The sequence below is a fragment of the Glycine max genome, chromosome 3 (assembly GCF_000004515.6).
Source record: "Glycine max cultivar Williams 82 chromosome 3, Glycine_max_v4.0, whole genome shotgun sequence".
NCBI classification, from domain to species: domain Eukaryota; kingdom Viridiplantae; phylum Streptophyta; class Magnoliopsida; order Fabales; family Fabaceae; genus Glycine; species Glycine max.
This window is the reverse complement of record NC_016090.4, coordinates 21,185,325-21,257,413: the sequence shown is the minus strand read 5'-3', so window position 1 is coordinate 21,257,413 and position 72,089 is coordinate 21,185,325. Positions and strand designations below refer to the sequence as shown.

At 36.2% G+C, this 72,089-nt stretch overlaps 3 protein-coding genes and 1 non-coding gene across 4 annotated transcripts in view; 3 read left to right on the top strand and 1 right to left on the bottom strand.

The window, feature by feature from the left end:
• LOC100802736 (E3 ubiquitin-protein ligase complex SLX5-SLX8 subunit SLX8) overlaps positions 1 to 102 on the top strand; it is a 1,487-nt gene extending 1,385 nt beyond the window's left edge. The window contains exon 1 of the mRNA XM_003520876.5: positions 1 to 102. This exon is cut by the window's left edge and continues 1,385 nt beyond it. The gene's annotated coding sequence lies outside the window, so the exon portion shown is untranslated.
• A 15,866-nt stretch (positions 103 to 15,968) lies between these two features.
• Positions 15,969 to 17,338, bottom strand: LOC100789505 (DNA-3-methyladenine glycosylase 1). Its single transcript, XM_041014283.1, has 3 exons — positions 17,296 to 17,338; positions 17,065 to 17,200; positions 15,969 to 16,610 (listed from the first exon to the last, which is right to left on the bottom strand). Exons 2-3 carry the CDS (start codon positions 17,143 to 17,145, stop codon positions 16,335 to 16,337), a joined length of 357 nt encoding a protein of 118 aa, XP_040870217.1. The 5' UTR covers positions 17,146 to 17,200; positions 17,296 to 17,338; the 3' UTR covers positions 15,969 to 16,334.
• A 15,222-nt stretch (positions 17,339 to 32,560) lies between these two features.
• Positions 32,561 to 32,667, top strand: LOC113001331 (small nucleolar RNA R71). Its single transcript, XR_003266648.1, has one exon. It is a non-coding gene; the product is annotated as a small nucleolar RNA R71 (small nucleolar RNA).
• Positions 32,668 to 68,517: 35,850 nt separating this feature from the next.
• On the top strand, positions 68,518 to 69,610 carry LOC100790038 (putative pentatricopeptide repeat-containing protein At3g15200). The gene is made up of 2 exons (XM_003522093.2): positions 68,518 to 68,546; positions 68,767 to 69,610. Exons 1-2 carry the CDS (start codon positions 68,518 to 68,520, stop codon positions 69,608 to 69,610), a joined length of 873 nt encoding a protein of 290 aa, XP_003522141.2.
• Positions 69,611 to 72,089: the final 2,479 nt, after the last annotated feature.

The window sequence follows — 72,089 nt, the reverse complement described above, 5'->3', positions numbered from 1 at the left end:
TTATGGATGATTTTATTTGCACATTTACTGTGTGTCATATATTTGGCTCACGTGTTCATGTGATGAGATGCTGTATCTTCCGGTGGATTCTAGTTGTGCTTAGACGATAACGTGTTACTAGTGAGAGAGTGGACAAGCTATGGAATGATAACTTCAAATGTGGTTTACACGATTGTATATATTTATCTTTTTATTTTTAATTTGGCTATTGATGGATTAAAATCTTCAGTCTCGCCAATGTGTCTGATCACATCTTGTTACTCCAATTAGAATATGTCACATCAATTAAAAATTACAGGTAGGTTCATTTCTAATTTCACACTTCACGCAATAAATCACCTTTGTAGTTCACGCAATAAACCTCCATTGTAGTTCATGCAATAAACCTTGTGCCCCTCTTTCTTCCTCAGCTGAAGCACGTTGCTACTCCCTCCACCCAAAAAACCATGTCTCACATGTCGCACAATTCTGGATGCCGTTGTATGTGTGCTCACCGAAACCTCACGCGTCACTGCAACTACACATAAACTCGCTTCATGCACTACCTTCGATTGCATCGAGATCAAACCCGTTGCAAGCTCGTCTGTTTTCAAATGGCGCCTCCATCTTCTAATGCGGATTGACAGAATTGATGGGATCAAGAAGCTTCTTTTTCCTCTTTGGTGGAGGAAGAAGGAGGAGCGCGTGGTTTATCACGTGAAGTGTGAAACTGAGTTGAGCCTAGGTGTAATTTATTGGTCATAGTGCACAAATCCTTCGGGATATAACAAGTCCCTCCTGTATGAACACGAAACAAAACTGACAAACAAAATATAAAAGGAGAACCCAAAGAGAAGTGAATGATGATGTTCTTCATTTTGGTGTATCTCAAACTGAAAGTAGTGGGTGGTATTTATAGGACAGGGGAAGGACCAAAAAACGGTAAGAAAATAATTGAGAATAAATGGTAATTAAAATATTTAAATAATAACAGAAAGAAAATAATAGAGATTAGACAATTTGCACTACATCATACATCAAACCCACTTCGTCCAATATCATGCACTCAAAACCTTTGTATCTTACTAGTAACTTGAAACTCATTTTATCTCATGTAGAAATATATATATTTTGAGAAATGATAAATTACTCAATGTGGGACTTGAAACTTTTTGAAATACTTCATAAAACACAACATAATTTTTAATTCATGTGACGTATTTTGATTGGAGTGGAGAGGATGTGAGACATATTGGTGAGACTGATTTCAGTATGCTGTGGATATATGTTTACCAGCTTGATTATGTTCAAGGGGTTGATGGTGAATTAATACAACATTTATTCCAAAGAATAAAAATATTGATTGTTTAAGTTTTTGTGTAATTTCAGAAAGATGTATTCATCATTGTCCAACGCAATGAATTCAGGAACAACTGAACAAGAATAATAATGGCTTCTAAAATGTTGTAAAAATGCATTTTTATTTTTATAGTATATAATTGTTGATTTAAGTATTGGGATAACAGATAATTGAGGGTGCATCAGCAACAAGGGGATTAGGTAATGGCGCAATGCCATTGGACGATGCAAGTGGGTGGGGTCTTGGCATCCATCAAGGCTGGGAATGTGGACTGTTCTATGTGTCGACATCTATTTCACTTTCAATCTCTCTCTGTTTTGGTGTGCTACTGCTAACTGTTTGAACCCAATTACGTACCCAACAAAAGATTGCACAACTTATCCAACCCTGCCTAAGGGTTACGTGGTTGGATATGGGACCAATGATAACATGACGCTCTTTGGTTGAAATTTGACTTTTTAGATGTAAACTCCACCGTGGATCGAGGCTATAGCAGTCCTAGATGCTAGATTTAGGTCTAAGTGTGTGTTTGATAGTGAAAAAAATAAGAAAAATAGTTTTTAAAATTTTGTGTGGATCTCATATTTTTTTCTTTATTTTAATTTAAATATTTTTTCCACTTCTCTTCCATTCTTTTCTCTTCTACACAATCAAAACTACAAGAAATTGGAGCTGCAATTATCAAAACCAGAAAAGGAGTTGAGGTCTACATAAAGGGTTTATGTTAGTGGTGACTTCCACAAATGATGTTAGCTACGTGAAGAAGAAGAAGAGATAGAGAGAAAGAGAGAGAGAATAGAAGGAAGCTACGTATATTATTCCTAATAGCTTTCATAAGCTCATTTTGAGCCTTTTATACATTCAGTTTGGTTACGTAACAGCCTAACGACCTAACAGAATTGTTACACAATACCCTTCATCTCCCGTAAGCTTTTAGAATATACCATATGCTATCCTTGCCTCTGCATGTTTCGTGAGTGCTTTAAACTTCGAGTATGTAGTCTTTTAAGTAGCTAGGGGTGTTACTTCCTCTCTTGGGCCTTCCTGCAGCTAATCTCAGGTTGCCATCTTCATTGGGCCTGGTTGCTTGCGGTTCAAGGTTGCTTCTCGTAACATTCCCACGATCTTCAAACAACACCTTGTCCTCAAGGTGATGAAGCTCCTGAAGACTTGCCCAATCTTCCCAAGAGGTTTCGTCGGGGTGCAGGCCCTGCCACTGCACCAAAACCATCTGCTTTGGCCCCTGGTCCGTCGGAATTGTTTTCTGGCCCAGAATAGCTAAGGGTGTGGAAATAGGTTGATTATCCATGGCCCCTGAGGGTAGTTTCTCAACTTCCACTGTGTTGGGCGATCCCATGAAAGGTTTCTGAAGGGAGCAATGAAACACGGGATGGATGCGAGAGTGCTCTGGGAGTTCAAGCTTGTATGCAACTGGGCCCATCCTCGCGATGATTCTAAAGGGTCCATAGAAACGCCTTGAAAGCTTGGATTGACTCGTTCCCGACACCGTGGTTTACCGATACGGTCTCAACTTGACTAGGACCCATTCATTCACTTGGAACTCATGATCTCTACGATGCCCATCCGCGATTTCCTTCATGCGAGCCTGAGCCTTCTGAAGTTTTTGTCGAAGTAGGGCAAACATGTCCTCCCTCTGACTGAGCAATTCATCCACTGCCGCCACCGTAGAAGTGCCCGTCAAGTACTGTGGAAAACTTGGTGGTTTGCGGCCAAAAGTGATCTCGAACGGCGTCAGCCCTGTGGCTGAATGTGTGGACGTATTATACAACCACTCTGCCCACATCAGAAAATGGCCCCATGCGCTTGGCCGGCGATGCACGAACGCTCGTAAATATTGCTCAATGATCCTATTCGCAACCTCGGTCTGCCCATCCGTTTGAGGATGATACGTAGAACTCATTCTGAGTTTGGTACCACTAAGAGAGAACAGCGATTGCCAGAACTTGCTGACGAAAAGCGGATCGCGATCAGTCGTGATGCTTCAAGGCATGCCATGCAACTTGCCTACCATCTCCATGAACAGCTGAGCCACGGTCTGAGATGTGTGGTGAAGGGGAAGCATACCAAGGTGTAGAAGCAAAGCTTCATGGTGATTCAAAGGTGTTTTGATGATAACAATGATGATAACAAAAGATGATGACAAAGGTGATGACAAAAAGCTCAAAGATCAATCAAAGAACAACTCAAGTAATCAAGTTAGAATCAAGAACAATTCAAGAGTTCAAGATAGAATCAAGAGAAGAATTCAAGACTCAAGAGGAAATTTAAGAGTCAAGAATCAAGATTCAAGGTTCAAGATCTCAAGAATCAAGATCAAGATTCAAGACTCAAGATTCAAGAATCAAGAGAAGGCTTAATCAAGATAAGTATGAAAAGTTTTTTCTCAAAAATTGAGTAGCACATGATTTTTCTCAAAACATGTTTACCAAAGAGTTTTTACTCTCTGGTAATCGATTACCAGATTGTTGTAATCGATTACTAGTAGCAAAATTGTTTTGAAAAAGTTTTCAAATTGAATTTACAACGTTCCAATTAATTTCAAAAAGCTGTAATCGATTACAATGTTTTGGTAATCGATTACCAGTGCCTTTGAACGTTGAAATTCAAATTCAAAAGTGAAGAGTCACATCTTTTCACATAAAAGCTTTGTGTAATCAATTACACTGATTTGGTAATCGATTACCAGTGATTGTTTCTGAATAAATCAAAAGATGTAACTCTTCAAAAGGGTTTTGACTTTTTCAAATTGGTTTTAAGTTTTTCTAAAAGTTATAACTCTTCTAAATGGTCCTCTTGGCTAGACATGAAGAGTCTATAAAAGCAAGGCTTTGTTTTGCATTTCAAATGATCTTGAATACTTTTCCAATCAATCTCTTACAATCCTTTACAAGCCTTGAATCTCTTTGAACTTCTTCTTCTTCTTTGTACCAAAAGCTTTCTAAAGTTTTCTGGTTTTCTAAACCTTGAAAACTTGTGCTATTCATCTTTCCATTCTCTTCTCCCTCCGCCAAAAAGAATTCGCCAAGGACTAACCGCCTGAATTCTTTTTGTGTCTCTCTTCTCCCTTTTCCAAAAGAACAAAGGACTAACCGCCTGAATTCTTTTGTGTATCCCTTCTCCCTTGTCAAAGAATTCAAAACGACACAGTCTGAGAATTCTTTTGATTCTTCCCTTTCCCTAATACAAAAGTGTTCAAAGGACTAACCGCCTGAGAACTCTTTTGTATCCCCATTCACAAAGTATCAAAGGTTTAACAGCTTGAGATCTTTGTCTTAACACATTGGAGGGTACATCCTTTGTGGTACAAGTAGAGGGTACATCTACTTGGGTTTGACTGAGAACAAGAGAGGGTACATCTCTTGTGGATCAATTCTAGTGGAGGGTACATCCACTAGGTTCAAAGAGAACAAGGGAGGGTACATCCCTTGTGGATCTTTGCTTGTAAAAGGATTTTTACAAAGTTGAAAGAAATCTCAAGGACCGCAGGTCGCTTGGGGACTGGATGTAGGCACGGGTTGTTGCCGAACCAGTATAAAAACTCTTGTGTGTTTGTCTCCTTCTTCCCTACTCTTTTACTTTCCACTGTGCATTTTATTTCCGCTTTTACTTTTGGTTAAGTTTCTCTTCTACTCCTTATTCTCTTAACAACATAGTAAAAGCCTTAGAAGAGTAATTTTTTAATTAGTAAAGGTTTATGAATAATTAATTCAACCCCCTATCTTCTTAATTATTATGAGGCCACTCGATCCATCACAAGGTGCACCCCTTTGGAGAAGCGGTCTACGATAACCAGGATGCACGTGTTGCCGCGATAAGCAGGGAGTCCCATGATGAAGTCCATTGAAAGGTTCTCCCATGGCCGCAACGGCACAGGTAACGGACATAGCAGGCCCCTGGGTTTCGCTGGCTCGTACTTCACGAGTTGACAATCCAAGCAGTTGGCAACGAAGTTGCGCGTGTCACTCGCCATAGCATCCCAAGTGAAGTTCTCAGCTACACGATCTAGGGTTTTACGGAAACCCATGTGTCCCCCTGTTGGAGACTGATGAAATTCAGAGAGCAGGGTCTTTATAAATGAGCAGTTCGGAGGTAACCATATTCGACCTTGATATAAGATGAAGTGCTGAGTTAATGAATGATCAGGGTATGCTTGTGTCTTTGCGCGTATCTTCTCCCTCAAAGTGATGAATTCTTGGTTTGTCTGCAACTCCTTTCGCAAGTCTTCAAGGAAAGTAAAGTGAGGCACTGAGATAATGAGAAGTGAAGCAGGTGTTGTTTCCCCTGACCGAGATAACGCGTTTGCAACCACATTGCTTTTGCCTGTTCTATATTGAATGACATAATCGAAGCCCAGTAATCGTGCTAGGTACTTGTGTTGTTCAGGAGTTTGAATGGCTTGACTCATCAGTTCTTTTAGGCTTCTATGATCTGTTAGGATTACGAAATGATGTCCTAGTAAATACTGCCGCAATTTCTTAACTGCGGCGGTGATGGCGGCCAGTTCACGGACGTAGGTAAAGGACCTAAGTAGCGTTGGACAGAATTGCTTGCTGAAGAAGGCGATTGGGTGTCCTTCTTGTGAGAGCACAACGCCTATTCCCGAGCTCGAAGCATCTGTTTCAACTGTAAAGGGCTTAGTGAAGTCGGGAAGAGCAAGCACCGGCACTGTCGTGACTGCATTCTTGAGTGTCTGAAACGTGTTCTCCGCCTCCGGTGACCACACATGATCTGCCTTAGTTAATAGTTGAGAGAGTGGATTGGCTATTGTCATGTAACCCTTTATAAACCTACGATAAAACCCTACTAACCCAAGGAAGCCACGCAAAGCTCGAGTTGTTCGTGGTTGCGGCCATCTCTGAATAGCTTGTACCTTCTCAGGTACGGGTTGAACACCGTCGCTGGAAACAACGTGACTCAAGTAGTCTATTTGCTTTTGCGCAAAGGAACACTTTGAGAATTTGAGGGTAAACTTGCCATCCTTCAACACTTGAAACGCAATTTCTAAATGGTGTAAGTGCTCATCCAAGCTGCGACTGTAGATCAGTATATCATCGAAGAAGATGATGATATACTTTCGTAAGTGTGGCTGGAACAATCTGTTCATTGTTGCTTGGAACGACGAAGGCGCATTACAAAGCCTGAAGGGCATTACTTGAAATTCGTAATGCCCATGATGGGTGCGAAACGTTGTTTTGCTTATATTGGATTCTCGCATCAAGATTTGGTGATACCCTTGCATTAAGTCCAACTTTAAGATCCAGACCACGCCTCCTAGCTCATCCAGGAGTTCATCCACCGTCGGTATGGGGAAACGATCTTGCACCGTGATTGCGTTGAGCGCCCTGTAATCAACGCATAAATGCCAAGTTCCATCGCATTTCTTAACTAATAATACCGGGGATGAGAATGGGCTAGAACTGTGTTGTATATGGCCTTGCTTGAGCATAGCTGCAACTTGGGTTTCTATTTCTTTCTTTTGAAAATGTGGGTAACGATAGGGTTTCACGTTAACCGGGGCTGAGTGTGGAAGAAGTGTGATAGTGTGGTCTGTGGGTCTCGATGGAGGTAAAGTGGATAATGGTTGGAAAAGGGAGGAGTGTTTAGTGAGGAGCTTTTGGATTGCCGGTATCGGGTGCGCAATTGGCAGTGGTGTCTTGGTGGGGGGGGGGGGGGGGGGTTCCATTTTAATATGAAAATAGGTGCTGGTATTACCTATGTCAACCAGGCGCCGTAACTGAGAGGGTGAGACTAATTGCAGAGATGTATCGCGATCTCCCACGAGCTCAATCAGTTTCCCATTGTAGATAAACTTCATGGTAAGCGCAGTGTAGTCCGTTAAGACTGGCCCTAAGGATTTGAGCCATTGTACCCCCAAATATATTGCATGTAGTTAGGAAAATTACTTTGCTTAATAAATGGTGAGACTTCATCACAATTTTTAAGAACATAATTTCTTCTAAACTCAATTCAGCATACTTTTCTCCATGTAATGGTTTGCCAAGTTGTGAAAAGACTTTCAACTTTGATGTTTGCAATTGATCTAGAACACCTTCATAATTTCTTCTAGGTCTATTTAGTCTCGTTTCAACTCCATGCAAGTATCTTGAACAAAATTGAAAATATTCTTGTGCAATACAAGTTTCAGCAATACATCCTTCTAGAATGACCTTGTTTCTCACATAAGATTTAAGCCTACGCAAGTATCTTTCAACAGGATACAGCCAACGATATTGCACTGGCTCAAGAATCTTTGCCTCATTTGCTAAGTGAATGGGTAAAGGACCATTATGTCAAAAAAAGGAGGAGAAAAGATTTTCTCCAATTTACATAAGGTTAAAACTATTATTCTTTCTAACAAATCCAAGTTCTCCAAACTCAATGAGATTTGAAAACAACTCTCTAAAAATGAAACTAATTTCAATTAGTGCCTCAAACTTTCTTATTGGCATCAATGCATCGAGAAATATTGGATGAATACCATTAGGAACCTTTGAATCAACTAGAAATTGACAAAATTAAGACGTATTTTTCCAGCGATGACATAGTGAAGCATGCATGTTGGGATATATATTTACCTTCTTCAATCATGGTTGCATGAAGTTTTGGTCGTATACCCAAAAACTCTAGATCAAAACAAGAGTTTATATTATCATTTGTCTTCCCTTCAAGATTCATCAATGTTTCTATTATACTATCACTCATTTTTCTCATTGTGCAATAGGTTTAATTGTATCGTAATTTTAGACATCTCTAATAAGACAATTAAAAGAAAATGCTTTTCATGTTTCAATTCCTAGGTAATTGATTTTTTGCTCACTTTTTTCTTCTTCTCAAATTCACCCAACTTCACTTGAAAATAGAAAAAAAAAATATTAGAATTCAATATTATATAACAATAAAAACTCTATGAACAATTCTTGTACTTTAGTTATTTTAAGGTTTTAAAATGGAAAATTACTACACTTGTGTATAGCTAAAAAAATTATCTAATAAAAATATAAATTCACAATTATATTTAAATAATTAAGATTATAATAATTTTGCATTATCTTTTAAATAAGTTATCTTGATTAGTTAATATGATCTGTATATAATATGAAGTTAAAAAACTATAATTTAAATTAAGTTGAATTAATATTAATATAACAAACATGCACAATAGAAATCATTAAATTTAAAAAATTATCTTGATAGAAAAATTTAAAATAATATAATATTATCTCTTATCACTACGTGTGCGGTATAAAGGAACTAAACTTATTTAAATAATAGATAAATTTTGTTTAATAGATAAATACCTAAATCTAATGAGCAAATTATCGTTATTATAATTTAAATGTATAATTTTATATTAAATAACTTTGTTTTAATAGATAAGTTACAAAAGTCAATACAATATACTAATGATCTCGAGCTCGACCAACTAATCAACTTGGTACTTGGATAGTTACGTGGTTGTTGGATAGTTGGAGTAGTGTTGGCAAGGCGAATCAGCTCAGGCCTCAAATTTATGTTGTTGATTTTTTAGTTTTTACGTATAAGTTATTACTATTTTTTAGTTTAAATAGTTTAAATTATTTGATAATAAATTTTACTATGTTATATGTATTTACTTTATTAGGGAAATTATACAATTTAAAAATATGTATATACATAAATATTGTTATGATTGTCAAAAGAAAATTTTTAAAATTATTTTTAGCGTAAATAATTATTTTCGTCTTTAAATGTATAAAACGCCAACAAATTCATTCTCAAAAGATGAAAATTCAAATTTTAGTCTCCTAAAATGAAAAAAGTGTCACAAATTCATCCATCCATTAACTTTCGTTGTTACCATTAATGAAAAAGCCTGTGATACATTTAGGAACGAATTTGTCAACACACTATAAATTTAGGGACAAAAATGACTATTTATCAAAAATATAATTTAATCTTTATCTTTCTCTTTTTTAATTATTACAAACATAACATTACAATAAACACTTAAAAATATACTAACACAAACATAGGTTAGAACAAACATACAAATAAGCGTAATACTATTTAATAAGTATAATTTGTTTATGACTCTGGAATTTCTATTGTGATAACATTAGATAGTGACAAAATCAAGTTGAATCTTATTTTTTTTAAGGATTAATTTAATGGCTGTGCATTTTTGTTTGAGTCTCATATTTTAGGTAAGGTACTGTCACATTACAATAAACACTTAAAAATATAGGAACACAAACATAGGTTAGAACAAATATACTAATAAGCACAATACTATTTAATAAGTATAATCTGTTTATGACTCTGGAATTTCTATTGTGATAACATTAGGTAATGACAAAATCAAGTTGAGTCTCATTTTTTTTTTGTAAGGATTAACTTAATGACTGTGCATTTTTGTTTGAGTCTCATATTTTAGGTAAGGTAGTGTCCCATGAGAAATTTCATAGCAATAACATATTATGCTTATTATTTATGTTTGTTTTATCTTATGCTTGTTTTCCTATTTTTTTTAATGTTTATTTGTAATGTTATGCTTGTAACGATTAAAAAACAGAAAGATGAAGATTAAATTATATTTTGGGTAAATAGTCATTTTCGTCCTTGAATGTGTAGAATGATGACAAATTACTTCTTAAATGTGTCACATAAACTCTTTCATTAACGGTAACGGACGGAAGTTAGTGGATGGATAAATTTGTTACACTTTTTTCACTTTTGGAGACTAAAATTTGAATTTTCATCTTTTGAGAACGAAATTATGAGTGCTCTGTACATTCAGGGACGAAAATGACTAATTACTCTTATTTTTAAATTCAATTTCATATCAACAATACTTTAAGATAGTGATTGAATATGAAAGCCCATAGGATGAGATATTAAAATTATTTGATTATTAAATCTTGATTAAAAAGAATAAAATGTAACTTTTGTATCGCTATTTTTTAAAAATATGTGATTTTAAGTATTCTAATTTTTTTTTAATTAAGACATTTTGTCCCCCGTTTTTAAAAATTTTATAATTTAATCCCCCATAATTTATTTGAGAAATTTTGTCCCCTGATCTTAAAAAATCCACAATTTTAATTTTTATGACCAATTTTAAATGTTGATTTGTATTTTTTAAATTTGTTATATAAATTAAACTTACTAATAATTATAAAAAAATCTGTCACATGACTAATAAATAAACACGTGTCAATAAATAAATATTAACAAAATACATAATAAAAAAGTGGAATGAAATATTTCAATTAAAAAAATAAGAAATTAAAATTGTAGATTTTTTTTAAAATGAAACACAATATGTCTTAATTGAAAAATATGGGGACTAAAATCAAACATTTTGAAAAATAGAAAGAACAAAATTATATTTTAGCAAAAATAAATAAATATAAATTCATAAATTATGTTATAATAGACTCAACACAAAATTTGCGCCTTAGAATTGGTAGACCCGGCCTGGATGTTGGGGACTGGAGATTATGGTTATTCATAGTTGGTGAAGATTTTACGCCTAAATTGTAGAAGTATGGACACTTTTTTATTCTTTATTTTGAGGTCTGTTTTGTTAATTAATTAATAAGTACATAAGTTTAATACATAACAAAACCTTCTTAGTAATTTTATATAACTAAACTGTTGTTAATTTCAATGTTTAGATTTTACAATTCTATTTTAATAGATAACTAAACCTATTTTTTTATTTTCATGGGACTAAGTTGTCATTAATTTAAAAATGCAAATTTAATTTAAAATTAATATAGATAAGTTTAAATTTGTTTTATTTGAAAGAACGTGAACTGATATAAAGGAGCTAACCTTAATGATTGAATTTTAAACAATATTTTAAAAGATGTGATAAAACTAAAATAGTTTTGTGCGCTATCTTCTAGGTGTTTATTTTGATTTTATATTATCCTTTACATAATCTTTTATATATATATATATATATATTAATTATGACATATTTTTTAATTAAACGTGTTAAAATAATTAGTCCTCAATTATGGAGAAAAATTATAGAAATATATTGGTTACCGTTAATGGTTAACTTTTAAAGAGTTTTTCGGTGGCTTATTCACCGAAGCTCTGTATTCGAATCGCGCATAGCAATAATTTTGGTGACCTTATATATCTACATTATGAAAACTAGGGGAAGAAACGTACCTCACTATATTTTTTTTATAAAAAATTACAATAACAGAAAAGGTAACTAACAATATATGTAAGGACCCACCTACAGTATATACTAAGACATACATAATTCTAATATAATCTTATCATGCAAAACTAGAATATATATACATCTATTTTTTTTCATACAATATATACCATTATTTTATCCAAAAGATACATAATTCTAATATAATCTTATCATCATGCAAAACTAGAATATATATACATCTATTTTTTTTTTGTTCATACAATATATACCATTATTTTATCCAAAAGATCGTCATCAGCCAGCAACACAAAGAAGCACTACTACTATAAAGCTTTTTAACGACAATTAAATTGAGCTTTCAACGACGATTTTTTATCTTCGTTATAGCTAATATCATTAAAAGTAAATTTCAATTAACAATTCTAAAAAATACTATCATCGAAAATGCAAACTTTTTAAGATATTTGTTATATAATAACTGTCTTAGAAAGCTGACATTCTAAGACGGTTGTTTAAGAACCATCTTAGAAGACCTTACTTTTTAAGACAATTTATTTAAAAACCATCTTAGTATTATCTTAAAAAATATGCTTTATAAAACAATTATTACACCTTGTAACTTTTCACATTAATTTTCCTGATCAGCCTTGGAGTGCTCACATTCTAAACATGAGGCCCCCAAACACAATCAACATACATACATACATTAATTAATTGTTTCGAATCCTCCGCTAATAATACTAATTACTAACATTAACAAATATAAATATAATATATTTACTTGGGTACTAAAATATGCATCTTAGTTTTAGAAGTTATTTTATTTAATTTCTTTTATAAGCAAAACTTTATTATATAACAGTATATATAAGAGTACTCCAGCTTGTATACAAGGATCTCACAAAGGTCATATCAAATAAAAAGAAAAAGATAAGTTGGAGGATGTATACACCAATCAGAAAAAGAAGAAATTCTACCACAAATATTTTTCTTACCTAGTTTTTGTTTGTATTAAATAGTAAGGACCAAAATAAAAAATTACAAGGAAACAAAACTCGGATCAGAGAGCACCAAAGTCCCCACCCGCCATTAGATTTATCTATGACTATATATATAAAGAAAATTGGATATTGTAGTGTACACATTTTTATACTTATTTTATTTTTATAACTACATTCATAATCACTATTTTATCTTTATAATAATTACTACTTTCATAAATTATCCACTAATTATTATTTTTTCAAAAAAATGAAAAAGCAATTAGACATGAAATATCTATTTCCCAGCTGATCATAGTAAAAATATATTTTTTTGGCTCATATTGATCACATCCACAATTTGTTCTTATAAAATATATTTATAATTGACAAAGTTACATGCTGTCATTCATAGTAATTTAAATTATACATTGATAGTTTGTTTACTTATATATGTAGATTTATAGACATACATATTTTTTTGTTTACACGTATAGATATGAAAAAAATTATTCATCATAATATTATATATATATATATATATATTCATGTAAAATTTTATATTTAATATTAATTATATTATTTATTATATTTACTTTTATAATATTTTTTCCCACTAATAATGATAAAAGGTTATCCTTATTACTAAGTAATTTTAAAATCATATTTTAATTGGCATGCAATTTATTTAACAATTTCAAATTGGAACCTTTAAGATAAAAATATAACTGCATGAAATACTTGAAATTTACCAACTGTAATTAGATTTGAACAATATGCTTGGTAATCAGCAATAGTAAATCTCTAACTGTCGTCATTCACAACAACAAATTAAAATAAGAGGCATGCTTATATTACACAAGTTCCATTTTTTAATTATGTGATAACTATGTTAATTTGATTTGGACCAAAGAGCTAGAAAGTTTATTAAGAAAATATGGCAATTGGATAATTGAAGAATAATAAATCAAAGCTCATGGACAACATACCCAGGGCTTTAAGCTTTGCTTTCTTCAGAATAGGGATTAAAATTATGAACAATATCATGTACAAAGAGAAAGGCATATCAAGATATATTTTATACCCTACCAGTAAACACAACCTACATTTTTATATAGAGAATACATTTTGGGGGGGACTATTACATAAACATGATCTCACCTTGCAAACAGGAACCAGGTTGATAATATCATTTTCCCCAAAGGGCTTACTGGACTCCATGTCATAATCTCTTGGAAACTATTCCAATCCAACCTGAGAACAAAAGCAATTGTAATTAATAAAAAGCTTCGTGTAAAAAAAAATAGAACAAGATGACGAGATACTGATTGGTGTATACAATTCCGTAAGGATAAACAAAGGCAGTACTAGTCACCACCACTTGATGAAAATTTTCTAATCTTTATATCAGGGGACAAAAAATGTTAAGCAATTTATGATATGAGAGAATTAAAATTTAAATCATCCTTCTAAGCAGAAGAAGTTAGTTCATCTACTAAACTACAACTCTACAAGTATTGAACAACAATAGCTCTAATAAGTGAACACACAATGTTAAAAGCAGAACAAGAAAAGAAAACAGGGGAATAAAAGAATTACAACCCTTCAAACTGCATAAACAAGGATAATAAGATCACCAACAATTGTGATCCATAAAAACAAATGATAGAAGATTCAAATAGAGAAACAAGATGATAAAATATTCCAAACAGGCTTTAGAAACAAAGACATATCTTATGATACATTGCTAGGGTTTGAAAATCTAACCTCTTAGGCTTCAAAATCTACAGCCAATTTCAACTGCTCCATCCAATTCAAGTTTATGAAATTGGGGTTTCCTATCCTTATTACACTGATAAAGCATTTACATAAAAAGCAGAGCAGAGATGCAGAGGAGTCCTATATAATATGTGCAAGTAAAAAGAGGTCAGAGCTTTCCCCACTTAAAAAGAATACAAAAAGATAAGTATACACCAATCAGTTGAGATTCAAAATTTTCATGCTCCCCGTCTGCAAAAAGGTCTTAACATACTTGAATGCTTCAGCCTCCCACAAACCTATCTCCTTATTAGTAATGCCAGGCATAGGCATGCTGCTTACCACTTTAGAAGCAGCTGAAACAACTTTAGAGATAACCGAACTACTTTAGATTGATATATACTAATATATTGCTAACATAAAGTAAAACTATATATACCTTGCTCTAATAAAAGACTTCTCCATCATCAATACTTTATTTATTTTTATCAAAAAATAAACTTCATGCACAAAAGGTTTAGATAACAAATAATTTAAAGTAGAATTGATACTCAATTTATGTTACAAATTCATGTCACAAATCATGAGTTACAGGTGATACAGGAAAAACAAATATCCACATTATTATTAGAAAAAACAAACTAAAGTTTTAAAAAACTGAATATTAAAAGTTGTTTTTTTTTCAAGGATCCTAATTTTCTAATCTTATGTAAAAACACGTTGGTATCTATCTCACAAAAAGACTACTAACATAAATTAACTTTTTAAATTGCTGTCACCCCAAAATTTCCAGCCACTTCCCTCACAATGGCATGTAACAATCATGGGGTGATGACTGACCTATCTGAAGATGAATAGCTAAATAGCGTAAGTATTTTTTATTCAAATCAATAGCACTTACGTAACCACATGACCTTTCACAATAATTATGCCAATCCAAAACAAAAGTATAGGCAACAAATTAATAGGAGTATGAAAGATTATTTAGTGTGTCTACAATTAATGTACAATAAATACAAATATGTCCAATTAAATGATGGCATGCAAATCCCATGTTTTGCCTTGATTCGGCGTCATGTATCTATACAGTACTTTTTATTTTTATTTTTTTACACTAGATATAAATTAAATTTTAGTCACATATTTATAACAGTATTCCAAAATGTTATTAATTTCTTTTAAATGATATATTTACAAAATAAATAAATTAAATTTATAAAATTGATAATAAATAAATATTTTGGAATAATAAATTATATTTCAATTTTACAGTAAATAATTTATATTGTGATACATAGTTATTTTAATTATTAATAATTTATTTCAAAAATTTATTGGCACTCAATTATAAAAAGGGTGACAACAATAGATTAACAGAAATAAGTGATTAGAAAAATCAAGTATACAATTAAAATTAAAAGGAAAGTTATTTGAGATAGTCGAGAAATATTTTTTTTGGATTAGTTGTTAAATTAATTTTGAAATCAACATTACGCAATATTTTTAAAAGGAATAAAAATAAAAATAGAACTAAAGGGTTTGTTAAATAACAGTCTAAAAAAGATCTAGAACCATATACAAATTCAAAGTCAGCAATAAAACCAGAAGCCTTGCAGCTATTCTCAAATTTTAAATGAACAGAAAAATTAGTAATCAATACTTACATTTGATTTATCAAATGCCAGCTTTTCAGGAAAATAACCTCGCGATCAACTTCCATAGATTGTGTCATGTTAACAGCCTTCAAAACCTCAAAAAGAACATTAGCTGTGTTATATGCCTTGGTAAGCAGTGCACTGAAAGGAGACAATGGCAAACTATTAGTCACCCAATAACCAGATAACGAACATATCAAATAGAAAATTATCTGGAGAGTCTATCGGGCAGCTTTATCAGCAGCATTTTGTAAAGCTTGGATATATTTGTTGTAGTAATGCTGATAAAAACTCTGCATCTCGCGAGCATCACTCTTAAATTTTTATGTCTTGAGCTCTTCTTCTCCAGGGTCAATAATCTCTTGTTGGTCCTTGTTCCTGGATAGTAGTAGTTGAAATTTGGGTCTATTGAGAGGGCTCTATGGTACAAAGGATCGAGCTGCCAATAGGGTGCACTGCAAGTGCCAGTGGCATGTGATTAAGTGGTCATTGGTGAGGCCAGATGCTTGCATGAATGAATGAACCACTGTTGGACCAACGTACCTAAAGCCCCTCCTCACCATGTCTTTGCTTATGCTCTCTGATTTTGATGTCTTCACTGAAATCTTGTGGCCAAACTTGTATTGAGTGGAGAGTGGTTTATGATTCACAAACCCCCAAATGTACTTGTCAAATGAGCCAAAGTCTTTCTTAATCTGGAACACCAAAATTTGCAAAGCAAATATTAGCAAATAGTTAAGGAGACATGGTTAATGCAAGATTAATATTATAAGCCAAATTAACAGAAATTATCCTACCCTAACGAGAAAATAATTGCTAGCTAGTGTTAACCAACAACATCTAAAGTTTGTAATATGTGACAAGATTGATATGGTAACAATTGTATGAATCAGCTCATGTGGGGCCAGCCATTAAAACTTGTAACCTATTGGAAATTTCTTGTCATTAGGTGAATTAAAGAGATAATAATAAGATGCAGCAGAACAAGTCACCTCATCATTAATACTCTTTAACTGTTCTATTTTTTCATACTAGAATATTCAGTTAAGCCAGCTCAAACTATTATTTTGGGGGGACATGAGATGAAAAGAGGAGAGACCAAGTTAAAAAGAGTGATGAAAAAGAGCACAGTTTTTGAGTTTTGCTTACCTCTAAAATTTGGTTAGCATTATCAACAGCTCCTCGGACTCTGCTTATGTCAATGCCATATTCAGAACTAATAGACATCATTTGCTTATCAGTCAAGTTGGCCACGGTTTCTGCATCAAATTCTGAAAATGCAGCCCTGCTCACATAATTTAAAATTATTAGTTTCCCATACCCCAGAAAAATGAAAATTCATAAAACTATGCATATGAATGCCTTTTAACAGAATCCAACCTGAAATCTAGGCGTTTCTTCAAGGTTGAGGTCCAATCAGATCCAACTTTAGCCATAAGGTTAGGAAAAAAATGTGCAAATGTAGAAGTGAGAAGCAAGTACATGCTCCAATAACACATTAAGATTTCCCCTTGAAACATGGTGTGTCTCACCAAGAATGAGATTATAAGGAGCAACACCAAAAGTCACAGGGCGAGTAGTAGATATGCACCATGCTACCATAGATATTAACCTATCAAGTGGACTCTGACCATTGTTGCACATGCTTAGCAAGTCTGAACCTGTGCAAATTGATTCACCATAGCACTGAAGTTGTGACTTTGGTAAGTTGAACAGAGGTGGCAATTGCAAGTAAGGTCAAAGATTTTCATCATTTTCTGTAAAATATGTTGACTCAAGTAATAGCACTATCTTTTTTTTTTTTGAAAAGCCAATGTTAGTTTTTGTTAGTGGGAAGGATTCAAATCCACAATTTCTCCTTCCCCTCATTCTCGCATAACCACCAAGTTAACCTTATAACTATCCGTAACACCAATTGACAAACTAATGAAATATACCCTAACACTCCTTAATTACACACCCTACTATCAAATATACCCTAATACATAGTGCCGACAATTATTTTCTATAAATAAATATCATGAAGATAGTTTCTAATTATGATACAGAACAACTGATTTTGGGCAAGCCATTTTTTGTCAAATATACCCTAATACATACTGCCACGAACTTCTACACTGCCATTATTGTTATACTTATATATCAATCCATGACGAATTATGATAGTTATTATCGATTCCCATCACATATATTATCATTCACGTATTTTCATTGTGTTAGCTGCACATTTTACTCTAACCAAGATCGAATTACAAATTTAAGATTTTTACAATGAGGAATGCGAACTATTAGTCGTCTTATACGACTAACTTTTGTATAGAAAACTTTTGCAAAATATGTATAGTTTTCCCCAATTTATAGTTCTTTTGTAGGAATTGTAAATAAACTTTGTTGTGTTTTAATCTCTGTCATTAGGGTCTCTTTTATTGGAATTAATGTTAAAATCTGTACAATTTCAGGTAAAAAGGAGCTAATTTCTTGAAGTGCCAAATAGCTCTCGCGCTAAGCGAACTCAGTGGGCTTAGCACGCATCTTGGGCTAAGCGCGGCTTCAACACACTTAGCGTGAAGAAGGCATCTGGAAGAGCACTTGAATAGAAGCAGCACGCTAAGCGCGAGATCAGCTCGCTAAGCGAGTCGTCTGTCTCTTGCCAGGCTTAGCGCAACATTGGCGCCAAGCCCAAATCCACTTACTCATGCTAAGCACGACACTGGCGCTAAGTGCAACGACACGATTTCAGAGCCTATTTAAAGCTTGAATTGTCAGAATTAGGGTACAATAATAAGAAAAATAAGAAAGAATGAAATTATTATGCATTTGCACACACTCAGAGGAGGAAGCAACAACAAGAAGCCATTTGAGAGTGATTTGAGAGTGTTTAAGTGATTGTGAGGTGCCAAGAAGAGGAGGAGGGATCCCCCTTCCTGTGTAAGCAGCAATTGCTCTTCATTTTCTGTCTGATTTGTAATTTAGGTCTCCTTGTAATGGATTACTAAAAACCTAGTTGGGGATTTCTAATGAACAATTGATGTAAATACTTTTCATATCTAATTAAGTGTGTTTTATGTGTTCATTGCTTCTATCAATGCTTTATTGTTGCATGCCTTTGGTCTGATCATCCACTAGTGTGTATTGTTAGGGAACTTTAGCACTGGGAAGTGTACTGTTTCCTTAGAACTTGATAGAGCAGGGCTAGATAACTGCATTACTAGGGATAGAGTGCAGGGTTTTAGTTTTTCTTATGTTGTGAGTATAATGCTGTTTGAATTAAACCTAGTTCAACAAGAGGAATCTGAGAATGAAGTTTAGTTTGAATTAGTCTTAACTTATGAGGGATTGAGGTTTAGTACTTTTGTCTTCAACATAGAACACAAGAATACTCTTAGTTGGAGAAATATCTTTATATGCATCAACTCATTTGTTAGAAAGACCCAACGCTTTTAAACCATTGCTATCACTTTTAATTGCTTATATTTACTAATTTTTAGCTTAGGATATATTGCATTTCTGTTTCTATTTATGAGTATCAATGTCTGTTTACACAATGCCTGATTCCTGAACAAAACTTTGTCTAATACACAAGTTCCCTGTGTTCGATACTCAGATCACTCTGTTTTAATTTAAAATACTTGACGATCCGGTGCGCTTGCCGGTAACACACGCAATCCCACTTCCGTGTTTCGAAAAGAAAAGAAAAGAAGAAGAAGTGAACCGTGAGTGGGGACGAGCACGAACCAACTATAAAAATTTACAAAAAGCATGTTAAAGACATAATATATAATGCGAACCAACCATAAAAATTTACCCAAAAGCATGTCAAAGACATAATATAAATAGAAAACATAAAATGAAATCTCCTGCAACACCGATCACAAAGAGATATAAAATTCAAAACAAATATTTATATTTATCCTATTACATCATCATCACACCCATATAAACCTTCAACCAGCATATAAAAAATCAAACAAGTGTTAATAGTAGACCCCCATAGAACGTGATGCGACATCACCACCACCAAAGGATGACCTTTAGATAACAAAAACAAAATAAAAACTCAAATTCAAATCAAAATTCAAACAATTCGAAATTGAAATAAAAATTTTGAACATGATCATTGGATCAAATTCAAAGCACAAATCAAAATTTCAAACAAAAAATCTCAAAATCACAACCCAAAGCATAAACCAAATTTCATCTGATGAGCGCACAGACCACAGCAGAGTCAGAATCACGACCATCGGCAGTGCGCGACCTAACCACGACCAGCGGCGCACGACCATCGCGTGACCACCCCAACCTTGACACAAACCCCAGCACCATAAACCCAACAACCCAGACTTAGAAACACAACCTTTGAAGGAAGAATGATTGTTGTTGTAATTGGAGAGACAACAAAAAGGAAAAAGAGAGCGACCGAAATTCGCCTTCGGCAGTGCGCATAGTGGTCTATGGCAATGGGTTCAGAATAAGGAGACTGAATCCGCCGTATCCAAGGCCATATCTACCTTCACGAGGGACACAATTTGACGAGGGGGTTGCTGGCGGCGTCAACGATCAAGACGTGGTGGTGAGTCTTGGGTGGAGGATGTCCCAGATCTGGGTTTCCCTCACGTGGGCATTGCTGTTGACGAACTAGAAGCGTTCCTTGAATGGGCTGCATGTTAGGTTATATAGCTAGGGCTTTTTTCTGTCTTCAGAATTACGACGGTTTTTTTTTACTAAAACCCATTGTAAATTTTATTAGATATAACATTCTAAGGCGGTTTTCAATAACCGTCTTAGAATGTGCGTCGTAAAATGTATTTTTCATTACAATAATTACAAAAATGCCCCCATCTCTCTTTCTAAAGCGGTTCCCAGAGAACCGTCGTAGAATAGGTGTCGTAAAAAATTAAATTTGTAGTAGTGAAGTCATATGTTATTAGGAAACATAACTACAACTTCACCAAAAGGGCATCATTTCAGGAAAATATGTATAAATAATAAACCAAAATACTATACTAAGGCCCTAAGTTGGTCCACTCTAACAAAATATACATCACTAGCAAAAGAAGGAGTTTGACTCCTTGTCCATGCTTCAACTCCATGTCTTCAAGAGGTGGCATGATCTCCCTCAACATTAGTGTCATATGCTCCTGTGTCAAACACGATCATCACAATCATACAACACAACACAAATATAAAATGCAAGGGTAATTATCACTATTAGAAAATAGGGTTTTAACATCGATTAATAAGGACTTTCAACATTGGTTATTAACTGATGTTGAAAGTACCGACATTGAAAGTAATACCGTTAATATTGGTTTTCCAAAATCGATGTTAACATAAAAATGACAACATCGATTTTTGAAAAAACCGATGTTGTTTTCAGGATTCTTTTTAATATGCTATCTGTTTTTTTAATAACCCCAAATTAACCTGCAAATTTAAAAGCAGAACCATCAAATCAGATAATTTTCATTTTGTTTTCAAACAATTTTTAGCAGAAATTCCATAAAAAATTGAATATTTACTATGAATTAAAAGAATATTTAATGTGCATGTAACAGGAATTGTAAAAAAATGTAAATTAACTAAACTACAATTCCAAAATTACGTAAACACCAATTGTTTCATTTTTAACTTTCAAATAATAGGTTGCCCACAGGATGCGAGACACCTTCAATCTCTCTGGTTCCAATGGTCTAGCATCATTGAAATACTGCATGATATAATAGAACATAAGTTAATAATGTATAATACCAATTATAACAAAATGAAATATGTTTGAATTAAACAATTATCGTTACCCAATTATTCTTGAAACTTACTAAGATTATAGTTGACATCCAGTGCATGACATAATACCCACACTCAATGCTTCCTTTTTGTCTATTATACTAAATACATTATGAAATTTAGATATTCAATGTTAAGTACAAATTAGTCTACACAATATTAAAATATAAATAGAAGAATTGTTTAAATGGCTTACTTTCACAACAATCCACCTAGCAGCAGCCTTGGATTTACTTTGTGGAGTATCGTCAAGTCCTTTCAAAGCATTGTTGAATACAAACATGGATGCATATTGTATAATTAAAATATTGATGTTCCCGACTAATGCTAATGCAAATGTATTGAAAAATAGAATTGACCTATTAATAATTCCTTTGAGGTAGTTGTCTGACCTATTATGCAATGAACAAAACCAGATGACAACATTTTCCTTAGGCAAAATGACGACCATTTGCCAATGTGCATTGCAGTGGAGAACAATATACGATATTATACTATTATACATTATTTAAATTCCTTCGGCATTCCCGAATCACATACTTGTCTCAGTCATATGCCTATTGCTGTTAAAATAAAGTAAATTATGTATGAATTTAAAACAATAAGTTAGGTAATAAACAATAATGTAAACTGACTTATAGAATCCACAATTGTATAACAAAGATGCTGAGACATTGACCACAATTGTATTTCAGACAGATCTTCATACTTTATGTACAAGGGGAAGTTGTCATTAAACACCCCAAACATGGTAGCATCCCACATAACCTGCAATGGCTTAAGAAAAAGTTGTGGGATGGTCAATGTCATCAGATATAGGGGATTATCGACATCATGATCTGACTTATCTGTAAGTCAACACAGGTAATTAACATAATTTAATTACAATGAACAATTTAATTAAAAAAAAGGGCATTTAATGACAGTGAAATTCCTATTCTGATAAACGCTTCACAAGATTTGTTGACCAAGCAACGAAGGTGTTAAGCGCCTACCCCACTAATTGAACCTCTTCAGTGGGTATAGGAAATGAAGCATCTACATCTCTAACTTCCTCAACACCAACCTTGACTTCATCATGGGGCAAAGGGATGTTGTGAAAGATTGTGGACCCCTCATAAAGTTTTCCTAGGGCAACTAGGTGGGGAGGATTTTCTTCGATGTATAACCCACATTTCTCTGAGTCACTCGTGTCTAGATCGTTCCCTGAGGGATCAACACAACTCTCCTTTGTGCTGACATGAGCAACTGAAGGACCAATCTTAGGCTTAGGAGGCAGTGAAACTGGGACTGCATCTAGTTGAAGGACAACATTAGTTCTCGAGTCACTTTTTCTATGATCGACTCCTCCAGTTGGTCCTTGATTTTTTGTGTTAGTTGCTCTAGGTCTTCGGGAGCCATGGATGAAGATGTGCAGGAGGTCCTTGGAGCCGGTCCAAAGTATTGTTTGATCGTGACACCGACTCCAGTAACACACACACGACCAGGGTGTTCTGGTCGCCCAATGGCAATAGTCAGTATATCCTGATGTCCATGGGCGACAAAGGAACCTTGTGAGGCCTACTTCTCTAAGAAATCCTATAGTGAACACATTGAAACAATTACTCAATCAAACAATAAACATAAATAATTGTAATTCACAATTGAAGTTGACTTACAATCTTGTCGGCAATTTCCTTAGCTGCCTCAGAAGTCATTTGCCCAGTTTTCTTCGTGCGGGTCATCTTCCACTTCACGTGTCATCTGATGGGAGATGAAGGATCAATGATAGTGTCAGTGCTTCTAGATTTAGCAGCTTCCTCCAGTTGTTTCTTTTTCTTCTCCTCCACCAACTTGTTTTCTAGAAATTCATAACCCTCATGAGACAACACGTGAGGGGCACTGTTTTGTTTCTGAATGGCTTGTGCCTTCTTTTGCACATCCTGTAAAAATTAAAGATTATGGAAAGTTATCGTTACTCACAATAATAAGTAAATTTAAAGTTTAAAACAATGAAAAGCACAAAGTTACCTTCCACGAAGGGTTTCTGCGGCTCTGACAAAATTGGGCCCACTTCTCCTTGCTAATGTCGTACTTTTCGCATATAGTGTAATCGACATTGTCCTTGTCAGTTGCAAGTGCCCATTTTGATGTCAAATCAGACTTAAACTGTCTCCACTGCTCCCCCACAGTATGAAGTATTTTCTTTTTTGTCCTCAGATCTGATGCTTCAGGGATATCAAATTCAGTCTGACAAACGAAAAATTACATTTTATTGTTACTAAATTAAAATTTTATTGTTCATCAACAAAATGAAACATTTAACTTAAATACCTAAATATCCTCCCATATAAAATCCTTCTGAGCAGCAGAGACTTGTTTCCAATTCTCGTATGTGATATCCACCTTATCACAAGTGATGATCCCCAAATATGTTCTTAGCTTCTTTTTGTAGGGACTGTCGGCTTTCCCAATCGCAGGATCCACATGGACTAGGGGTCTTTCTGCCCCAACTGGTCTAGTCGCCAATGATCTGAGGCGTGTGTCTTTTCTTGTCTGCTTCAAGGTAGACGGTGATTGCGATGCTGCACCAGTAAGAGGAGGAGGAGGAGAGCTGGGTGGTGTAATCATTTGTCTGTAAAGAAAAAAACATTAATTTCAACATTATCACAGAAACTCAATAACTTATGTAATTAAATGGACTGAAATGAAGTACATAATAAAAAAATTACATTAGCGTTAATTAATTCTCCTTCATCATGATCATTACGATTAGCATGAACGTCATCAGCTTCTTCTTCTTCGACGACGTTAGACGACATTTGTGAGGACAAAGGACTAACATAAGTATCAATGTATGAATCATCATCTTCAACATTAACACCAATTGTTTTCCCGTGTAGAACCACTGACGACCTTTCATCACAAGGGTCTTGAATATAAAATACCAATTTAGCTTGTTCTGCCATGATGAAAGGGTCATTCTGGTAAGCGAGTTTCTTTAGATCTACCAACGTAAATCCTACATCATCGGTCCACACACCGGTATTGCTGTCAACCCACTTACATTTGAAAACACAGATAGTAAATTTGACATACTTAAGCTCCCAAATTTCTTCAGTGAAACCAAAGTAAGGGATTGAAGCTACAAGGGGATTGTCATCATGTACACTAGCGAAGTGTTGAGATTCAGCCCTTAGGGTAACCCCACTATTTTGCATTGTACTTTCTCGTCTTGTGCTTTTGTGTAAAAGGAATACTTGTTTATATTGTATCCTTGCCAAGTTATAACATTTCTTTTAGGCTCATCTACTAGCTTTCTTAATGTTTTAGAAGCATTATCATTAGCAAAGATTGTATCTTTAAACCAATCTAGGAAAATCTTGTTGATCGAGGCCGTACCCGAGTCAAATAAACATGAAAATGTAGTAACTAGGAAGTGATCCTAGGTCGTTTCCCAACGAGCAATGATAAACCAAATGTTCATAATATACTTGCAGTAACAATAACGATTGGGGGGGGGGGGTTGTTTGTTTTGTGAAATAAAGAACAAGCGAACTAGAATACGAAGTTAATAGTATTAAAAACGGGTTGTTTCCTCTGACTCAGAAGCCACTCTCTTGTCCTAGGTTATGGAGAATTCGTCCCTAACAGTTAACCACTTAATCCAACCCTATTTCAATTTACTAAGCGAAAACCAACTTAGGGCTGTCAATACATGATTAGGCAACACATACACCAATTAACTCTTCGTCCATTAAGCATGAATGCAAGATAGGCTCAGAGGCAATTAATCGAGCATGAAGCATGCACAGATTAATATTAACAAATGTGGGTTAATTGGTGAAGGGAAAACTGCCAGGAAGCAACATTATAAACAGAACCTCAAAGAGAGTTGAGCTTCGTCCTCAGAAGGAAACAACACCAGAAAACTTAGCCTTCCATAGATTCAATAAAAGCAGAAAACGTAAATGACAATAAAAGCAGAAACGTAAATGAAGCAAAAATGTAAATGAAGCAGAAATGTAAATGAAAGCAGAAGAAGAAACAAGAACGAAATTGTAATATGAAGCAGAAAATAGAAAATTGCATTACGTGAACAGTAGCATTAGAACAGAGAAAACCTAAAACCATAAACCCTATGCTCTGAATAATAGTCTCCCAGAATAGCCCTACACGAATCCCATGGCTACTATTTAAAAGAGTCAGTCAAAGTCATTGGGCCCTATTACATTATTCTGGCCCAAAAGAAATAAACACTGAACTACATAAAATAAAATTACAATCTCCTAATTAGAAATTAACTAAGGTAAGCGCTGCTTTATTTGCCCTCTTCAAGTCCACAACCAAAATCCGGATTAAGCCCAATGTTTCATTAATTCCTAAAATTAGATTAAAAACATCAAATTAGCTAAATGAGCCCAAATAATAAAACTGCCTAATTAATTTGACAATTAAGACTAATCAGTAATTAAAATGGTGCAAAAAGGGTTTAAGAAATAGAAGAAAATGATGGCACATCAAAACCCCCCATACTTAGCCTTTTGCACTCCTGGGCAAAATGAAACAAAGAACAAAATTCAAGGATATCAAAGAGAGACAAACAAAAACATTCACATATTTCTCAATGAACATCAAGGAATGAAAGTAATGGGTAATATCTAACATCTAACATAAGGAGATCCGAAAAGTCAAGACATTCATGAAAATCATCCAAGCAACCCAATCATGACAAAATAGTTAATCAGCTCAAGAATGAAAAGTGATAAAGCCTCACAAGATATACACTCTATCTCTCAAGTGTCTAGGCTACTATTTACCCTCAAAGCACCCATGAAAACAAACACCACATAAACTTGGCAAGATTCTAAAATTGACAATCAACCCATAAACACAAGCACATGAGGATCAAAAGGTCTTTTAAGGTTGTAATGGGGCCAAGGACAAGGTAGGAAAAATATGGAATAAGTGGCTAAATCCCAAAGGAATAGAGGAGCAATGGGGAATAAGTGCAAATTAAGAAAAAATAAGACCTAAAGATAAAATTTAAACATAAAGAGTAGAACCAATAGTCTCATCATTCTTTTTCCATTTAAGATCTTATTCACTCAACTTTATTGCTTTTCTTTTTCTTTTTCGATTATTATTATTATTATTATTATTATTATTATTTTACTCTGTAGCATTTGAGAAACAGCATCTCATTCAGCATGTCCAACATTTAACCAATATACAATGTACATCAAGTATGACCCAAAATACATCATGAAGCATAGCCAACAAAACATATTATCCAATGAAACAAAAACCCCCCACACTTATTCCCAAAACAATTCCAAAGCTCCAAAATTCCTTAAGGATATGGTGATATCATGGTTTTTCACTTAAGGCTTGTAGTGAGCTTCAAAACAAGGAAAGGGAAACAAGGCTCAAAAGGGCTATCAAAGGAATTAATTCAAGGTAAGTCCATTTGGCTAGAAGCTTATAAGAACAAAATTTCCTCAATCATTTCCAAATATGCATGTGAATTAGGAAGCATCAACAAGAATCAAGCCAAGGCTATTGTGCAAGCAATCAATGGGGGCAAAACACACCAAATTATTATGATGATGGATGGCTCAAATTCTCACAAAGGTAAACTCATCACTTTCAAATTGAGCTTTCAAAACTATCATGACATGTAGAGGAAAATCAAGGATTTCAAATCACAAAATGTCAAGAAACTTTTATTTTCAAAACAATTACCCATTTCTTGAACATATCCTATAATTCAAAGAAAAACATGCAAAGTCATACACGCACACAGAATTGACCCAAAATATTAAACTAGAAACCCAACGAAACTAACAACATTAACAAATTAACATAACTAACAAATTAACAAAACCGACAAAACTAGCAAAACCAAAGAACACTCCCCCCATACTTAAACAACACATTGTCCTCAATGTAGCACAATTAAAAGATCAAAAACAATTAAACCATCAAATAGAATCGGAAAAGTGTAATAAAAGCAAAGAAGGAGATAGGAAAAGAAGAACTCCCTAAGTTATGGTGGAGGAAGAGTAGGGTGGAGTAAGGAAGTCTCTTCCACCACTACGTCCACTAAAGAAGGGTTTGAGAGGAATGGCTTAAGTCGGTGTCCGTTGACCTTGAAGCTCTTGTTTGTGGAGTCGCTTTTGATCTCAACTGTACCATAAGGAAAAACATTAGTAACAACAAAAGGACCAATCCACTTAGACCTCAACTTACCACTCATGAGCCCAAGCCTAGAATTATACAATAACACTTTTTGCCCAACCATGAAGTCCTTCTTAATTATCATGCTATCATGGAACTTCTTGATCTTTTCTTTATAGAACTTGGCATTCTCGTAGGCTTCTAGGCGGATCTCATCTAACTCACTCAGTTGCAACTTTCTTTCCTCACCAGCTTGATCCATAGAGAAGTTGCAAGTCTTCACTGCCCAATATGCTTTTGCTCAATCTCCACTGGAAGATGACATGCCTTTCCAAAGACAACCTGGTAAGGGGACATTCCTATGGGTGCTTTGTAGGCAGTCCGATGTGCCCAAAGAGCATCATCAAGCCTGGTACTCCAATCTTTCCTGCTTGGCTGCACAATCTTCTCTAAAATTCTCTTGATCTCCCTGTTAGAAATTTCTGCCTGTCCATTGGTTTGGGGGTGGTATGGTGTGGATACTCTGTGTACAACCCCGTACTTTTTAAGCAAGGCATGCATTGTTCTGTTGCAAAAATGGGTTCCTTGATCACTAACGATTGCTTTAGATACTCCAAACCTGCAAAACAGATTAGATCTGACAAAATCTGCAACAACCTTAGCATCATTAGTTCTAGTGGGCTTGGCTTCCACCCATTTTGAAACATAGTCAACTGCAAGGAGAATGTAAACATAACCAAAAGAGACAGGAAAAGGGCCCATGAAATCTATACCTCAGCCATCAAACACCTCACAAAATAGCATAGGTTGCTGAGGCATTTGTTGTCGCCATGTAAGTGTACTTCCTGCTCTCTGACACTGCTCACAAGTGCTGCAAATCTTCCACGCATCTTTAAAGATGGTGGGCCAATACAAGCCACAATCAAGCACTTTGCGAGTTGTCCTTTGAACACCCAGATGACCTCTCAGTGCGGAAGAATGACAGAACTACAGGACTAAGTCATTCTCATGATCTGGAATGCACCGTCTAATGACCTGATCACTGCACAATTTCCACAAGTAGGGGTTATCCCAAATAAAATGCTTAGCATCACTTTTAATTTTATCTTTTTGGGCTTTCGATGCTAAGGGAGGAAAAACATAAGCAACTAAATAATTGACAATGTTAGCAAACCAAGGAGTAGAAAGAGAGTCAGAAATACTATACAGTATATACAAATGATCATCCGGGAAATCATCCCGAATGGGGGAATCCGCATTAGACACACGTTCGATCCGACTCAAATGATCAGCAACTAAATTTTGTGCTCTGCTCCTATCACGGATCTCCAAGTCAAACTCTTAGAGCCAGAGCATCCATCGGATCAACCTAGGCTTAGAATCAGCCTTCTTCAACAAGTACTTTAGAGCTGCATGGTCAGTATAAACAATAATGCAGGTACCAAGCAAATAAGATCAACATTTTTCAAGAGCAAAAGCTATGGCTAGAAGCTCTTCCTCAGTAGTAGTATAATTCGCTCGGGCAGCATCTAAAGTCCTAGAAGCATAATATATCACCCTGGGCAATTTATCAATTTTCTAAGCAAGGACAGCCCCCAATGCATAATTTGATGCATCACACATAAGCTCAAAAGGGGCTGTCCAGTCGGGTGCCTGGATGATGGGGGTGGTAGTCAGTGCTCTTTTGAGGCAATCAAAAGCCTCTGTGCATCTGTCATTAAAGTCAAACTCCACCTCCTTTTGCAACAAGTTGGACAATGGAAGGGCTACTTTGCTAAAATCTCTTATAAAGCGCCTGTAGAATTCTGCATGACCAAGAAAAGATCGCACCTCTCACACACAAGAGGGGTAAGGCAATTGTGATATAACAAAATTTTTTTGCAGGATCTACTTCAATGCCCTTATTGGAAATAATGTGGCCTAAAACTATACCTTGCTCAACCATAAAATGACATTTTTCAAAATTTAGAAGAAGGTTAGTTTCAATGCATCTATTCAAAACCTTTTCCAGACTATCCAAACAGACATCAAAAGAGGATCCATATACAGTGAAATCATCCATAAACACCTCTATGCAATTTTCTAAAAAGTCACTGAAAATACTGATCATGCACCGTTGGAAGGTACTAGGGGCATTGCACAGGCTGAAAGGCATCCTCCTATAGGCAAAAGTGCCGAAGGGGCAGGTGAATGTGGTTTTTTCCTGATCCTCAGGAGCAATAGTGATTTTCATATAACCAGAAAAACCATCAAGGAAACAGTAGTGAGATTTACCTGCCAGGCGTTCAAGCATCTAGTCAATGAATGACAGGGGGAAATGGTCCTTTTTGGTAACCTGGTTCAGCCTCCTATAGTTGATGCAGACTCTCCAACTGTTCTGCACCCGAGTAGGAATTAGCTCCTCCTTCTCATTTTTTATCACGGTGAGACCGGTTTTCTTCGGGACTACCTGGACGGGACTCACCCATTGGCTGTCGGAGATAGGATAAATGATTCCAGCTTGCAAAAGCTTGGTTATCTCCTTCTTCACTACATCAAGAATCACCGGGTTGAGTCTTCTCTGTGGCTGTCTTGCTGGTTTAGCTCCATCCTCTAAATTTATTCGATGCATACATGTGGATGGGCTAATACCAGGAATGTCCGCCAGGGTCCAGCCTATAGCCTTCTTATGCTTCTTGAGAGCAGATAACAACTTCTCCTCTTGCTCATCAGCAAGGGAGGCAGATATAATTACTGGAAAACTTTTGCTATCATCCAAGTAAGCGTATTTTAAATTTGATGGCAGAGGCTTCAATTCTGGTGTGGCCGGCTGGATAGTGGTAGAAGGAGATGGTTTCTCAGCCTGTATCTCATAAAGAAAGTCAGAGGTATGTGTACTCCCTGAAACATGGTTAGTTCTATCTGACTTTATAAAATCAATCTCAAGAGGTAAAACATCACCTGACATGCAATCAATATCAATTTCAGATTCACTCTCAGCATCAAGTACAAATTCAGACATATGATCAAGTACAATTTCAGACTCAATGCATGAAGAGTAAGAGGCATGAAGATTAGAATAAAGATTAGTCATGTATTCATCAACAACATGGTCAATTATTTCAGCACGAAATACAGAAAGATCTTCAGATGGGTGTTTCATAGCATCCAGAATATTAAAATGAACAGTTATATCACCAAACTCCATAGATAGTGTGCCTACATATACATCTATCTTAGTTCTAGTAGTTTTCATAAAGGGTCTGCCTAGAATGATGGGAACTGATCCTTGAGAAAATCCCTCCTCCATATTCAAAATATAAAAATCAACAGGGAAGATCAGTTCGCCAACTCTAGCATGGCATTGTCAAACTTACTATTCCCTATAATACAAGGTATGCTGAATGTACCTGGATCTTTACATTTTTCAGGGATTTGAGGAACAAATTTACCAATCAATGCGGAGACATTTCTGCCCATGCTAATTCGTTCACTTCCTTTAAGCTTCTGCTTATTAGTGCACAACTCCTTCAAGAATTTAGCATATCTTGGAATTTGCTTTATTGCATCCAGCAGAGGTATGTTTACCTCTTCTTTTCTAAATGTTTCCAAGATCTCTTTCTCTACCTCTTCCATTTTTTTGTTGGGAATTGCTCTTGGAGGGAATGGAAGAGGGATATGCTGCTTCTACAAATCAGAATTACCAGTGGAAGATTCACCTGCACAAAAATTGTTAGGTAACTTACTCTTTAAATTTTTGTCATCATGTTTTTCTGGAGTAGAGTGAAGTTGGGCAGGTGCATTTGCGGATGAGGAAGGTGCTACTGGTTGAGGTCCTTGACACTGCTTTCCCGACCTCAATGAAATGTCACTCACATTTTTGGCATTCTGGACAGATTGAGAAGGCAGCTTGTCAGAATTCTGGGACTATTGTTGATTTAACTGTGTAGCCAGTTGTCCCATTTGGTTAGTTAAGCTCTGAATGGAGGCTCTTGTCTCTTGTTGAAACCGCATGTTCTACATAGTAATTTGCCTCACAAGTTCTTCAAGGGAAGGTTGCGGAGGAGCCTCAACTATTTGCTGTTTCTGGGGCTGTTGTTGTTGTTGGATTGGTGGAGGAATGTATGGTCTACTTGGGCCAACAACATTTTGAAAGGAAGGAGTAGGCTGTTGTTGTTGTTGTTGTTGAGGGCTCGACCATCTGAGATTAGGGTGATTCCTCCATACGAGATTGTATCTATTGCTGGAGAGGTCATAATTGTTATGCTGTGGTTGATTTTGCTGTTGAGGTTGAGGAGGTCTGTTGTAAATGTTTGCAGCATAAGCTTCAGGCTGCTCAATTGCTCCAGGTTGCTGCACGGAAGGGCAAAGGTCTGTGTGGTGGTCGGCAGAGGAGCATAAACCATAGACTCTTGCGACAGGTACAAATTTTTGATTCAAGGCTAGCTGGGTTACCAGGTTAACTAAGGCATCTAGTTTACTTTCAAGCTTCTTGGTTTCAGCTACTGAAGATGAATTTGTGGCTACTTCATGCACTCCTCTAATGACTATAGCATCATTTCTGGCACTAAACTATAGGGAGTTGGAAGCCATCTTCTCAATTAAATTTCTGGCTTCAGCAAGGGTCATGTCTCCAAGGGCTCCACCACTGGCAGCATCTATCATACTTCTGTCCATGTTATTGAGTCCTTCATAAAAATATTGGAGAAGAAGCTACTCCGAAATCTGATGGTGAGGGCAACTGGCACATAGTTTTTTAAATCTCTCCCAGTATTCATACAGGCTTTCTCCACTAAGTTGTCTAATGCCTGAAATATCTTTTCTGATGGCCGTGGTCCTGGAAGCAGGGAAATTTTTTTCTAAGAATACTCTCTTGAGGTCATCCCAGCTCGTGATGGACCTTGGAGCAAGGTAATATAACCAGTCCTTTGCCATTCCCTCTAAAGAATGAGGAAAAACTTTCAGAAATATGTGATCCTCCTGGACATCTGGGGGTTTCATGGTGGAGCAGACAATATGGAATTCTTTCAGATGTTTGTGGGTCTTCACCTGCAAGGCCATGAAACTTTGGAAGCAAATGGAGGAGTCCAGTTTTAAGAACACATATGACATCCTCATCAGGGTATTGGATGCACAAGCTTTCGTAGGTGAAATTAGGTGCAGCCATTTCCCTTAGAGTCCTCTCACGGGGTGGAGGTTGTGCCATGTTTTCAGAATGTTCAAAATCAGAATGCTCAAAATTATAAAGCTCAAAATCAGGATGTTCAAAATCACCAATAACATAATGCACATACTCACTAGTAATGGAATGCTCAGGATGATTAAAAGGTACAAAATGATGCCTAACTAATCTATGAAATGTCCTATCTATCTCAGGATCAAAGGGTTGTAAGTCAGATGAATTTCCTCTAGTCATACACAACATTCAGTATGCACAACTAGTTGCCTTCTCATGTAAATAAAGGTGTAGGTTTGAACTACAGCTACCCTCAAATGATATCCAAATGACTTGAAATTTTGTGAGCAACCTTATAAAATGATGAGAAGATAGCACATAAAATTTCAAACAAAAATTCAAAGTCTAACTATGGAAGCTAAAAATGGTAGGTTAAGAAAAATAAGTGAATAAAACTTGAAAAATAAAAATAACTTTTGACAGAATCAATTTTTTTGGATGATGGAGACCTCAGCCGGCCTATAGTGGGCTGTCATGGCGTAGGAAATTTTTTTCTACCCTAAATACATATATAATAATTGCGATTCTGATAACCAGAGCAAAAGTTATGGCCGTTTGAAGTTTTGACAAAAATGAAATTTGCTACTTTTTTGGAACTTTCAAATCTGACCCAACTAAAGGCTCTAGCTGTTTTTCCCACAAAATATAGATTAAAAGAAGTTACCACAAAAAAATTCAGCCAAAAATAACAACTCTAGCTACTAAAACAAAAAATCCCAAATAATTTAGCAAGCGTGGTCGCTAAAATCCGTCGTTACATGATTTCCACTACTACTCTGTTTTGCCGCAAGCAAAAGTGGTCGCTAAATCTGTCGCAAAACACTATTCAAAGCAAAACACCCAAAACTGAAACAGGGGAAGCGCTTAATAGAAAAACTAAAACAAAGCACACACTAAACAAAATACCAAGACACTAAACAACACTAACACAACACTAACAATTAAACATAAAACACGAAAGAATTAAACACTAACACAACACTAGCTATTATGAACCTTTGGACATTGCATTACGTGAACAGTAGCATTAGAACAGAGAAAACCTAAAACCATAAACCATATGCTCTGAATAATAGTCTCCCAGAATAGTCCTACACGAATCCCAAGGCTGCTATTTAAAAGAGTCACTCAAAGTCACTGAGCCCTATTACATTATTCTGGCCCAAAAGAAATAAACACTGAACTACATAAAATAAAATTGCAATCTCCTAATTAGAAATTAACTAAGGTAAGCGCTGCTTTATTTGCCCTCTTCAAGTCCACAACCAAAATCCGGATTAAGTCCAATGTTTCATTAATTCCTAAAATTAGATTAAAAACATCAAATTAGCTAAATGAGCCCAAATAATAAAATTGCCTAATTAATTTGACAATTAAGACTAATCAGTAATTAAAATGGTGCAAAAAAGGTTTAAGAAATAGAAGAAAATGATGGCACATCACTTGTTATGCTCTTTCAAAAAACTGATGTTAACCTTCCCTCGTTAACATCGGTTTTGACAAAACCGATGTTAATAAACTCATTTTATTTGCAAGAATGCCACCACGTTTTTGTTAACATCGATTTTATCCAAAACCAATGTTAATGTAGCGATGTTAAAACCCTATTTTTTAGTAGTGTATGCAATACAAGCATGAAAATATAGTTTAGAGAAGAAACTTGAATAAAACAATCATTCACAAATCAATTAAACATATGATACCAGAAGCTCAAATCACCCTTGAATCTCGAATGCATATGTAATTATGTAATAAAATGTTGACATGATTTTATCGATATTTTTACAAATTTTGGGCGGTCTCCATAGGCCTCATCGCCTACCATGCATGGTCCAGTTCTATGACCATTCGGGGAGTCCTTGAGTTGACCCTATGGAGCCAGTGTGGTTTTATCGAAACTAAATAAAACTATTTTTAAAAAAATACCAAATTACTTATAATTTAAAAAGAGCTTAAGTTAAAAAAAATAAAAAATGACAACAACTTATACTTTTTTTTAAAGTTTATCTAGCTTTAATTTAAAAGTAGTTTCTAAGTAGAAAAAAGTTGATCCAAACATAATAACTATCTGCTAAATAAAATAAGTAATTAGAAATACTAACCTAGTTAAATTATCAATATTGTTCAACTATATCATGTCCAGATAATGGTTTAGGGGATGGTGCTTTTTCTTTGTGACCATTGAAGATTTTTGCATTTTTTCTCCAAGAGTGATCATGTGATGAAATTTGACGACTTCCCATATAAGTAAATTTTCCTCTATTTGGTAGCCATAAAGACCATGTATCCATGTTACAACAAGGACAAACATATCTTCGTTTAGTGTTTCATCCCGAAAGATTTCCATATGCAGGAAAATCATTAATTGTCCATAAAATAGATGAATATAATCTGAATGTTTCTTTGGTTGCCACATGATATGTCTTTGCACATTTTTCCCCTAATTCTTTCACTTCATCAATTAAAAGTTGCAAACACATATGAATATCATTTCCATGAGATTTAGGACCTGGGATAAGTAGTGACATCATAAAATAAGGATCTTTCATGCACATCCAAGGTGGAAAGTTATAAGGAACTAAAACCACTGGCTTTCACTATGCTAAGTTTCTATACTTCCAAATGGATTAAAACCATCACTGGCTATTTCAAGCCTTACATTTCGTGGATATGCCGCAAAGGAAGGAAATTTAGAGTCAACACTCTTCCATTCAATTGAGTCAATTGGATGTCTCAATTGTCCATCTTGAAATCGCTTATCTTTGTGCCACCTCATTTTTGTAGCAATATTTAATGATGTGTGTAACCATTGTAACCTTGGTGTTAAGGAAAAAATAACAAAAAACCATATGGGGAAATTTCTTATTTGGATCTTTATATCGAGGAGTAGTACAAGTTGGACGTGAAGTAGAATTCAAATAATCACCGCAATAAAGAATACAATCCTTCAAGCAAGCATCTATTTTCTTGTAATTAAGCCCAAGTTCACGAATAACTTTTCAAGCCTCAACATAAGACATGGGAATTTTATTTCCTTGTGGAAGAAAGCAAAGTGTCAATTGCTTTTGCACTCAAGCCAAAATGACACTTGATATTCAATAGTTGAACGATAAATGATAATGTAGAAAATTTCTTACAACCGGGATATACTTCTTGTTCAACATCCTCCAACAGTTTAAGAAACTTGGTTGCTTCTTTGCGCACTCTATTGGTATTTGTGCTAGTATTGCAATTTGCTTTCTTACTTTCTGTGGTTGTTTCAATGTCATCTAACATATAACAAATTTCACCATTACAATTGTTCTAAGGATCATAGTCAATCATCATACTTGTTAGATTCATTCACCACTTCTTCATGATGCTCCCATATAACATAGTCCATAATTCCAATTACGAATAAGTGCTCATAATAGTGTTTCTAGACCATAGAAGATCATTCTTGCATTTTTTGCATGGACAATGAAGCATCCTTCCTGCCTTGCAACCACTAAATGAAAAATCAAGAAATTCATTAAATCCTCTCTCATATAGAGGATTTGTTGTAATAATTTTCATCCAACTTTGGTCTAAATCCATATTTGTGAAAGAAAAATAATATGTTGTCACTAAACCAAAACTAATAGAAACTAAATTAAATTTTTTAATAAAATATCCATCAAATTCTTATTTAAATATGTCAAATCATATAAATAAACTATTAGATCAAATAAGATATTATAACTGATTAATTTTTAAATAATACCTAAATTAAATTATACAAAGTTTTAAAAAATAATATCTTTTTTACTAGCTAACTAAATTATCTCTTTTTAAAATATAACTGATTAATTTCTTTTTTACATATGATTAATTTATTTCTACAAATTTCTATTTCATTTATTTTGTAAAAGAGTGGAGAAGTTGCACAAAATAACGTAGAAACAGATGCCCACATTTCATATTTCACGTTCAACCTAGGAGAAGAAAGACACTTCTCTCTATTTCACATGGGACGTGAACAACTATGTAGGGAGAAAAATTTCAAAAGATGGAAATGGAAGTCTTAGCCTCTATTAACACTTAAGTTGAAACAAAAAAAGGAGAAAAATGCCAAGCAAAGCTTCCAAGTATGAGGAGATGAGAATGCAAAAAAATTGTTCAGAATAGAGCAAGAATGGCAGCTCTAAGGTTGCCCCAAATGGCTTCATTTTGAAGGGCGTGATTGTTGAACAAGTGCACAAATTTGTCACAAGTAGTAAAGTTAAAATGAAAGTCTGAGTGTCGAATCCACATAGACTTTGTTTGTACTTAGGTAGGTGAATATATAATTTTTCAAGCAATAAATAAATTGGTTTAAAAGGTTGTGAAGAAACAGTAAAGTAAATTGACATAAATTAAATTAAAATACACAAGAAAGAAAAATAAACATAAAAGGAAATTAATTAATTAAAACATAAAAGATGAGAGAAACCAATAATATTGCAGAAGTTAATTCAGAAGATGAGAATGTTGGGGGCTTAGCCTACCAGAGCTACTCTTGATGTAATGTTAATCATTTTTCTCTACTTATGTTTATTCCTATTTTCACTTGCATCTACTCATATACTCTAACCATGATCCCTTAAGTGAAAAAGTCTCATTTAATCTATTTTCAGTCCCAAATCCCTTTGTAGAAATAAAATAGTAAATTGCATTAAGAATAGAGATGTATAATAGGCTAAACAAAATCAACCTATTCCTAGTGATGAATTATTTTGATACCCTTTCCCAGTTCTATTAGAAAATAACACTTCCCAATGCTACCCCTAAAAATTACTATACAAATGGGTGATCAAGCCAAAAGAAATAAAAATAAGCACAAAAAAGGATAATGAAAAAGTAATATTCATAAATATATAGGAAGAGAAATTACATCAAGAGCAATTGGTTGCTAAGCTCCCAACAAAAAGGGTTTAGCCTTTTATTGTCATAGGAGACTTTACAATTCCAAAGGGATAATATTTAGAAAAAGGGGGAATTTGACTCCTAATGATTGCTTCTCTAACTTCTGGCCTTTGCCTTTTGTAAGGAATTGAATTCTCGTATTTTTTCCTTTTTCTCTCTCCTTTTATAGGTGTAGATCAGCTTGGTTTTCATACAACCTTCGCACTATGTGCGATTGTCGTGCTTAGCGAGTATGACAATAATCTTGCGCTTAGTGAGGCTTCACGTTATAGACTTCTCCATACTTCCTGGTGCTAAGCGTGCTTTGTCTGCTAAGTGATTGTGTCGCATTGAGCGAGCAACTTCAGATCTTCAATTTTGCTTATTTTGACTTTACTTTGTTTTTTGTGCCAATTAGTCACCAAGCACTATAAATTCACAAGCTTTTAACACTTCTTGCAAAAAAACTTAAATGATGTTAAAATTCCAATTATTCACATAAAAAGGAAGAATTAAGAGAGAAAATTTAACAATTTCTACATAATTTAATCCCAAAATATACCTATACATAGCAGTTATCAGTGATTCAAAATGCAAGAAGAATGATAAAGAAAAGGTTAAAGATGATGATTACGACTACAAACCTGAAGATGAAGGAGAAATTGGTTCAAATTGTTTAACTAAACAAGATAGGGATGAAATAGGTGATGGTTCCATCATTGAAAATGCTTTTGGGTACCAAAAAAGAAAGGTTAGTCTTGAAAAATTGTCAACATTGCTTTTCTTCTAAACTATTTTTTTGGAAGATACTTTTTTTTCTTTTCTAAATTGTATATTAGAAAAGATAAAGTCCTGTGTTACTATTGTAAATTTTAGGTATCTCATTATTACATAATTTTATCATACAAAACAAACAACATCAAAAAATTTAGGCATTAGAGTCCTAAAGAAGACATCACGTATAAAGTATTGTTTCTAAATTTTCAAGTTTTACTTAAATTGAGATTATCCTATGTTATATTGTATGCATATGTCACCACTAAAAATAGTGTATTTCAGGACGCATATTTAAATTCGGTTGTTGCAAAACCATCTTTGTTTGGGGGGTGGTGGTATTTTTGTAAATGCTGCCAACATTTAAAAGACGGTTTTCATGAAATCGTCTTTGAATTTGGAAAATTTTAAATTTGAACATGACCATTCCTCTCCTTTCACTCGCTTCACTTGTTGTCTTCTCAATGTCTTCTCTCTTCTTTCCAATGCCTGCTCTCCTCTACTAGAAAAAATGCATTTGACGATAGTTCTTGGAGACAGTCTAACACAATTTTGAACCGTCTTTGAAGTCAATGTCGTAGAAAGTCAAGACTTTCTATGATGGTTCTCAAAAACCGTCTTAGAAGGGTACAATTTCTAAAACGATTTTGTCTAGGAACCGTCTTAGAATGTATTTTTTAAAAAATAAAAAAAATTGAAAATTCTAAGGCGGTTATCTAAAAAATCGTCTTAGAAACGATTCTTTTAAAAACCATCTTAGAAAGTACACTTTCTAAGACAATTTTTGAGAGAACCGTCTTATAATTATTTTTTAAATTTTTTTTTGAAAGAATTGATAAGGATTCTAAGACGATTTTTCCAAAAACCGTTTTAAAAAATAGACTTTCTAAGACGTTTTTTAGAGAACCGTTTTAGAATGTCTTTTTTCTTAAAAACAAAAAAAAAGTTAAAAAATTTGAAGATTCTAAGATGGTTTTTCTAAGAACCATCTTAGAAGTTATTTGTTAAAAAAATTAAAATTATGAAAGTATTATGATTAAAAATTGTATAGATACAAAGAACGGAGAATCAAAGATGACATATTGCATAGTAAACAAGTTAATATAAATCAAACTTCTTGAAGATGTGGATCAATAATGAACATATTGCAAGCCTATAAACTTCTAAATGGAATCTTGCAGACAATACTCATTATATTTCAGCAACATATGATAAAATAGTGCAAAATTCTCCAACTTGCGGTGTTATAATTATCTATAACATTGTTTGACATGCAACACCATTTGGTGCAATTGATAATTGGACTTTCATTCCTCATTCCAGGGAGACAACTATTAGTAATGCAGTAATATTTTCATTAGACAAGAAACCACATCACATAAAAGGAGCACCCCATCTTTAGTAGTACGAGTAGCATAACAATAATTTGCACTTTTTGAGAACATGTCAGCAAAGTACACCCCCTTTTTAAACATGTAGCCAGTTACAGGTGCCTTAGGAGGAGCTATGTGCAAACCTGGCAATGGTGTGTCCACATCTCAGACTCGAATGTTATTGCATCAAATAGTTAATGTCTATACTCCATATGCACATGAACACAAACAAAAAAACTACTGAGCAAATGAGAGAAGAATCGACCTTGAGATAAAATTCTAGTCTAGTTTGTGAGCCGAGAACCATGCCACAAAAACATCCTATTTTTTGTACTAGCTAACTATCATACAAGGTCAAAAAGACAATTGGATCAATGTGAAATGTCTACATATAAACATTATATAATAAACTGAAACAATTATGGATGAAAATAGTATAATTGTGTAGAAAACATAGAGGAGTGTAAGAAAGTGATGTTACCAGCCCATAATTAGCCCATCCAATGCGTTGACCAACCAGATCATAAACAACAATTTTGTCTTTTAATATGAGATCTGTCATGTGAGTCCCACACAACATACACTCTACTTTAATTCAAAAAAATTTCTTCTATTTATATCTTTTCTATTTTCATTCTCTAAATCAAACACATCTTAAATAAGAAGTGAAATCCATCCAAATTTGTGATTCTCAAGAAATTTTAGTTAATGATAAAAAAACATAATTAAAGCATTTTCTTATAAGATACAAAGTATAACTCAATGTAATTTATAAATATTTCAATAGCCTCAGTTCCTTTGGCTTTAGTAAGTCGAGGTTCAGAGATTATATTTATCCTAAGTTCCATTGATTCATTCGGTCCTTCAAGATCTTCTATAAGACTACCAATCCCTTCATTTGATCCAACAAGCTTCATCCTCACCATTTTAATTATAATCTTCACCACCCTATAAGCCCTTTCATTAAAAAGGCAAAAACATCATCAATAATGAAACAAAAACATTCATGAATATTAACTTTAACCAACCATCATCAAGGAAATGATTTTCTTTGAGAGCACCATAACCTTACAATCCAATATCTCAGGAACAAAAAAAAAAAATCTTTTAACAAACTAACAAACTCCCAAGATTTTTGTACATCCTTTTGTCTATATGCCAATTATTTTGTCACTAATTGATTTATTAGTTGCATGTGATATTTTCTAGGTAGAATAAGCACCTGGTATATTCTTGCATATTACTACAAGTGTATGTAAAACGTGTTCAGGAATTTATGGTTATCTGTCATTACGCACTTTGATTATTCAAACACAATTGATGACCAAGTTTGTGGCTTGTGTCAATTGAAATACCAAAACAATTTCTAGCAGTAAGTGGAGCTAAACGCGCCAGAACTGAAGTCTTCTCCTTACATTATTAGAAAAACATTTTTTTTTATGATGGTTATTTCAGATATTCTACGTCGGTTATTAACTGTCATCGTAGGAGACGTCGTAGAAAGTCTTCACTTTCTATGACGGTTCCCTAAAAAATTGTCTAAGAAAAAGGTATCCTTCTAAGAAGGTTCTTAGTTGAAAACTGACTTAGAATGATAGACTTTCAAATAAGGGTTTTCATAGAACCCTCTTAGAATGTATTTTTTTAAAAAAATAAAAATAAAATATATTGAGGATTCTAAGACGGTTTTCTCTCTTAGAATGTATTTTTTTTTCAAAAATAATAAAAAAAAATATATTGAAGATTCTAAGGTGGTTCTATGAAAAACCATCTTAAAATCTTCAATATATATTTTTTAATTTTTTTTAAAAAAATACATTATAAGACAGTTTTCTCATAAAACCGTCTTATAATATGTTTTTTTTTAAAAATAAATTAAAAAACCATTTTCTTTCGGACGTATTCTTCACAAATGAATAAATAATTCAACTTTGAGAAGAACATGTCTAACTCTAAACTAAACCAAACAGTCACACTAGTGTACCAGTAAAAATTCCAATGGAATTATAATAAAAATCAGAAGAAAAAAATCCAACAAAATCAGAGTTATTTCCAATAAAAATCTCCATAGACTTAATGGCAAAATTAAAAGAAGGTACCTAAGGAGGAATTCCAAGAATATATCCCAATGCCGATTAAAATAGTTCTTAAGTTTATCCCTTGGAACAATGTGAATATATCTTTCATCATGCAATGAAAAAATGATGCCTGCAATTTTTTTGTCCCTTGGAACAAATACGTGGGACATCATGCCAAACTTTGTATAATTGAATCCACATCAAAATAAGATTAGTCCAAATTTTGAGACCAATGTCAAGCTTAAAAAATAGGATATGGTAGTTCTGCCAACCCTTTATTGAGAATCTATAGTTATCATCTTATTATTGAATCTAAGAACCAAACACAGTCAATGGAGCTTTGCCAAAGAAATGATGGGATGAAATTGAAGGGTACATACCATATGTGAATCCATTTCTACATTAAAGTCCCAACATGTATTTAATGTTGGTTAAACCATGATCATGTAACACACTATAAAAGCTTTTCTGGCATGTGTATCATGGCTTGTGGTCAAGGGTCCTATTCGCGGCAGTTAAAGGGAACTTGTTAAATAATTAAAAAAATAAAAAAAAAGTATTTAATAGGATAATAATTTTTAAGGCAAGATTAAGACTTGGTTTTATACTTCTTTTTGTTTTTTTTTCATTTTAATATATTTTTAAAAATCAATCCTATTTGTGAAATGTAACAATAAAAAATGTTATAATTGAAACAAAAGAGATAAAATTCAAAACAAATAAAAGTTAAACCACCAAACTGAAATTAAAGGACAATGTAGATTACATAAACTTTCAACTTTTAGTATATTAAAAACTTAAATTTTTTTATTTCATTTTGGATTTTTTAAAATGCTTAACAAATCTATATTGAATGCGCATAATGATAGCTCAACCAAATATGACTAACACCAACCATTTTAACTAGTATAGAGGACTGAGCAAATTATCTTATGCATAAAATGCTATTTATATTTATAAATGAAGCATATTGAAGTGAAAGTTAACCTTCTACCGACAAGGAAGATATGGACTAATCCTTCTTGCATCAACACCACAACTAGATCAGCACTTGCACCAAGATCTGCAAAATGTGCATGGAATTTTTATTCACTATTTTGACTACAAAAATCTACATCATATCCATTCTTCAAAATGTTCTTTCCATGAACACGCAAAATAGAACCTTCTCTATCATAATCAGAAAGCTAGTATAAAAACAAATCATGATGAGACAAAAACTGATAAAACTAATAGAAATCCTATTGAAGTGGTAAGCACCCACACGTCACTTGGTTTTCCCTTGTGATGTAGCTCCTATTGGAGCTTGTAGGCCTTGGATTCTTCATCAATGGAGTCCTTTGCTTCTTGAATTTTAATGGTAGCGGAATGGAGAAGAAGAAGAGTTGAGTGGAGACGCCACTTCAAGGAGAAGATGAGTCAAAAAGAAGCTCACCACCATAGGAAGCCTTGGATAAGAGCTTGAAGGTAGGAGAAGAAGAATGGAGGGAGAAGGAGAGAGAGGGAGCACGAAATTTGTGCCTCAAAAGAGGTCTGAACTTTGAAGTGTAATTCTCAAATGATCAAAGTTCAAAAATAATGCACACACATGACCTCTATTTATAGCCTAAGTGTCACACAAAATAGGAGGGAAAATTGAATTTCTATTCAAATTTCACTTGGATTTGAAATTGAATTTGTAGAGCCAAATTTTGGAGCCAAAATTTCACTAATTATGATTAGTGAATTTTAGTTATGGTTCAGCCCACTAATCCAAGATCAAGTCCAAGATTCTCCACTAAGTGTGCTTAAGTGTCATGAGGCATGTAAAGCATGAAGGACATGCACAAAGTGTGACTATATGATGTGGAAATGGGGTGTAGCAAACAAATGCTCAACCTCCCTCTAAAATTTAATTGGATTGGGCTTCTCTCAATTCAGTTAAATTTATTTTCCAACACACACATCAAATATTCACTTAATGCATGCGAAATTATAAAACTACCTCTAATACAAAAACTAGTCTAGGTGCCCTAAAATACAAGGGCTAAAAAATCCTACATTTCTAGGGTACCCTACCAACATTATGGAGCCCTAAATACAAGGCTAAAAAATAATGAAACCTTAATCTAATATGTACAAAGATAAGTGGACTCATACTTAGCCCATGGGTCCCAAATCTACCCTAAGGCCTGTGAGAACCGTAGGGCTTCTGTTGCATCTCTGGTCCAATCTACTTGGAGTCTTCTATCCAATGCCCTTGCGGGGTAGGATTGCATCACCTTGGGTTCTCTCTCTCTTATTTGAACGCTTGAAATTATGACTGCACGCCACTGGCTCACTGTCACCACACAATAGCTTTCTCAGGGCCAATCCTTTTGCAAGTAATAACAGCCCATGGCCCAAGATAGAAAAATCAATAATTATACTTTTTTCCTAAACTACATATAGTTTTCATTAGTTCGAGTGAAATTGAGTTTGAATAATCTTACATAAGTTGATCTGGAGGCTTGGTGGTTAATAATATAAAAAAAGATTATTATCTTATTTATTTTCAAAATTTTTTCTAGCCAAAAAAAGGTTGTGTTAATAGAAATAAATTAAAAATAAAATAATAATTTTGTAATTAAAAAAACTTGTAAAGGAAACTTGTTTACCTCCCAACATTTGGATCAAATCCAATTACATAATAGGTGAGAAATACCTAAACAACGACTTCTGTAAACACAATAGGGATCTTAAGGATCCATGATATAACTTCTTTTTTTAATCAAAATAAAAAGCATCTTCTTTTTACCTTCATGTAGACATCAATATCTGGGTACGGCTTGATCTTTGCTCTTTTCTCTATTCTAGCCAACTTAGATAGCAAGGAAACTTGTTTACCTCCCAACATTTGGATCAAACCCAATTATATAATAGGTGAGAAATTCCTAAACAACGGCTTCTGTAAACACAATAAGGATCTTAAGGATCCATGATATACCTTCTTTTTTTTTAATCAAAATAAAAAGCAGCTTCTTTTTACCTTCATGTAGACATCAATATTTGGGTCTGGCTTGATCTTTGCTCTTTTCTCTATTCTAGCCAGCTTAGACAACAAGTCTTGATCATAACAAATAATAAAAAGTAACCTTACATTAGAAATAGGCAAATAAAAATGATTCTTAATTTTTTTTAAAGGCAAAATATGATATTTATATATACACTATAGGTAAATCCAATTACAAAGGACCTATATATACCGGATGTACAACATAACATATATAGCAAAAAATAATCCCAAAAAACCTCTGCCCAAGGTAACTTATTTCCTTGGCCAAGAAAGCCTATATGTCCACATCTAAATCAAGATGGTAAATGCTACAAGGGATTGATGCACCACGCAGAATAAAAAATGTCCGGTTTTGGATGTGGACAAAAAATGCGTTGACATATACGCGTAGCAATTTGCTGCAATGAGTTGACATGATTTGGCATATAATAGGATAAATTTGAGTTTTATTCCTTTAAATGAAGTGAATTCAGCAACGACAAAGTAAGTGGAACCATGAAAAGTTATTACAATCTAAGACTAGTATCTTCCTTATTATTCTCTATGACATGTTGTTAAGTTTTATTAATTTCTTATTATAAATACAAAAATTTAACTACATATTATTATTAAAATTGTTGGAGACTATAAACGTGCAATATTCGTGGACACTATAATTACATATTATATTTATTGATTCTTTTAAGTAAGTGCAAGAAAATTGAAACAATGTTACTTTATGGTTCAACCAAATACTCTAATAGTGTACTCTCCTTATTCAAAAAGTGATAACAAAAAACTGGGGCAGACATACTTTAAGTTAATTAAAAATTTTAAGGATCAAAAGCAATCAAAATGCATGGGAAACCATAGGGAGAGAGGATAAATAGAAAATAAGTTATAGTAATTGACCAAATTTTCCGTGAGGAAAGTGTCTACCATTGTTCCTATTTGCATTATTGCATTGGCATATATTGTAGCACTATGATAGACACTATTCCTCATCTACACATACTGCTTTATTGTCTTTAGAATTAGGAGGTTAGATCTAAATGCAAATTGCAGGAAAAAAAAGTAAGGTTGCTACTTAACACCTTGATCTGAAAACCAAAAGATATAAAGTTACATTACTTGATATTTATAAGATTGACTTAATCACATGAATCACTCCTCCCCTACCTCACAAACTCACAGATCTCAAACTATTTATTTATTTATTTAGAGAATGTCAAGAAAATAGAAGATTTATAAAATTTCAAATAACTATCTACTATCAACAACTTCCTATGTTTTAAATTGCTGAATATTGGAAATTGCAAAGTAACTAGTATCGTATTTATAGAATACAAATATTACCAATATTAACAAATTGAAATATACATAAACATGACTCAATTCTAAAATCAGAATAAAAAAAAATTTCACTATTAGAAAATACACTTTCAACATCGGTTATTTATGACATTTTACATCGGTTTTAAAACCGATGTTGAATGAAATATTGTTAACATCGTGTCGCAACCTACCCTTCGGCGGGAGGGCGACGCGTGACTCGCGGGATGCGTGTTCCACGAAAGGAATACGCGCGGAGTCGCCACCAACGTTTATTTGAGGAAAACGTCGGAAAAACCGGAAAAGACACGATCTACGAACTTTTAAGTGAAAGGTTCGGGAGTTGTATTTACGCACGGGGAAGGTATTAGCACCCCACGCGTCCGTCCCAAGGGACGGCAGCCTTTAATCGAATGTGCAAACATGACTTTGATTTTTATGTTCCCTTTTATGTCCTTATATCCTTTATACCCTTTTTATATTTTTTTCCTTTTTTGTGGTCGACAAGGGTGTTTCCCTTTGCTCCTACGTATTCCTCAATTTGCGATGAGGAAATCAGACCTACGTAGTTCTTTCTTATCAAGTGATTCTTTTTTACTTAAGCGGTGATCATTTTAAGGCATTTGACCTTAAAAATGATCCATTTTACTTAGTGAGAAATTGAAATGACAAACTTCAAAAGCCTATTTTTTATGGACGAGCTTGACTAGGCGAGTTGATTTTAGCCTTAGTTTCACTTTAGTTATTAATCAATTCGATTAAGAATGAGAAATCCCAAAGAGAAAACGTCCGATTGATTTTTCGCTTTATTTTGCTAAAAGGTATGTTTTTGTTATTATATTATTATTTTTTTACCTCTTTTTGATTTCCAACGTGGTTACGGCACGACTGAACGGTCGGAATTCATTTTAACCGAAGTTAACGGATAATACAATTCAAACGTTCGGTGGAAATTTATTTTATTTTTAAGTTAAGCGAGAAATGACTTAAGTAAAATGGCTTAAGCACGTCAAGAGGGGGTATAAAAAGTAAATGAAACGGGAATAAAAATACACAAAACACAATGTGGACCACCGTGGGTACATAGAATGAATCGAAAAGCTTGGTTCAAGGTACTTACCCGTTGAAGATCGAAGAACGATGAAGAACGAATGAAGAACGTCGAAGAACGGTCGAAACCTTCGCGAAATTCTTCACGGAAAATGTTATGGAAACGTTTCGGAAGCGCCTCGGCTTAGATTTTCTTCACGGAAACAATTTTTCCAAGCAAATTCGAAAGAGAGAGAAGTGCCTAAGGGGCTGAACCCTTTTCTTCTTCACTTCCTCCCCTATTTATAGCAAAATAGGGGAGGTGCTTGCCGCCCAGCTCGCCCAGGCGAGCCAGGTTGCTTCCTCCAGAAGCAACAACCTTCTGGAGGAATATTCTGGAGGGCCCAAGTGGGCCTGGGTGCTATTTGCACCCCCATTTTTACTAAGTACACCCCCTCTGCTTTTTTTTGGTGATTCTTTTTTCGTAAAGTTACGGAAACTTACGAATTTCGTAACGATACTTGTTTTCTTTCCGTAATGTTACGGAACCTTGCGGATTACATAATCATCCCCTTTTTGACTCACGGAATGTTACGGAACCTCACTTAATTATGCAACGATGCTTCCATTTGATTTCCGGTGTGTCACGGAAACTTACGGATTGTGCATCAATATTTTTTCGGTTTTCCGGCATGTCCTGGAATTTCACAAATTGCCTAATGATGGGTGCCAAGCACCTCACAAGGACCAAAGAAAGGTCGCATGTCATCAAGCAAAGGTCCCCGGACGAAATTAGGGTATGACAGTTGCCCCTCTTTACTTGTCTTTTATTGGAGATAAAAGGAAAGTAAAGATAAGACACTAATTTCGTTCCTTTCGATTTGACGAGAGTCGCGGGTGACCATAAAATCTCCACATGCAAATGACTTGTTGTTCCCGGAATTTCACAAATTTCCTAATGATGGGTGCCAAGCACCTCACAAGGACCAAAGAAAGGTCACATGTCATCAAGCAAAGGTACCCGGACGAAATTAGGGTATGACACTAATTTCGTTCCTCTCGGTTGACGAGAGTCGCGGGTGACCGTAAAATTTCCGCATGTAAATGACTTGTTGTTCCCGGAATTTCACAAATTGCCTAATGATGGGTGCCAAGCACCTCACAAGGACCAAAGAAAGGTCGCATGTCATCAAGCAAAGGTCCCCGGACGAAATTAGGGTATGACACTAATTTCGTTCCTCTCGGTTGACGAGAGTCGCGGGTGACCGTAAAATTTCCGCATGTAAATGACTCGTTGTTCCCGGAGGAACAAAAGGTGCAGAAGACTATGTCAGTCTCTGCATGTCATCGGGCCCGCCGCCTCTGGATGACACAAGGGTGCGGATAACCGTAAGGTATCTCCGCGTGTCATCGGGCCCGCCGCCTCTGGATGACACAAGGGTGCATGTCACATGACCTCAGGGTCAGTATGACAAAGATTATGGGGCGGTCGACAAAAGCAAGGCTCTTGCTCTTACATATCCTCCAATGAGGAACTCAGACCTACGTAGTTCTAGATAACTTGTGAGACTTGAAAAAGTCTCCACCAGAAGATGCCTACATCTCCGGAAAGGGCGCAGATGACCATATTGGCCTCCGCTTATCAATCACACTCGAGGTGCGGATAATCGTAAGGTGTCTCCGCGGGCTACCCGCTCTTGGGTCATGGTAACAGAAAGCAGTGTGGTCGATAAAAGCGAAGCTTTTGCTCCTACGTATCCTCCAATGAGGAACTCAGACCTACATAGTTCTGGATAACTTGTGAGACTTGAAAAAGTCTCGGTGTTTTCTCCACTAGAAATGCAAACATGCTTTAGCAAAGAGATAAATATTCCAACTGATTTAGAGCAGCATATGCCCCCCCCTCCTTTTTTTGAGTGAAAAACAATGCGTCTACCGGGGAAGGAGAGTCTGCTGATGAAACCCCCCATAACCATAAATGAGATTTTGGATGTTAGCATTTCGTTTCTAAATGACCATTTAGAGGAAACACTGGGTTCGACAAAAATAGAAGAAAATCACTCAAAGTGTATCAATCTCGCACAGGTAAGTGTTTCATCCTAATTCCGAACCATAGATATGTCATGACTTGACTTTGCAAATTATTTCCTATCAAATCAAAAATTACATGCGTGATCATGAATCAATAGGACTTCCCTTGGGAATGGGTTCTTTTGGTGGTTTTTTCGGCTTTTGTGCGTTTTTGGCTTTTGATTTTTCTGTTTTGGTTTTGCGCGAGGCAAACAAGTCACCGACGCACAGGATTTTGGTTGGTAATCAGAGGGAGAAGACCACTTTAGGTCATGGTTTCCTTTCCTTCTTTTTTTGTTCATTTGGTGACAATTCTGTATATGTTCAGATATTGTCTGGTCCAAAGACCTTTCTGCATATTTCTTCTGTTTTCTTTCGATCCTTGATCAGGAGCTTTCTTTCCCTTTCTTTCTTACTTTCTCCCATTCTTCGGTTAGGAATTTTCTTTTTTTTCTTTTTGCTTTCTCCCACTCTTTGATTGGGAATTTCCTTTCTTTTCCTTTCTTTTTTTCTTTTTTTTTTTTTTTTTTTGCTTCCGAGGGTAAGGATTGACATTCTCACCCTGGGTCAAGGTTTATGGTGAGTCAGGATTTTGGCTCAAGGCTTGTAGAATGGCTAGACATGATACATGTCAGGGTTTGGTTTGGTTCAAGGATAAAAGGGATGCCCCACATTATTTCCATGACACAAATGCAAAAATGATGATTTGGAAACTTCATGCAAAACTGGTCATGCATGCACCTATGTGGACACTCAAGTGTCAAACTTTTATGGTCATGTGATGCTAGGGCTCAGGATTCATTTCCTCTATTTTAAATCAACCCAATGTTTCCAAAATATGTTCTTTTATCCATTTGTGCATTCATTCGAGTCCATTTTGGGTGTCCGGAAAAATTTTCACAGCATTCACCCTTCAGGTATATACACATTTTTTTTCCAAAAACTAGCTATGATCAGCGAATTTTTCTTTAAAGAAAAGTTGGAAGTCATCTCTTTTCAAAAGCATGTTGGTTTTTCAGCTAGACAACTTATTTTTCTTTTTTCTCTCTTTTTCCTTTTTATCATTTGTTTATTTCTTTTTCTGGTTTGTTTTTGTTTTTTTTCCCCCCTTTTTTTTCATGAGGTATTTTTGCTACCTAAACATGTGTATATTTTTGTGAGGTATTTTTGCTATATACATGCATATCCAAGGTATCTTGCTACCTAAACATACATATATATATTTTGTGAGGTATCTTTTTGTTTACATACATGCATATCTAAGGTATCTTTCTACCTAAACATACATACATATATATATATATATATATATATATATATATATATATATATATATATATATATATATATATATTTTGTGAAGTGTGTTTTTGTTTACATACATGCATATCTAAGGTATCTTTCTACCTTCCGAGCTTGTGCTCGTTTTATTTAAATTCCTAGGATCATGAGCAACTAGGTGTGTCCTACTATAAAAAGTGATCAAATAACAAGCATAGATTCAAAAGGTACTAGGTTGCCTCCTAGTAGCGCTTCTTTAACGTCTTGAGCTGGACGCCTTATGACTTGTCGGTCATTGACCTAGTACTTTGCTTACCTTTGGCTTTGGACTTGGTCGCTTATTGGTCGGCCATGGGTCGTAAGCAACGCTCTAACCTTTTTGTGGATGAGCTGAGGTGAACTCTAGAGGTGATGGTGGGGCGTCTGTTGCCCGCTGCCGGCCATCCCCAGGCTGCTGTGGTGTTTCGCCCTGCGCCTGCCTGGAGACGCAGTACTTCTTGATGAAAGCTCGATTAGTAGGGGGCCTGATGCCCTTGCTGGAGGTGACAGGTACTCTGTAGAACTGACAGAGACCCATAATTAGAGCTTGACAACTCCAAGACCCTGCTGGACTTCTTCGGATCCACTGGGTGTCTTGCAGGCGCGATCCCTGCAAACAATAGATGAAATCAGAAATCAGTTGGGGGAGGTGCATACTTATCTATGATGACGTGACCTTGCCGGGGGGGGGGGGGGGTACGGGCACCCTGTAGGATTGATAGAGGCCCGTAACTAGAGCTGGAAACCCCAGGGCCCTGTTGGACTTTTCCGGGTCCACTGGGTGTCTTGTGGGTGCGATCCCTGCAAACAATAGATGGTATCAGAAATCAGTTGAACCATATGCATACTTACCCATGTCGGGACGACACAGACCAACTGATACTTTTGCAGGGGGAGATTGGCATTGCGGTCGCTGGGCAGAATGTTGCTAAGAAGCAATGTCATCTATATCTGTGTAAGAGTGGTCATGTTGGTGCGCATGATCCGCACTCGTCTCTTTGCAGCGGCACGGGTGAAATCTTACCCCGGTATGCATAGTAGCAGTGTGATAGCCTCCCTCTTTGGTTGTGCTCGCACAGTTGGCCCTCCTCCAATATCAGGGGGTGGCCCAGGAACTGTTAAAAGGAAACTACTGGCCCCTTAACCGGGAGTGCAAGTCTCGGTTAAGCATATAAGGGCAGAGGACCTTAAATTCTCTTAAGGTGTGGATGTGGAGCACACTGAAAATGAGGACACGTAGCCCTCTAAAGGTGAGGGCGTGCAGCCCTTTCAAGGCGAGGATGTGTAGTCCTTTGGAGGTGAGGGCGTGCAGCCTTCTGATGGCGAGGACGTGTAGTCCTCTCAAGGTAAGGGCGTGCAGCCCTCTGTTGGCGAGGACGTGTAGTCCTCTCAAGGTGAGGGCGTGTAGCCCTCTGAAGGTGAGGACATGCAGTCCTCTGATGGCGAGGGCGTGTAGCCCTCTGAAGGTTAGGGCGTGTAGCCCTACGAAGGTGAGGACATGCAGTCCTCTGATGGTGAGGGCGTGTAGCCCTACGAAGGTGAGGACATGCAGTCCTCTGGAGGTGAGGGCGTGCAGCCCTCTGATGGTGAGGACGTGTAGTCCTCTCAAGGCGAGGACGTGTAGTCCTCTCAACGGTGAGGGTAACTAGTACCCAAGGTGAGGGCGTGTAGCCCTCTCAAGGCGAGGACATGTAGTCCTCTGGAGGTGAGGGCGTGCAGCCCTCTGATGGTGAGGACGTGTAGTCCTCTCAAGGCGAGGACGTGTAGTCCTCTCAACGGTGAGGGTAACTAGTACCCAAGGTGAGGGCGTGTAGCCCTCTCAAGGCGAGGACATGTAGTCCTCTAGAGGTGAGGGCGTGCAACCCTCTGATGGTGAGGACGTGTAGTCCTCTCAAGGCGAGGACGTGTAGTCCTTTCAACGGCGAGGGTAACTAGTACCCAAGGTGAGGGCGTGTAGCCCTCTCAAGGCGAGGACATGTAGTCCTCTAGAGGTGAGGGTGTGCAACCCTCTGATGGTGAGGACGTGTAGTCCTCTCAAGGCGAGGACGTGTAGTCCTCTCAACGGTGAGGGTAACTAGTACCCAAGTTGAGGGCGTGTAGCCCTCTCAAGGCGGGGACATGTAGTCCTCTGGAGGTGAGGGCGTGCAACCCTCTGATGGTGAGGACGTGTAGTCCTCTCAAGGCGAGGACGTGTAGTCCTCTCAACGGTGAAGGTAACTAGTACCCAAGGGTCCATCCTTATGAGAAAGCAAGAGATCGACTCATCGAGAGAGCCGGTCATCCCAAATTCAAAAGATTTGGACATTTAGATGTAGGGGATCTATGTAGTTAACATGATTTTTAGGGATGCAGATGCATGCAACCTTTGTTGTGAAATTTGGTAAATGCGGATTTCATATGAAATAATGCAATGAAATGGAAAGTTGTACAATGTTCATGTCATTCTTTCCTTGTTTTGTTATTTTGATTTTGATTTAATTTTTTTATTTTTTATTATTTTTTTTTTTTGGAAAACACAGATTGACTGTCCTTTTGAAAGAGGTGATAATTCATGCAACCTCATCGTATCTTTCTGCAAATCTCCCCGGTAACTCCCTTAGAGTGTATGTTCTGTTTGATTTAGTCACTTGATCGTTTTGGAGTGACGGGAATGGAGCCGTTTGATGTTTAATCAATCTATTGAAATTCCAGGGCTTGTCTCCCCTTTTTTTTTCTTGTTTAAAAACATCGACGGGTGAGAGCTTTTGATCTGCCCCTATGTTCACTTGAGGCTCATGCACGATGCCCCTCATTGCCCCAGTGTAAGGCTTTGAGGTACCAATCGTTGTCTTTCGTCATGAACTTGTAGGAGGGAACCTATTGGGTGAGAACTTCTTATCTGCCCCTAGGTTCACTTGAGGCTCATGCACGATGCCCCTCATTGCCCCAGTGTAAGGCTTTGAGGTACCAATTGTTATCTTTCGTCATGACCTTGTAGCTGGGAACCTATTGGGTGAATACTTCTAATCTGCCCCTAGGTTCGCTTGAGGTTTTTGCATGGTGCCTTTCATTGCCCCAGTGTAGGGCTTAGAGGTACCAATTGTTGTCTTGTTTTCACAACCTCGTAGTGAGGAAGAATGAAAGAAGCAATTGATTTTTGCAAAAAGAATTTTCCAAGGACGAGAAATAGTTGAAGGATTTTTTTCAGTTGATGGATTAAGTCAAATGACTCCTATGTAGAAGCAAGATGTTTTGATGTCTTGATGATGCTAAAGGATCAAGTGCTTTTAAGTTTTATTCAAGACAAGAATCCAAGAAAATCAAGATATATGATCAAGTTTGATCTCTTAGAATCTTTAGGAAGAAGTTTCCAAATTGAAATAAACAAAAGGTTTGACCAAAGAATTCTATCATTTCAAATTGAGATTTGCTCTTTGGTAATCGATTACCAGTAGTTGAAAATGTTTTAATTCAAATTTTTAAAACCTGTAATCGATTACATAAGTCTTGTAATTGATTACCAGAGGGGATTTTCAGAAAATAATTTCCAAGAGACATATCTATTCAAATGTTTTATGAACGGCCATTCAAATGTTTTAAAGAGAGTTTTCATTGCCCAAACAGTTTTATCCTCTCGAAAGATCAAGAGTTTTTCTGAACTGAAATGTCTTATCCTCTCAAAAAGATTCCTTGGTCAACCACTTGCATATTCAATAAGGAATTTTTGATTGATCTTCATTTTACAATCTACCTCTTTTAAGAGAGATTTCTTCTTCTCTTCTTATTTCTGAAAAAGGATTAAGAGACCGTGGGTCTCTTGTTGTAAAGGATTCCTAAACACAAGGGAAGGGTTGTCCCTGTGTGGTTCAGGCTTTGTAAAAGGAGTTTTACAAAGAGAGTGAAAAATCTCAAGTGGGTTGCTTGAGGACTGGATGTAGGCACGGGAAGTGGCCGAACCAGTATAAATCAAGTTTGCATTCCTCTCTTCCTTTAAACTTCTTTTATTTATTGCTATTTATCTTTTGCTTTAAAGAAGTTTATTTTGAAATGTCTTTTGAGGAATTCATGTTAAGGGTGCATTGTTAATCCAAAAAGAAAGAGTGATAGTTCAATTGGGGAATAGTCTTTGCATCTTAATTCAACCCCCCCCCTTTCTTAAAATAACTGAGGCCATTTGTCCAACATCCTATTCTTGATAACTCACTTCTCTCTAAAAAGACAAACTTTCCGGAATGATATAATGAGGTCACATGAATGTCTTGAAAACACAGTCAATCAAATGCTCTTTTTTTTTTCTTTTTGAACTCCCTTTTTTATTTTTATTTTGAAACTTATTTGTTTTGAGCTTTATTTGTTGTTTTACGGCATCCCCGCCAATGTGCAAGACGAGAAACCTCTGATTGAATGGTCACAGGTCGCTTGAGCAAATAGACCAATGGCTTGCACCCAATTCCGGTGAAAGTTGAAAATCTTGGTGAGTCATTAGAGACATCTAACAACAGCTTTCAAAATTGCCCCATGTGTGGCATCTCTTGTCAATGTCAGGATTTACACACGATTCTCCTCAAATTTCAGCCAGCATCAATTAGACCTCGCACCCTACACTTCAGAGCCCTACAATGCTCAATGGGACACCCCGAGGCTTCTCCGTGACAAGCACACGTTGCGTTCGAGTCGTATTCTCGGAGAAATGAAGGTTGATGAACCTTGGTTGGGGTTATGGCTACCATTGAATTATCAAGTAGATATGGGAGCAAGTCAGCATAGGACACTGGAACTGGGGTGAATTCTACAGGTTTTCTCGTTGCAAAATTCATTTCTTGCTTGGTGCTCTTGGTTTGTGCTAAAGGTGATATTCGTCATTGGAAGTGCGATAGACAGGCTTTGTGGTTGATTTAGGGATGACCTTTGTGGATAACTGGGTGGTGGGTAAGGAGGAGGTTTGTTATTGGCTGAGTAATGACATTGTTGGGTTGGTGGGTTGGCCGTATAGGAATGGTAGTCACAGCATGGGTTTCTCCCTCTTTCTCACCCTCTTCATTTGCCCCAGTCTTCTCAGTCGTCCTAGTAGGATGATCAAATTTGCCTCTTTTCGGACCCACATCGATCCTTTCATTGGTGAAGACCAAATCCGGAAAGCTTTGAGGGTGTGCAGCCCACCATCTTTTCAGAGTAGAGTATCGATAATGTGTCTACCATCACGATTATCGTCTCCCTTTCCATCATTGGGGATACCACCTGGGCCGCCAGATCCCTCCACCTTTTGGGCGTGTTCTTTGAAAGATCCGTCCCCCTTTTTGCACATGTTCTGTAGTTGCATCCTATTTGAAGCCATTATACTGACACTGCCTAACGAGGGCAACCATTAGGTCCTTCCAAGAATGGACTCGGGAAGGTTCCAAGTTAGTGTACCTGGTAACAGCTACCCCAGTAAGACTTTCATGGAAGGAATGTATCAGCAATTCCTCATCTTTTGCGTATGCCCCCATCTTCCGACAATACATCTTTAGATGATTCTTGGAGCAAGTAGTCCCCTTGTACTTGTCAAAGTCCAACACCTTGAACTGGGGAGGGGTGATGATATTGGGTACTAGGAACAACTCTTTTAGGTTAGCAAAGGCATAATCTTCACCTCCTTCAATGGCCCTGAGCCTTTCCTGTAAATGATCCAACTTTTCCATTTCTGCCATAGCACGAGGGTTTTTACTTGTTGTGGAACGTGAGGGTTGTGGTTGTGGATGATACTGAGGGCCCTCCAAAGTGTTTTGCAGGGGTACACCACCAACTGCTTGCCCTTCAGCAGCATATCCGAGGCAAGGCTCGAAGTCGGCTAGATCGTGGTGGGGAATTTCATGCGTCTCCTCCATGGGTCGAGAGACATGTGCATGATCAGATTGAGGTTGTTGGCTCTTAATGAGTATGGGAGTGGAGTTATTGACATCCTCATTGGGAATGTACGCCACATTGGGTGGTGTATAGTTTGGGAGGCAAGCCATATGGCGGGAAGGTGTGCTTGTTTTGAATTTGCACATCATGGGGTCATCCGTACTTCCCAAATCTTTGCCTACCATATTTGAGGTTGGATGATTCATTTTCTTGAGGCCAGATGGGAGCATCGGGTTCACCTTAGCGACAGCACTAGTAGCGGCAACTATAACCGCATTGGCTTCCATTATCTTCTTCATGCTCATCATGGCCTCCATCATTGTGGCCATTTGCTCTTTCATGGCCTCCATGTCGGCCTTCATCTTCTCTTGCACCTCCTCTGCTTCACCCATTACTCTAGCTCTAGCACGAGTTCGGTAAGGGCGCCGTAAAGCGTGTCCTTTTCTTTTTGATAACAATGATTAAGTTCATTTTATTTTATTTTATTTTATTTTTCAAGGAAAGAATGCAATGAGCAATGAAACTAATGAAAAGCATGGATGTATACGAATGATGTACAGTTGAAGTATTGCGAATTTTTACGCAGGATATGGGGTTGAATCAATTTAGATTTTCAACATGGTCCATGACATCTTTGTCAAGGTGAAACTGGAAGTAACAAGGACATCAACAATCCTAAATATGTTTGGCAGTAGACGAAGCAGTGATGTGACTCGATTCATCTTTTGCCCCAATTTTGCAAGACGGTTACTTCCATATTTCAACTTGACGTGATGAACCTTTTTGTAAAAGCATGAGCTTGATTCAACCCTATAATCCAAGGAATGGCAATTCTGATCGCCAATACTTCAACAACATCTCATAGGGATGAATGACTCGGGCATACTTTAAGCTATGCATGGAAAATGTAATTATGAAATTGAGATGCCCGAAGAAACACCATTTCCTAGTTAACCATGCATTAGGTACCATGTTCAATTATTTTGTTTTTAAGTGAAATGGGTTTATGATCCCAACATGGTTGGCTCATGGTGCCTAACACATGCAACTAAGAATGTAGTGTGAAGTTTCACGCTCCCCCTTTTTTTTTGTTTTTGTTTTACAGAGGAAAATGCAAGGATGAAAACAAATGGTATGCAATTTTGCAGATCAAAAAGTTTGTTGAACGTATATGCATGATGCAATGACTCATGCAAAAATGGGAATGTGATAATGGACAAATGCAGGAACGATATGTTCATTATGATGCTATGAAGGGATGCTTATGCGATGCATGATATGAATGCATTTTACGGACACGAGAGCCCGGAAAATTATCTCTTCTTACTTGCGCATTTGGGGACGCAGTGCCCCATGTGTACAATTAAGAAGGTGATATGGACCTTCCGGCTTCCCGTGACAAAGGACGAGACCAACATACAATGCATGCTAGACATCAAATGAGGGAGTGACTTGATTCGCACTGATTTTTGGAGTAAAAACGTGGGATAAACTCATTTTATTCAGAAAGTTTATAACTATTCAAGATCTGAGCGACAATACAAACTTCCTAGCGGTTTCTAATCATATGGTCCATTAAGTCTATCATATGTTGACAATAGCTGAGAAGTCCGTGGATCTCCTCGGGAGCGGAGTAGGTGTTCGCCACTGCTTTGGCCTTGGCTAGCAATCGGGGAAGTTCTTGACTCCTGTTCAAAGTAAGAGCAAATTGGTCCATCCTCATTGCTGCCTCTTGGTGCAATGAATCAATTACCCTTTCCCTTGCTTCCCTTTCTGCTGATATCTTGGCGTACTCATCCTCTAGCCTTTGCTCGTGAGTCGCCGCTAGATTTAGCTTCTCTTTGCACTCATCGATGATGGCCCACATATTCCCTTCAGTCTCGCTTAACTGTTGGGACAAATTTCTTTTCGACCTAAGGCAAGCCTTTAGCTCGTCCTTCAAGATCATGCCTTTGACCCGTGATGATTCCTTTCACCTCTTCGGAGCTTGAGCTCACTATTGCTGCCCTATAAAGCCCCTCAAAACTTTGCTTTGGTCGTGTTCTTCCTTTCAGGCCTTCTTGGTTTCTCGTTCCAAGGCATCAGCGGTGGCTATATTGACGTCCCTTAGTTCATCATACTCTTTTCAGACTTTGATGGCTATGGACTAGAACTTCTCTTCGACTACCCGGGCTCTTTCAAGCTCTGCCTTTAGGGCTTGTACCTCATCACTTTCTTCCGAAGCTTTAACCTCATCATCTCTCATAGTCTTTAGATTTGGGAGCCAATCCAATCCTTGTGTCCGGACTCTCAGCCACTTATGATAGCCGCCGATGCTCCCATTACTGCTTCCCCTAAGCTCTCTGTCCTTTCTTCACACCGCATCACATGCCTTGTGAACTCCTTCGAGTACCCTCGCATTGGGGTCACTGAAACCCCGTGTGATGAAAGGCGTGATGCTTTTGTCTGATGGCACTCCTCTCATGGGGTAGCCAAGCTGTCTTATGGCGAGGACGGGATTATAATTAATACAACCCCTTGTTCCATCAAGGGAACATTTGGACATCCTTCGCATGAAGATAGAATCCTGATTCTTCCTTCCTTCTAGCGAGGGAACCAATTAACAGACGCCCCTCTATGCTAGCCAAGAGTTGGTCCCAATTCGCCTTTCCTTTTTCGACGCACGAGCAGTGACCTCTAAGCTCTTGATTTTGCTTGATAGAACCTCTTTTTAAGCGAAGGCTTTTGACTTGATCCCATGTTTTACTAAAGTGAAATAAAATCTAGTGCGAATCAAAACTCCGACATCTATCATGGGTGGAATGGATAAATGCATGAAGAAATGCATATGACACAGATGCAATTTACGAATACGGGAGTCCGAGAAATTGTTTCCTTCTTGGATACAACGTTTGGGTAGCGTGGCACCCAACGTATGTTTTTAAGAAGGCGACACGGACCCTCCGTCGGTTTGCTAAAGTGAGGGGATCAAAGACGAAACCCACGCATGATGCATATGTGAAAGGCACAACACGGGGATGTACATAGTACGACAATATTCATAAACAAATATAAGCAAAAGGGTATATGATACTTATGCATGGCAGTGTGAAAAATGGCACGCAGCGTGTTTGCTCCGTGCCCCTATTTAAAGGGACCTATATGGGAGGGAACTAACTAGGCTTTTAGTAATAACCCCCAAGGTAGTCATATCTCTCTTGATGGTTTCTAGAGGTATCATCCCCTTCGAAGAACATACTGCAGCAGTAGGGACTACTAGCAACAATATGTTTTCAAAGAGAAAAACTCTAGATGAGGGTTCACTGTAATCAAGCAAGTCGGAGACCTAGCATGATCACGGATTCACCTCCACTCCTTATGTTCCCACGAACCCGGGTATAGGGCCCTTTTTCAACTCACCGTGTGTGCAAATAGTGTTAGTGTTTGTGTGTATCAAATGAATAAATATTTACCTCAAGCGTACACTTAAAAATGCACAAAAAAAAAACATCAATGAGTTATATATACAAGAACATAATGAAGGGAAACCCAACAAAGGAGTAAGTCACGGAAAAACATTGCACAAGATTAAATGGCCTAACTCTCTAAAAACAGTCCCCAGTGGAGTCGCCAACTGTCGCAACCTACCCTTCGGCGGGAGGGCGACGCGTGACTTGCGGGATGCGTGTTCCACGAAAGGAATACGCGCGGAGTCTCCACCAACGTTTATTTGAGGAAAACGTCGGAAAAACCGGAAAAGACGTGATCTACGAACTTTTAAGTGAAAGGTTCGGGAGTTGTATTTACGCACGGGGAAGGTATTAGCACCCCACGCGTCCGTCCCACGGGACGACAGCCTTTAATCGAATGTGCAAACATGACTTTGATTTTTATGTTCCCTTTTATGTCCTTATATCCTTTATACCCTTTTTATATTTTTTTCCTTTTTTGTGGTTGACAAGGGTGTTTCCCTTTGCTCCTACGTATTCCTCAATTTGCGATGAGGAAATCAGACCTACGTAGTTCTTTCTTATCAAGTGATTCTTTTTTACCTAAGCGGTGATCATTTTAAGGCGTTTGACCTTTAAAATGATCCATTTTACTTAGTGAGAAATTGAAATGACAAACTTCAAAAGCCTATTTTTTATGGACGAGCTTGACTAGGCGAGTTGATTTTAGCCTTAGTTTCACTTTAGTTATTAATCAATTCGATTAAGAATGAGAAATCTCAAAGAGAAAACGTCCGATTGATTTTTCGCTTTATTTTGCTAAAAGGTATGTTTTTGTTATTATATTATTATTTTTTACCTCTTTTTGATTTCCAACGTGGTTACGGCACGACCGAACGGTCGGAATTCATTTTAACCGAAGTTAACGGATAATACAATTCAAACGTTCGGTGGAAATTTATTTTATTTTTAAGTTAAGCGAGAAATGACTTAAGTAAAATGACTTAAGCACGTCAAGAGGGGGTATAAAAAGTAAATGAAACGGGAATAAAAATACACAAAACACAATGTTGACCACCGTGGGTACATAGAATGAATCGAAAAGCTTGGTTCAAGGTACTTACCCGTTGAAGATCGAAGAACGATGAAGAACGAATGAAGAACGTCGAAGAACGGTCGAAACCTTCGCGAAATTCTTCACGGAAAACGTTACGGAAACGTTTCGGAAGCGCCTCGGCTTAGATTTTCTTCACGGAAACAATTTTTCCAAGCAAATTCGAAAGAGAGAGAAGTGCCTAAGGGGCTGAACCCTTTTCTTCTTCACTTCCTCCCCTATTTATAGCAAAATAGGGGAGGTGCTTGCCGCCCAGCTCGCCCAGGCGAGCCAGGTTGCTTCCTCCAGAAGCAACAGCCTTCTGGAGGAATATTCTGGAGGGCCCAAGTGGGCCTGGGTGCTATTTGCACCCCCATTTTTACTAAGTACACCCCCTCTGCTTTTTTTTGGTGATTCTTTTTTCGTAAAGTTATGGAAACTTACGAATTTCGTAACGATACTTGTTTTCTTTCCGTAATGTTACGGAACCTTGCAGATTACATAATCATCCCCTTTTTGACTCACGGAATGTTACGGAACCTCACTTAATTATGCAACGATGCTTCCATTTGATTTCCGGTGTGTCACGGAAACTTACGGATTGTGCATCAATATTTTTTCGGTTTTCCGGCATGTCCTGGAATTTCACAAATTGCCTAATGATGGGTGCCAAGCACCTCACAAGGACCAAAGAAAGGTCGCATGTCATCAAGCAAAGGTCTCCGGACGAAATTAGGGTATGACACATCGATTATCCAAAATCGATGTTGACATAAAAACGATAACATCGGTTTTCTAAATAACCAATGTTATACACAAAGAACTACAACAAAATAAGTGTATGCATGATGAACCTTGACATCGGTTTTCTATTACAACCGATGTTAATGAAATATCTTAACTTCGATTTTCTAGCAAAACCGATGTTAATATATTACATTAACATCAGTTTTACTAGAAAACCGATGTCAACGTTCATATGCATACACTTATTTTGTTGTAGTTCTTTGTATATAACATTGGTTATTTACAAATAACCGATGTTAACGTTAGTATATTAACATCAGTTATTTGTAAATAACCGATGTTAATATACTAACATTAATATCGGTTATTTGTAAATAACTTATGTTAATATACAAATGTTAACATCGGTTCTTTACATAACCGATGTTAAGGTTCATGTTGACATCGGTTTTTGTAAATAACCGATGTTGTTTACTATATTAACATCGGTTTTTGTTAATAACCGATGTTGTTTTGAAGTTTTTTTTATATAAACTTTCTGTTTTTACAATAAACCAAAAATTGTACCTGTAAAATGTAATTTTAGACCCAATTCACAACAAATAAACATTTTATTCTGCTTTGAAGTAATTTTAATCATAATAAACATTGAATAATTGATTTATCATAAACAACGATCAACAAATGAATTCAATGTTTAAATTACATAGGAAATGTCAAAAATGTCAAACCAAAGTAAACTAAGCTAAACTAAATGTCCCTAAATCCTAGGTCTGATCTCAAACTCGAAGATAATACTGTTCCCACTAGATCCGCAACGCCTTTAATCTCTCTGGCTCCAATGGTCTAGGATCGTTAAAATACTGCATGATGAAATAAATGATAATAAGTTAATAATATAATACAAATTATTAAAAAATCAAATTTTTTTGAAATAAAGTACCGCTTCCCAGTTATTCCTAAAAGTTCCTAAAATGATGGTGGACATCCAGTGCATCACATAGTAGTCGCACTCAGTACTTCCTTTTTGTCTATTACACTAAATACATAATGGAATTTGGCTATTAATTAAACAATTAGTGTACAGACACATAAGAAATATATATAAGTGGAAGTTTTATGTAAATGACGTACCTTGATGACAATCCACCTAGCCGGAGCCTTTGATTTAGGCTGTGGAGCATCATCAAGACCTTTTAAAGCACTGTTCCAGATGAGTAACAATTAAAAACTGGTGTTGTTGAGGTATTTCAATGCAAATATATTGAAAAGAACACTAACCTGTTAATAATCCCCTTAAGGTAGTTTTTTGGCCTGCTATGCAATGAACAAAACCAGACAACTAGGTGTTCCTTGGGCAGGATGACCACCATATGCCAGTGTCCGCTGTAATGGAGACAAATATGGGTTAGTATATTAGTAAACATTAATTAAATTCAGTTATTTTGTGTCCAGCTTCTTCTTCGTCTTCTCAGCCAGGAGCTTCGGCTCCAAATAGTCATAACCCCCACTAGCCAAAACATGAGGGGCAGTGTTCTGCTTCTGGATGGCCTGTGCCATTTTGCGCACATCCTGCAAAAATAAAACAATAATCTTTCAAATTGCTAGAATGAAGTATAACAAGTTAATATTTTTTGGAAAACAACTTAAATGGCAAGGAGCATACCTCCCAAGAAGGGTCTCTGCGAGTTTGGCAAAACTGGACCCATTTTTCCTTGCTGATGTCGTATTTCTCATAGATAGTGTCCTCCACACCGTCCTGATCGGCTACAAGGGCCCATTTCCTCGTGAGGTCTGATTTAAACTGCCTCTATCTCTCGCCCATAGTCTGAAGTAACTTCCTTTTCGTCCTATTATCAGAAGCCTCTGGGATTTCAAATTCCGCCTGACAACATCAAATAAGGTTTATTTATTACAATAATGTATTTTTTGGCTATTAATTAAACAAAATCAAATAAGAAAAGAAAAATATCTGAATATCCTCCCAAATCAGGTCCTTCTAAGCAGTAGGGACCTCCTTCCAGTTCTCGTAGGTGACGTCCACCTTATCACGTGCCACAATCCCCAAATATGTTCTTAATTTCTTCCTGTGGGGACAGTCAGCCTTGCCAGTAGCAGGATCAACCTGGACCACTGGTCTCTCAGCACCAGGTGGTCTAGTAGACAACGATCATAGATGTGAGGCTTTATCTGTCCGCTTCACGACAGACGGCGAAGCCGATGCGTCGGAAGGAGCAGGGGGAGGAGGAGGAGGAGGAGGAGGAAGAGGAGGAGAGGAGGGGAGTGGAGAAGCCATGATCCTTTATACAATAACATAAAACAACATACAAAATGTAAATTTCGATTACAAACAAATATCAACATCAAGAGTGCTTTATGTAAGTAATCTGGAATAGTGGGGTTCGGGGGTGGTCATGCTTTATTATTGTAGGTGTGTGTGTGTGTGTCTTTCTCTCTGTGTGTGTGTGTGTGTGTGCGCGCTTTCAAAAAAGGATTAATCAAAAGAGGATAAGTCATAAGTGATTTACTTGTGCTTTTTAATTATGATTCAAAATAGGATAAGATGTAATAGTAGTGAAAAAGTATGATAAATCAAAAGTCTGATAAATTGAGGTTGATGATGTCTTGTGATACTTGTGCTTTAAATTTGTTTCAAGACATGAAAGAAAATTACTGTGTAGCACAAATAACAATAATCGTAGAGAGGTGAAGATTACATAGTGTGCACTCAAAGCTAGATTTCCATGGGATTTAAAGGATGTAAACATCACTAGATGCGCACAATCTCACATCTAAGAAAGTTGAAATTAATAAGCAATTAAGTATGATTGCTAGTTTTGGAAAGTTAATGAAAAATGATAAGTTGTATGCATGAAAACAATTTCAGTTTTAACATTAGCAATCACATTAAAAGATGAGAACACAAGAGAAATCAAAGACAAAAACTTCAGTAATTATGCTATTTCGTAGCCTCAAACTCGATATAATAACCACTAAATTAATATCTATGGATGTGTTAGTTTTCATGCTTTATACAAAAAATTTAACATGGATACCATAATCAATGCAAATAAAGTGTTAGTTTTCATGGATGTGTTAGTTTTCATGCAAATCAAGTGCCGTAGGGAAATCACAAAGAACATAACTACAAAAGTGATAAGACACTATTTTTATTTGAACAATTTCCTTTGTTACAAAAGAAAGCATATTCAGTGATATTAGAATTTAAAAGTGCTCATATTCATCAACTGTCCAAGCAGTCATTCCATAATCAATGACACCATGAGATCAATTAGAATTTCTTTATATATAATTGATTTTATTATTAGAAGCCAAAACTAAGTAGGAGGAGTCAAAGCAGGAAGATGTGGGCTTCATGGGCATGATAACAATTAAAGAGAGCCTCTACAATCAAGGTAGATTATGGGGAAGGGAGTCAACCTTAATTTTAATCAAATTTTATATGTTTAAATTATTTTTAACATTAAGAGAAAATCAATTATGCTGCATAAAAATTATGATACAGTTAAAGCAAGTAGAAATAATTACTATACTTTTATCAAAATGAATTCTGCAGTTATCAATTATGTAAAATTAATTTCGTTGAAAAATTAATTTTGTTACCGTGAATCCAAACACATACTAAAATAATTACTTGGCAATGGTTCCTCTATAAGAGAGGAGTATAAAGCAGGAATTTTTTACTCATGTGCACAAATCCGTTGGGGTGTTTTGGGATATGATTTTTTGGATTTAAGGACTTGCATATGGGTGGTGTTTTATTGGATCCCCATTCACAAGTCATTTTGCATACAAACTATGTTGTACAGCAAATGTATAACCTGTATTTAACATTAGTTTGACAGCATAGACCTTCTTTAATTACATCATCAGTAGCCCAATAATAAACCCCCACAATGTGACAATGTTGATAAGATATACAAGAAGGTGTCTTCTGGAGTTAGACCTGCTACCTTGAACAAGGTCAAAGATCCTGAGGTTAAGGCTTTCATTGAGAAGTGCCTTGCTCAGCCAAGGGCTGGGCCTTCTGCAGCTGAGCTTCTCAGAGATCCTTTCTTTGATGAGATTATTGATGATGATGACGAAAATGATGACTGTTCTTGTTCATATCAATAGGATAATATTTCTTACAATGTTGGTTTTTTAATTTGATTCACCTACCTTTTGAGTTCTGGTTTCCACCGGGTAAGGGTTCTACTGTGGAGTATCGATCTGCATCTCGGTTGGGAAACTTTGATTTTGATGTGAATAGAAAAAGAATAAAGGTATGATTTCATAATTAATATGTGCTTTCTCTATAGTTAGATACAGAAATTCTTGGTTCCAGGGTTATACTCCCCTTCCTTCATGTCATGTCAAACATTTTATACTTAAGTAGATTCACTAAATTTGAGTCTCAAATGTTTTAACTTTATTCTAAATTAGTCTTTTATTTTAACTGAAGGTAAATTTGGTTGACTATGATCAGAAATACATTGATACTTTTTAATTGGTAGAGATAAAGAATATTTTTGATGTACAATAAAGAGAGTATTTACTCCAGAGGATGCAAATCCCTTACTAAATATTTTTGTGATGAAAAATCTTGGTTGCTAACAGGCACTGAGACAAGAGTTGGAGAAGAAAGGATGGACATCTCAAGATACCATATGATTAATAAACTCAGGCAGAATTAACATCAGCATCTAAGAAAATATTATTTCATATACTTTGTGACCTTGTATACTTTTGTATTAGATACAAATCGCGTAGGATCATTGCAAGCAAACTTTTCTTAGATTTTTGGAATTGTAGAGAAATCATTGAGAACAGTACTTCAAACTCTCAGGGAAGGAATGAAATGAAGACCTTGAATGATGAAGAAATGAAATTGGGGGTTCCCAGGGGAGGGGTTGATTGGGGTTGGTGTCATTTTGTACATAGCAAATTTTACTGACGTGTTGTGCAGCAAACATTGAATGATGATTTGATTTGACAATATATGTTAAAAAAAGTATATTAGATGTAATCAGCAATCAATGGATGCGTGATGCAATATAAATATTATATCTTGAAAAATACACATCTAGATGGCATCCTTAGGACTTCATACAACTCATGTTTGTCGCCAGTTTCATCATCCACCACCCTTACCTTCTCTGGCTTCTCACGTTTATTGTTGTTAAAACCATATTTATGCTCTCTTCCCTTCATGTCTTGTTTTATCACAACTTTAGCCAAATCTCCTATCTTCTCTTGGCTTCTTGGCAAAAAAGAAACACTCCTCGCATTTGTTCCTTTTCCACAACAATGCTCTTCTCCTTCATGGTCATCAAGAATCGTGCAGTCGCCGACATCAACATTATTATTTTTCTCACTCATCTTAACCACAGTTGAATCTCCTATCTTATTCTCCAATGACACACTTTGATGGCCTCTATCTCTTTTCTTCATATGTTCTAGTGCTTCAGCTTCAGAATGCATAGAGCAATCTGAACTTTCCCAGTGATCACCAAAGGCTTCTGCATCAGCATTGACACTCTCCATCCTAACTTTATAGTAACTTTTAGTATCTTTTTCACGGGAATCTAAGGTTCACTTAGCATGAACAACAATTGTGTATATAGCAAATAACATTGATGACGCACAAGAACATACAAAATCTAAATTTCGATTACAGATAAATATGGACATCAACAATTGTTTCTATAGCATATTACATTCATGACATACAACAAACCTAAGGGAGGTTGACTAGGTCGGAAGTGAGGTTGACTAAGTGTGTGTGTGTGTGTGTGTGTGTGTGATGAGGGTGTGTGTGTGTGTGTCATTAGGGTTTGTGTGTGTGTGTGTGTGTTTGATTAGGGTTTGTGTCTGTGTGTGTCATGATGGTGTATGTGATTAGGGTTTGTGTGTCTGTCATAAGGGTGTGTGTGTGTGTTTTTATTAGGGTGTGTCATGTGGGTGTGTGTGTCATGAGGGAATGTGTGCTTGTGTGTGATTAGGGTTTTTCTGTGTGTATCTGTCTCTGGGTTCGTGGGTGTGTGTCTGTCAAGAGGGTGTGTGTGTGTGTCTCTGTGTCATTAGGGTTTGTGTGTGTGTCTGTGTCATTAAGGTTTGTGTGTGTCTGTGTCATTAGGGTTTGTCTGTGTGTTTGTGTATGTCTCATCAGGGTGTGTGTGTGTGTCTCATCAGGGGTGTGTGTGTGTGTATTTTTCATGAGGGTGTGTGTGTGTGTCTGTGATAAGGGTATGTGTGTGTGTTTGTGATTAGGGTTTGTCTGTGTGTGTGTGTGTGTGTGTGTGTGTGTGTGTGTGTGTGTGTGTCATCAGGGTGTGTGTGTAACGAGGGTGTGTGTGTGTGATTACGGTTTGTGTGTGTGTGTGTGTGTGTGTGTGTGTGTCATGAGGGTGTGTGTATATGATCAAGAAAGTTAGTGCTGCCTGCAGGTAAATATATTAGGCTTGCATGGAGAAGCCACTATATCTTGGGGAACTCGCATGAGGCAAAGAAGGTGTGGAGAGACATAGTGGCTTCTCCATGCATTCTGCTTGCAGCCCCCATGTTATTGTGCTGCTATGATCAAGAAAGTTAGTGCTGCCGTTTTGTAATTAGATGCTGCAGCTACTGATCCCATTGCTTTTGCTTGCATTGTTGTTATTACTGAAGGTACTTGTTTCCCAGTTCTGAACCCCATAAGAGGATATGGAAGAAGGGTTGTTGTTGTAGGGCTGATATGAAGATGTGGAACGTGATCCTGAATGGTTGGTGTGTTTTGGGGAACTCGCATAAGGCAAAGAGGGTGTGGAGAGACATAGTGGCTTCTCCATGCAAGCCTGATATATTTACCTATGCCACCTTCATCAAGGCATTGACCAAGGGTGGTAAACCGGATGTTGTGATATGCAACTGCATCATTGATGCTCTTTGTTTCAAGAAGAGGATTCCTGAGGCCTTGAAGATTTTCTGTGACATGAGTGAGCGAGGTTGTGAACCGAATGTTGCTACTTACAATTTTCTTATTAAGTACATGTGCAACATACAACGGATGGAGAAGGTTTATGAGCTGGTGGATGAGATGGAGAGGAAGAAGGGGAGTTGCTTGCCTAATGCTGTTACTTATTGTTACTTGCTCAAGAGCTTGAAGGAGTCGGGGAAGGTTTGCAGGGTTTTGGAGAGGATGGAGAGAAATGGATGTGGCATGAATGGTGATGTTTATAACATGGTGTTGAGCTTGTACATGAAATGGGATGATGGGGATGGAGTGAGAAAAACATGGGAAGAAATGGAGAGGAATGGATGGGGACCAAATAGGAGATCATATACCATCATGATTCATGAAAACTTTGAGAAAGGGAGAGTAAAGGATGCCGTGCGCTATTTAGAGGAGATGATATCAAAGGGAATGGTGCTAGAGCCAAGGACGGATAAGCTAGTAAGTTCCATGAACATTCGGTTGAAGGGGAGGACAAAAAAACATGAGGATGTTGAAGGGGGGAGAACTAGTCTTTGAGCCATGAGGTCTTGGAATTTGGTCTAATTGGAATGTTTGGACAATGTGTCCTTAGGCTTTGTAGTTCGGTTTGGTTGTAATCAATTTAGAAGTATGTTCACCTTGGTTGTAAAGCCTTAAACCAAAACCATTATATCAAGTTTTGTAGAATGGTGAGAGGCAGGTTTAGAATCTCTTGTGGAATGCCAATTGGTAGTAGTGTGTCACTCATGTAAATTGGCATTAGCGGGTACCAGTTCTACAAAGATTTCAGAGACTTGTTGAGCTTTTGGAAGGAAATATGGTTATGGAAATGAGTAAAAACACTCGCTCTAGTAATGGTAATTAGTAAACTGCAAGTTAATGTCCTTTTTATGGGTATAGCTAGAACCTCAAGCATAGTTAGCAACTTAGCGTTACTGATATGCATACGTATATATAAACAAAGTAAATACAATAGAGTAACTTTCAAATATCTATATAAACAAAGTAAATACAACAGAGTAACTAGTAATTGCTATATTGCTACTCTATCACAAGTGAAATCCTTGAAGTGATTGATCGAGCTCTTTGTTATAAATAAAATGTTTTTAGTTGTGCAATTAATATCGAAACTATCCAAGGGAATACATACAATGTGACATAGATCACTTTGACATCTAAGGCTTCATTCAAGATATTAGTTCAGCCAATTTAGCTACATGCTCTACTCAATCAAAATGGCTCTAGGATTGAAGACATATCTACTGTAATAATATGTCAAAAGTTGCGCAGATTTTCCTTTTTCTTCTCTACTAGTCCAGGATGTTAGGACAAAAAAAATGAAAATTTCCAGCAAAAAAGACCATGTTAAGAGCTGGTTCTCATATGAACATCTTGAAAACAATATAAAGAAAAAATACCTGTAATTTCCCTACCTGTAACCAAGGTGTTTATGTCATACATGCCTTCAAATGTGTAGACAGCTTCTATGTCACAGAATGCCTGCAAAATTGGAGAACAAAAGCATAAAACATCTGAGGAAACATAAAGCATTTTAGTGTCTTTACATATCTGCCTGCTACCACTCTTAAAAACCATTTGCCAAGAATACAACAGTTTAGTTATGATATGACATTGATATATTTTTTAGTTATGATATGACATTTATATATTTTTTCAAAAGTATAGGAAATTAGCTTTGAAAAACAAAGATGAGAAAAACAAAGATACGGGAGACCTGTAAATGTAAACTGCACTTCTGTTATTATTGTTCTAGTTTATCTAAAATACATAGCCCTACTTTGTTTATAGGCAGTTACCCAACAGTTATGAAATCCTATTTGATGGTAGCTGGCTAACTAACTAATTAACATTCTTATCCTATTTGTATTTACATAACAATACCCCTTCCCCAAAATAGAACCCTTGTCTTGAACTTCAAACGAGATGGTAAAAGGAAAATCTTCAGTTCAATCCTCAAAAAGTTTTGAAGAACTCTTTCCAAAAATTACTCACAATAACAGGATCCTTATCACTAGTTATCTCTACTGGTGCTCCAAGCAGTCTATAGATTTGATACATGAAGTGCTCACTGCTGAGCAAGTGTTAATGGCTGCTTATGGATGTGAAAGGGCCACAAAATGGGCATACTTTCTCATACAATCAATCAAATAGTATCCTTGCCTTGGTTTTGGCAGTAAAAAAAATTGGGCTGTTTAGATGCTTCTTCTGCAGTTAAAGTGTGTGTTTGTATTAATGTTTTGTCATCCATTGCAGACGTTCCTAGGAACCAAGTGTGACAGCAAGAATTTGTATGATCTCCGTTGAATGGAGTTTTAATGAGTAATAAAACACAGCAAAAACTATCAATTTTTTTGAAGAGTTCTTGGGGGCGAAAGGAACATTCTTGGCTATCCCAGTTGCTGACTTCTCTTTTGGCTAGGTCCGAAGACTCTAATATTTTTAACCTTTTTTTAATAGAAGGTTACTTGTCCATTTTTTTTAACAGAAAGTGAAGCAAGTAGCAGAGTCCCATCAACGGCAAAAGAAACCTGAATTTCCCGATTCGAATGGAAAGAAATAAGAGAAAGCAATCAAAGATTAATTCCAGTATATGAACTTTCAGAAAATAAGCTGCAGGAACATTCAAATACTACCTTGCCTAAAGTCTAGAAATCAAAAGAAAACCAGGACATAAGGTTCAATGCATGCTTAGTTTAGCTTAAATTTTAGGAAGTAATTGTGTTCATTTTTTTTAATTACAAACTATTTTTTTTATCACAAAATAGTAATCCAAAAGTACACCTGATCTTGAAAATTGTAACCTGTAAAGTACTAGACAAGCTTAAATTACTAGAAGGCCAAAACTTGGATACATTTTCTTAGCAAAAAACACGTAATTAACTAATTGCATCTAATTTTTGCCCCTCCACAATCCCTTCATATTCAATAGTCGACCTATGAGCTCTGATCCGTGCTAGCAGCCAACTATGTTTTTCCTGGACTAGACTACAAAGGT

What these genes read in the sequence shown, in the direction of transcription:
- LOC100789505 (XM_041014283.1), bottom strand. Translation starts at nt 17,145, where the DNA reads ATGATGTCTATTAGTTCTGAATATGGCATTGACATAAGCAGAGTCCGA. An exon ending in ATGCTAACCAAATTTTAGAG is followed by an intron (nt 16,611 to 17,064) that starts GTAAGCAAAACT and finishes TTGGTGTTCCAG; the next exon opens with ATTAAGAAAGACTTTGGCTC.
- LOC100790038 (XM_003522093.2), top strand. Translation starts at nt 68,518, where the DNA reads ATGATCAAGAAAGTTAGTGCTGCCTGCAG. An exon ending in AAAGTTAGTGCTGCCTGCAG is followed by an intron (nt 68,547 to 68,766) that starts GTAAATATATTA and finishes TTATTACTGAAG; the next exon opens with GTACTTGTTTCCCAGTTCTG.